Source organism: Lactuca saligna, chromosome 7 (assembly GCF_052625555.1).
Source record: "Lactuca saligna cultivar CGN05327 chromosome 7, ASM5262555v1, whole genome shotgun sequence".
NCBI lineage: Eukaryota > Viridiplantae > Streptophyta > Magnoliopsida > Asterales > Asteraceae > Lactuca > Lactuca saligna.
This window is the reverse complement of record NC_136423.1, coordinates 160,686,063-160,758,151: the sequence shown is the minus strand read 5'-3', so window position 1 is coordinate 160,758,151 and position 72,089 is coordinate 160,686,063. Positions and strand designations below refer to the sequence as shown.

The window sequence follows — 72,089 nt, the reverse complement described above, 5'->3', positions numbered from 1 at the left end:
GCCGGCACAACTCCAAGATCACCAATGAAGTTCTTTAGCCATATTGCCTCCTTCGACGCTTCGCTCGCTGCGATGTACTCTGATTCGCACGTTGAATCAGCTACGGTTTCCTGCTTGGAACTTTTCCATGTCACTGCTCCTCCATTTAGGGTAAAGACCCAGCCCGACTGCGAACGGTAGTTGTCCCTGTCGGTCTGAAAGCTGGCGTCACTATACCCTCGCACCTTCAAGTCATCACTCCCTCCAAGGACTAAGAACCATTCTTTCGTCCTCCGAAGGTACTTAAGGATGTTCTTCACCGCAATCCAATGTGCTTTGCCAGGGTTCCCTTGATATCTGCTAACCATGCTCAAAGCGAAGGCTACATCAGGGCGAGTACAAGTCATAGCGTACATGATTGAGCCAACTACGGAAGCGTATGGTACTTGGCTCATTTCTGCTATCTCAGCTTCGGTACTCGGACTTTGACTCTTACTCAACTTGGCATTTCCTTGTATCGGTAATTCTCCCTTCTTTGAGTTTTCCATACTAAAACGTTTTAGTACCTTCTCTAAGTAAGTATTCTGACCAAGTCCAATTAGTCTCTTACTTCTTTATCTTACTATCCTTATTCCCAAAATGTAAGAAGCCTCTCCGAGGTCCTTCATAGCGAAACACTTCCCGAGCCAGGACTTGACCTCCTGCAGAGTCGGGATGTCGTTCCCTATGAGTAATATGTCATCGACATATAGAACGAGAAAGCTTACTATACTCCCACTGGCTTTGACATATACACAAGATTTGTCTTCGCTTCGTACAAATCCAAACTCTTTGACTTTCTCATCGAAGCAAAGATTCCATCTGCGAGACGCTTGCTTAAGTCCATAAATGGACTTCTCAAGCTCACACACTCTATTCGGATGCTTCGGATCCACAAACCCCTCTGGCTGGGCCATGTAAACATCCTCAGCCAACTTTCCGTTAAGGAAAGCGGTCTTGACATCCATTTGCCAAATCTCATAATCATGAAATGCGGCAATTGCTAGCATCACTCTAATAGATTTAATCTTCGCAACTGGTGAGAAGGTCTCATCATAGTCAACTCCGGGAGTTTGAGTAAAGCCCTTCGCGACCAATCGCGCCTTATATGTGTGTACGTTCGCATCCACGTCGGTCTGCCATGTGTGTACAATCGCGCCTTTAACTCGTACATGGATTGGATCTCGCTATCCATTGCCTCTTTCCATTTCGCAGACTCCGGGCCTGCCATGGCTTCCTTATAGCTATTAGGTTCATCAAGATTTACTAGTGTACCATCACTAATATACGTGTCCCCTTCGGTAGTAATATGAAAACCATAAAACTAGGGTTGAACTCTAACTCTATCAGAACGTCTAAGAGGTAAGGATTCGTCAATCGGTTCAACCGGAGTTTCCTCCTCGGGTTGAATGCCAGCGGTAGAGGTTCCTTCATCTATCGATTCTTGAATCTCTTCAAGTTCGATTTGCCTCCCACTGTCTCCTTGGCTTATGAGTTCTCGCTCTCGGAAAACTCCTCTCCTCGCAACAAAGACAACATTGACTTTCGGTATATAGAAGAGATATCCAAAGGAAGTTTGCGGGTAGCCGATGAAAATACATCGCTCACTTCGAGGTTCAAGCTTGTCGTGAGTATCTCGTCTTACGTAAGCCTCGCAACCCCAAACCTTGATATGTGCCAACGAGGGAGCTTTCCCTGTTCACATCTCGTGAGGTGTTTTGGCAACCTTCTTAGTAGGGACTCGGTTAAGGATATGGGTGGCAGTCTCTAAGGCATACCCCCAAAAGAAGATAGGTAGTGAAGCACGACTCCTCATAGAGCGAACCATATCCAATAAGGTTCAATTACGCCTTTCTGCCACACCATTCAACTGCGGTGTCCTAGGAGGCGTCAATTGTGAAACTATTCCACACTCCTTGAGATAATCGTAGAATTCAAGACTTAGGTACTCTCCTCCTCGATCGGATCGAAGCATCTTGATTTTCCTGCCCAATTGATTCTCCACTTCATTCTTGAACTCTTTGAACTTTTCAAAGGTGTCTGACTTTTGCTTGATTAAGTAGATATACCCATATCTACTATAGTCATCGGTAAAAGTCACATAGAAGCGGTTCCCATCCTTCGTGGTTGATCTAAAAGGTCCACATACATCGGTATGTATTAGGTCCAATAGTCCCTCACCCCTTTCACAAGTACTCGTGAAGGGTGACTTGCTCATCTTTCCAAGTAAACAAGACTCGCATGTGTCATCTTCCCTAAGGTCGAATGACTCAAACACTCCATCCTTTTGGAGTTGTGTTATGCGTTTCTTGTTGACATGTCCAAGACGACAATGCCACAAGGATGCTTTATCCATACTAGTGGAAGAATCAATATTCAAAACATCATTTCCTAAGTTATCAACAATCATAACAGTTTCATATATTCCATTACATGGTATAGCTTCAAAGTAAAAGACACCATTTAGATAAGCCAAAATAGAACCATTCTCATTATTAAAAGAAAATCTAAATCCTTGTCTATATAAACCATGAAATGAAATGATGTTTCTAGCCATTTCTGGCGAATAGTAACAATTGTTCAAATCTAAAACTAAACTATTCCTAAGCACTAAAGAATACACTCCAATCTTGGTCACAGGCGACGATCTTCTGTTCCCCATGATTAGATTGATCCTTCCTTGCTCTACATCCCTACTTCTTCTTAGTCCCTGCACATTAGAACAAATGTGATAACCACAACCGGTATCAAGAACCCAAGAAATAACATGATTGGAATCGTTAGATTTGATTGTGTATATACCTGCGAAAGATGGCTTGATCTTTCCTTCCTTGATGGCTTGCAGGTAATCCGGGCAGCTTCTCTTCCAATGTCCTATCTTGTGGTAGTGGTGGCATTCTGCCTCCTTTGGGTTGGAACAGGGCTTAGAGGGATCAACTTTGGTCCCACTAGAAGAGGCACCATCTCGGGCTTTCACCTTGCGATAGTTATTCGATGAAGCTTTCCTCTTCTTTCCCTTCCCATGACCAATAGCCAAGACAGGAGCAGCGGACGGATTGGGAGTATGTCACACCCCCAAACCAGAACGGCGGAAACGTTCGGGGGCGGAGGACGTCATGTTCAATATCATAACAGTTCATAGAAAGGAAAGTACACACCACCATATATAATAAGTTGCTAAATGTTTACATAGTTGTATTCATTACATGTTAAAAATAAAGGTACATAAACTTCAATTAGAATGAAGTAATTAACGCCAGCGTGTTAATCCCAAAAGTTGAATCCCAACCTGCTTAGCGATTTCCTGAGAATACAAGTTATTTCAAAGAAAAAGTGTCAACAATTAAGTTGGTGAGTCCATAAGTTGTTTAGAAAAATTGGATGCCATTCCAAAATAGGTGTATGTTTTCCAGTAAACGTAGTGCTTCAACATGTAAAGAGTTGTTATTTGTGGTGTTGAAAATGAATGCATTAGTTCCAGAAAATCCCATATATGTTTATAAGTTGTAAATGATTGCACCGGAAAAATCCCTTCTTTTCCTATTTTGTTTGTATGCAGGAAACACTTTTATTATTCCTCGCACATAATACCAGTCTCTAAGACCGAAAATTGTAAGAAACCACGTTTCTCGTAAATGTGTCATAGTTTTATATATAATAAAACTACGTGAAGATCGAACCGGTTGGATGAAGAATAGTTTTAATAACCACTCGTTCATCATAACTTAATATCATAATAATTGTATATCCGATGAGTTTTTATAACCATACTAAACATAATATGCCTGTAACGACGTTCTTCAGGCGTCGCATTGCTATGACAACTGTCACCCCAAAAGACGGACTGTAGCTAACAGTCAGGGTGCGGGATCATGACTTCCCGTATAGATCTATACACATTTGACACGTTCTCGTCGCGGGAGATTCTGGTTATAAACAGGCCTTACTGCAGTACTTTCTAATAAAGAAAAGTAAAGTTGGAAGATGTGCGCGTCTCATGGATTCTCAATTTAGTATATATTAACATGATAGTTTTGTATGCAAAGTTTAGCCTTTCACACAATGATTTGATAAACCGAAATCATAAGTTTTTAGAATGTATAAAATGTTTTAACAACGAAGATCATTATACTCCTCGTATAAGTCTAATGCACGATAATAACCGTATGTTTACTTGTATTCCCCCCCCTAAAAGAGTTGTAAAAGTATTTAAAGATGTATTTAAAGTGTGTTAAAAAGGGGTATGAACTCACTTGACAACTTGAAGATAGCGAGATGGAAAAACGGCAGAGTTAGGTCTCGGGAAATGGATTTTTCCTCGGAAATCTCGGGATTTCTCGGGAGAAAATCGACCTTCAGATCTTGCACGAAGTGACCAGGGCTTCGTGGTAGTACGAGCACGGAAAATGAGGAAATACGCAAGAAAAATGAGAGAGAATGAGCCTCCTTTTCGGAAGCCTTCGCATGCCCTTTTATAGGGAGGCTGGTCAGCCTTGGTACGCGAGTCTGATGGGACGGGTTCCTGGGTTCGCGGGTCGGATGGGACGTGTCCCTGGCACGCGGGTCGGATGGGACGTGTCCCTGGGTTCGTGCACTTCGCATTTTCATTCTTACACCCTTCGCATCCCTTCGCATTTATCACCTTCGCATTTATCACCTTCGCATTTATCTCTTTAGAATTTCTACAATTTCATCATTTATGACTCCCATTTGCGAAGTTGAGTATTGATTTCCAAAAATGCGAAACTTCAGGGACAATATTTGAAATCTTATGTTTTCTTCCCCAATTCGCATTCTACTGTGAAATACTTCGCATCTTCATTCTTACACCCTTCGCATCCCTTCGCATTTATCACTTTCGCATTTATCACCTTCGCATTTATCACCTTCGCATTTATCTCTTTAGAATTTCTACAATTTCATCATTTATGACTCCCATTTGCGAAGTTGAGTATTGATTTCCAAAAATGCGAAACTTCAGGGACAATATTTGAAATCTTCTGTTTTCTTCCCCAATTCGCATTCTACTGTGAAATACTTCGCATCTTCATTCTTACACCCTTCGCATTTAAGCTAATTAATCGAATGCGATTCACAAAATTTTCATTTCCAGATGCGAACACAGTTTAGTTCTTGAACTCTAAACTTGCGAAATCAAAAATTCATATGTTGAACCCATATGCGAATATTAACCCAATTGACTTCAAATGATGTCCGACTTGAGCATTCTTTTCATGTATGTTTGTAGTTTAACGATATCTATGACTTTCATTTAGACACTTAAGGACGTAAAGTGTTTTATTGAAACTTTGCGTTTTTACGTAACTTCGGATTGCCGGTTTTTGGTCGGAAAATCTTATAATGAGCATAACTTCTTCGTTATAACTCGGATTTTTGTGTTATTTATATGTTTGGAAACCTTATGAGAATAGCTACCACATAATGTACTCTAAATAGAGTTTTTGAATACTTCATTTTCTATTTCCTTTCAAAAGAAGATTACATGACTCGATCTTTACTGACCTGAAATAACGGGTTGTTACATCATCCCCCCGTTAGAGGGAATTTCGTCCCGAAATTTTTTTTTTTTTTTTTTTTTTTTTACAAAAGAAGAGTCTTAGGGGCTGGGGAAGAGATGTGGATATTTCTGTTGCATTTGGTCCTCTCGTTCCCACGTGAACTCGGGTCCCCTCTTAGCATTCCATCGGACCTTTACTATTGGAATGCGACTCTGTTTAGTTCGTTTAACTTCTCTATCCATGATCTCGACGGGTTCTTCCACAAAGTTAAGATTTTCATTTAGTTCGATCTCATCGAGTGGAATTACAAGTGTTTCGTCGGACAGACACTTCTTCAGGTTTGATACGTGGAATACTGGATGTACTTTGTTAAGCTCTATTGGAAGTTGGAGTTTGTAGGCTACTGGACCAACCCTTGAAATGATTTCGAAGGGCCCAATGTACCTAGGATTTAGCTTCCCACGCTTTCCAAAGCGTATCATTCCCTTCCAGGGCGAGACTTTCAGTAGTACCCGATCGCCGGTCTGGAATTCCAATGGTTTACGTCTTTTGTCGGCGTAGCTCTTCTGTCTATCCCTCGAGGATTTCAGTCGCTCTCGTATTTGCACGATCTTTTCGGTAGTTTCTCTGATGATCTCCGGACCAGTGAGGGTGCTATCAGGGACTAGACCTTTTGCTAGTTGGGTGTCGCCTACTTCCGTCCAGCACAGAGGTGATCTGCACTTACGGCCGTAAAGGGCTTCAAATGGAGCAGCATTGATACTAGTATGATAACTATTGTTGTAAGAGAACTCGACCAAAGGTAAGTGAACATCCCACGCTTTACCAAAGTCGATTACACATGCTCGCAACATGTCTTCCAAGGTTTGGATCGTTCTTTCGCTCTGTCCGTCAGTTTGGGGGTGATAGGCTGTACTCATGTCCAATCTTGTTCCCATGGATTTTTGCAATGATTGCCAGAACCTAGACGTGAATCTGCTGTCTCTATCCGAGATGATAGACATTGGCACTCCATGGAGTCGTACGATCTCTCGGATGTAGGTTCTCGATAGCTTTTCCATTTTATCAGTTTCCTTGATCGGTAGGAAGTGAGCGGATTTGGTTAATCTATCGACGATTACCCAAATAGTATCTTGGCCACCCTGAGTTTTGGGCAGTTTCGTTATGAAGTCCATGGAAATCTGCTCCCATTTCCACTCAGGAATTTCAGGTTGTTGGAGTAGTCCTGAGGGTTTCTGGTGTTCTATTTTGATCTTGGCGCAAGTCAAACACTTGCTCACATATGTAGCGACCTCTGCTTTCATGTTTGGCCACCAGTAGAGTTGTTTGAGATCTTGATACATCTTGTCTGACCCGGGGTGTACGGAGTATGGAGTCTTGTGTGCCTCGTTCATAACTACCTCTTTAAGTCCACCAAACTTGGGCGTCCATATACGGTTCATGAGGTAGCGTGCTCCATCACTCTTGATTTCTAAATTCTTGTCCATTCCCCTAAGGGTTTCACTTGTCACGTTTTCGGGTTTTAAGGCCTCTATCTGAGCTTCCTTGATCTGTGTCGACAGGTGCGAATGGATTGACATGGCTAATGACTTCACTCTTCGGCCAGAGTACTCCTTCCGGCTAAGGGCATCTGCCACGACATTTGCCTTTCCTGGGTGATAGCGTATCTCACATTCGTAGTCGTTGAGTAACTCGACCCAACGTCGCTGCCTCATGTTTAACTCCTTCTGGTTGAAGATGTGTTGTAGGCTCTTGTGGTCTGTAAAAATAGTGCATTTGGTACCATATAGGTAGTGTCTCCAAATTTTAAGAGCGAAGACCACCGCTCCAAGCTCTAAATCATGAGTGGTGTAATTGACCTCATGCGTTTTTAGTTGTCTTGAGGCATATGCAATAACCTTTCCCCTCTGCATTAGTACCCAGCCCAGCCCTTGCTTCGAAGCGTCGCAATATACTACAAAATCTTCGGTCCCTTCTGGGAGAGAAAGGATGGGCGCACTGCAAAGTGCCTGTTTCAAAGTCTGAAATGCAGAATCTTGCTTTTCTCCCCAATTGTAGGTCACACCTTTCTGGGTTAAGGCGGTAAGAGGCTTTGCGATGCTGGAGAAATTCTGGATGAACCGTCGATAATAACCAGCCAGGCCTAGGAATTGGCGAATTTCTGTTGGTGTAGTTGGCGCCGACCAGTTTTTAATAGCCTTAATTTTTGATGGATCCACGTGGATCCCTTCCTTACTGACCACGTGACCGAGAAAGTCCACCTTTCTAATCCAAAATTCACATTTTGAGAATTTTGCATACAGTCTCTCAGTCCGCAACGTCTCTAGCACTTGCCTCAGATGTTGACCATGCTCTTCTTTATTCTTTGAGTAAATGAGTATGTCGTCTATGAATACTATCACGAATTTATCCAAGAATGGACGACATACCCGATTCATTAGATCCATGAATACGGCCGGGGCATTGGTTAGCCCGAATGGCATCACTACGAATTCGTAGTGTCCGTATCGTGTTCGGAAAGCCGTCTTGGAGATATCACTCTCTAGGACTCGCAGCTGGTGATATCCCGACCTCAGATCGATCTTGGAGAAGTAGTTGGCTCCTTGGAGTTGATCGAACAAGTCATCGATTCGGGGTAGGGGGTATCGGTTCTTGATGGTAAGTTTGTTGAGTTCTCGGTAGTCAATGCACATTCTGAATGATCCATCCTTCTTTTTCACGAACAGCACAGGTGCTCCCCACGGTGAGAAGCTCGGTCTGATGAATCCTTTTCCCAGTAGTTCATTCAGTTGGCTGGATAGCTCTTGCATTTCTGCCGGGGCTAATCGATAGGGTGCTTTGGCTACTGGGGTAGCTCCGGGAACCAGATCGATTCGGAACTCCACTTGTCTTGCAGGTGGTATTCCTGGGAGATCCTCGGGAAAAACATCAGTAAAATCGCATACGCCTGGCACACTCTTGATATCTTGGACCTTGCGCTTCACATCCACAACATGTGCCAAGAATGCGTGGCACTCCTTGCGTAGGCATTTCTGAGCTTGGATACTTGAGATGATACGGAGAGTGGTACTTGGTTTGTCGCCCAAGATAACGAAAGTTTCGCCGGTTGGCAGATTAAGGCGAACGGCCTTATCGTAACATAGAATGTCCGCATGATGAGAACTCAGCCAGTCCATGCCAATGATGACATCAAAACTCTTAATCGAGACTGGCATGAGGTTGATTGAGAATGGATGATCATTTAAAGTTAAGGTGCAATTTAAGTATATCTCCTTAGTGCCTTCGGTTTTCCCGTTGGCCATTTCTACTATAAATGGTTCACTCAATGACTGTGGTATTGATTTTAGCAGGCCTTTAAAGCCGTGATTCACAAAACTCCTTTCCGCGCCACTATCAAACAAAATGCATGCATACGAGTTATCGAGAAGGAACGTACCCGTAACAACTGTAGGGTCCGCAATGGCTTCATCCTGCCCCATTACGAAAACTCGGCCCCTTCCACCGGTATTTCGGTTGTTTACCCTTGGGCAGTCCTTGCGGTAGTGCCCTGTGTCTCCGCATTCGAAGCAGGCACGGTTTTCACCGGTATTAGTGGTGGGAACGGATGGTTGGATTGGCCCTTTACAATAGCGGGCTGTATGCCCCTTTTTATTACAGTTGGTGCATTGAAGATTTGGGCAAGGACCGCGGTGGTGGAAACTGCATCGGTTGCATTTAGGAAGTTTCCCAATGTATGAGCTTTTGGGGGAAGGGTTCGCAGGTACAGTAATAGCATGTGTCGCTATCGCTTGTTGTTTCCTGGGGTTTTCCTGGAGAGTTGGTCCCCTCCTCTTGTTCCAAGTCCTACTCTGACCCTGAGTCCCCCTGGATGGATATGCAGTTGTCGAAATGATACCGGGTCTTACTCCGTGGTCGATGAGTCGCTGGGCCAGGCGCTTAGCACTGTTGTAGGTAGCAGGGCTGGAAGCCAGGACATGCCCTTGAATCTGGGGTGACAACCCCCAAATGTACCTTTCGACCTTCTTTGATTCTGGGTTGACCATGGTAGGGCACAGTGCAGCGAGGTCGTTGAATCTAGTGGTGTAGGTGATTAGGTCAGACCCAGTCATCTTCAGATTCCAGAGCTCCTGCTCAAGCTTTTGTACTTCGCCCCTTGGGCAGTATTCTTCCAGTAGTAGAACCTTTAGGTCGTCCCAACTCATGGCGTTGGCGACAGTGAGCGTTACTGAATTCACATGGCTTTTCCACCAAGTGAGGGCTCGATCTACAAAGGTGCAGGCAGCGAACTTGACTTTGCTTGCTTCAGGGCATGAGCAGATCTCGAAGACCGTTTCGGTCTTTTCGAACCATTGCATTAGTGCAATGACTCCTCCCGTTCCATTAAAAGTTTTTGGCTTAGCGTTAGAGAACTCCTTGTAGGTACATTCTCTTCCTTGGCCATGACCCGTTCCATGATTTGGATGGTTTGTGCTGCTTCCCGCCCCTCCATTCCCTTGGGAGTTTATTTGTGAGAGGGCTGCAGTTACTGCTGCTGTGATAGCGGCCTGAACCATGGCTGGATCATAAGCTGGTGGTGGAGGTGGTGGTGGTGCCGTGCCCGGCCTGGGCCTCAGGTTTGGACGAGGAGGCATCTTGCTGCCAAAAGAAAGTTTTGGAAGAAAATTATAAGTTTTGGCAGTTCGTAGTTAAATGATATTGAATGAACTTCTATTAGATCTAAGAAGTTGAGTTTAATTGACACAATATTTTAAGCTTGAAAGTAAAGTTTGAATAGATGCATCAATAAATCGAACTATTTGCACATGATTAACAACGGTGAGAAAGCGATATGCCCTTATATATATTAAACATATAGTTGTGTTACAGCGGGGTCTAGACAAAATTCCTTGGCCTCTCTAAAGGCCTCCGATTACGGGAAATTTTAAAGAAAGTAATACTTTTATCCGAAGTCCTAGTTTATAACAAAATTTGAGAGTTGGGCAAGTACTACTTGCGGTGCGCCTTGCGTTTAGAGCTCGACTCTGTGTCGGACTGCTTTGACCCCATGAGACGTCTGTCAAACGCAGCTTGTTGTTCTCTTAATTCTGCGAAGGCCGCGTTTGTTTGTGCTTGAAACGCTTCGGCGCGAATGTGGATGTCGTTCTGTATCAACTCTAGGCGGTTGATATCAGCCGTGTGATTTTGCACCTCCACATTGACCTCTCGAATTCGGTTGGCTTGCACTCCAGATTGATAGCATTGGTTGGCAAGTTTGCCAACCATGACCGGAAGTGCGCGATCGGCTGATCCCCCGCCTCTTACGTCATAGAAGTCTCGGCACATGCCGTAAGGAGGGCGTAAGCTTTGTTGTTGGCTCCAATGATGGAGGTGACTTCCCCACACTGGAGTGGGTCCTCGGAAATTCCTCACGTGGACAGGAGGTTGTAGGGCTGGTGGATTTATAATTTCTGGCTCCGAATCCGTACCAGAGTCGTTTCCTGCCTCCACATTTATAGGCTCTTCGTCTTCTTCAGAATCTGATTCGATCCACCCACCATTTCCTTGGTTGTGGTAGTAGGGGTCATTGAGGTGATGGAATCCCGCCATTTAGGCTGTACGAGAATAGGGTTAAAAGTTTACTATAAGTTAGAGCATATGAAACTTACTCTCGAGATTAATGGTTGACGGCACTCGAATACACTCTCAATATTCCCTAGTGATATGCTTTTGGAAATTTTAAAATTTGTTGTCCATTACAGGCACTCCTTGGCATATGTGTAGTCGGCTCTTGGACAAATATAGTTGATCAGGCTATATCCTTCCCAGTTCTGATTACATGTCCCAAGGCATACCTGCACTGCACAACTGATATATAATACTTCAACGTGGTTTTAATTATGATACTGACCATCTTGTTGTTGTGAAATGAATGCATGCCTACATTAAAAACTAAATAAAGGATTTTATTTTTTTAAAAGTACGAATCTTACTCAGAGTGTTTTTACCCAGTTGAGTTTATAGTTGTATAACAAAAGAAATGGTTTTGATATACTTAATTCCCTATAAACAATGCTCTGATACCAATCTGTCACACCCCCAAACCAGAACGGCGGAAACGTTCGGGGGCGGAGGACGTCATGTTCAATATCATAACAGTTCATAGAAAGGAAAGTACACACCACCATATATAATAAGTTGCTAAATGTTTACATAGTTGTATTCATTACATGTTAAAAATAAAGGTACATAAACTTCAATTAGAATGAAGTAATTAACGCCAGCGTGTTAATCCCAAAAGTTGAATCCCAACCTGCTTAGCGATTTCCTGAGAATACAAGTTATTTCAAAGAAAAAGTGTCAACAATTAAGTTGGTGAGTCCATAAGTTGTTTAGAAAAATTGGATGCCATTCCAAAATAGGTGTATGTTTTCCAGTAAACGTAGTGCTTCAACATGTAAAGAGTTGTTATTTGTGGTGTTGAAAATGAATGCATTAGTTCCAGAAAATCCCATATATGTTTATAAGTTGTAAATGATTGCACCGGAAAAATCCCTTCTTTTCCTATTTTGTTTGTATGCAGGAAACACTTTTATTATTCCTCGCACATAATACCAGTCTCTAAGACCGAAAATTGTAAGAAACCACGTTTCTCGTAAATGTGTCATAGTTTTATATATAATAAAACTACGTGAAGATCGAACCGGTTGGATGAAGAATAGTTTTAATAACCACTCGTTCATCATAACTTAATATCATAATAATTGTATATCCGATGAGTTTTTATAACCATACTAAACATAATATGCCTGTAACGACGTTCTTCAGGCGTCGCATTGCTATGACAACTGTCACCCCAAAAGACGGACTGTAGCTAACAGTCAGGGTGCGGGATCATGACTTCCCGTATAGATCTATACACATTTGACACGTTCTCGTCGCGGGAGATTCTGGTTATAAACAGGCCTTACTGCAGTACTTTCTAATAAAGAAAAGTAAAGTTGGAAGATGTGCGCGTCTCATGGATTCTCAATTTAGTATATATTAACATGATAGTTTTGTATGCAAAGTTTAGCCTTTCACACAATGATTTGATAAACCGAAATCATAAGTTTTTAGAATGTATAAAATGTTTTAACAACGAAGATCATTATACTCCTCGTATAAGTCTAATGCACGATAATAACCGTATGTTTACTTGTATTCCCCCCCCTAAAAGAGTTGTAAAAGTATTTAAAGATGTATTTAAAGTGTGTTAAAAAGGGGTATGAACTCACTTGACAACTTGAAGATAGCGAGATGGAAAAACGGCAGAGTTAGGTCTCGGGAAATGGATTTTTCCTCGGAAATCTCGGGATTTCTCGGGAGAAAATCGACCTTCAGATCTTGCACGAAGTGACCAGGGCTTCGTGGTAGTACGAGCACGGAAAATGAGGAAATACGCAAGAAAAATGAGAGAGAATGAGCCTCCTTTTCGGAAGCCTTCGCATGCCCTTTTATAGGGAGGCTGGTCAGCCTTGGTACGCGAGTCTGATGGGACGGGTTCCTGGGTTCGCGGGTCGGATGGGACGTGTCCCTGGCACGCGGGTCGGATGGGACGTGTCCCTGGGTTCGTGCACTTCGCATTTTCATTCTTACACCCTTCGCATCCCTTCGCATTTATCACCTTCGCATTTATCACCTTCGCATTTATCTCTTTAGAATTTCTACAATTTCATCATTTATGACTCCCATTTGCGAAGTTGAGTATTGATTTCCAAAAATGCGAAACTTCAGGGACAATATTTGAAATCTTATGTTTTCTTCCCCAATTCGCATTCTACTGTGAAATACTTCGCATCTTCATTCTTACACCCTTCGCATCCCTTCGCATTTATCACTTTCGCATTTATCACCTTCGCATTTATCACCTTCGCATTTATCTCTTTAGAATTTCTACAATTTCATCATTTATGACTCCCATTTGCGAAGTTGAGTATTGATTTCCAAAAATGCGAAACTTCAGGGACAATATTTGAAATCTTCTGTTTTCTTCCCCAATTCGCATTCTACTGTGAAATACTTCGCATCTTCATTCTTACACCCTTCGCATTTAAGCTAATTAATCGAATGCGATTCACAAAATTTTCATTTCCAGATGCGAACACAGTTTAGTTCTTGAACTCTAAACTTGCGAAATCAAAAATTCATATGTTGAACCCATATGCGAATATTAACCCAATTGACTTCAAATGATGTCCGACTTGAGCATTCTTTTCATGTATGTTTGTAGTTTAACGATATCTATGACTTTCATTTAGACACTTAAGGACGTAAAGTGTTTTATTGAAACTTTGCGTTTTTACGTAACTTCGGATTGCCGGTTTTTGGTCGGAAAATCTTATAATGAGCATAACTTCTTCGTTATAACTCGGATTTTTGTGTTATTTATATGTTTGGAAACCTTATGAGAATAGCTACCACATAATGTACTCTAAATAGAGTTTTTGAATACTTCATTTTCTATTTCCTTTCAAAAGAAGATTACATGACTCGATCTTTACTGACCTGAAATAACGGGTTGTTACAGAGTAGGTGCAACAGACTTGTCCTTGAAGTTTCTCTCATCAACCCTCAAGAGACCTTGGAGTTTGCTTAGGGTGACCTCTTCTTTGTTCATGTGGTAGGTCATCCTAAATTGGTTGTACATCGGAGGCAAAGAGTAAAGCACCATGTCGATCGCCAAGTCTTCACCAAAGTCAACATTTAACTTGCGAAGGCGGTCGACATACCTTTGCATCTTTTGCAGGTGCACGGTAAAAGATTCTCCATGACCCATCTTAGCGGAGATCATGTTAGTGAAAATCTCGTAACGCTCTTGTCTCGCATTTTGGTGGTATCTCTCCAACAAGTCTTGATGCATCTCGTATGGATACATGTCCTCGTAGGACTTTTGGAATTCGGAGTTCATGGTGGCGATCATTATGCAATGTACCTTCGTTGCATCTCGCTCATGAGTTTCAAAGGCGGTGATTTTGGAGGGAGTAGCAACTTCGGGGTTGATTTTCTCGAGCTTCTCATCGAGGACATACTCTTTATCCTCATCGCGAGCAATGGTGCGAATGTATCTTATCCATTCGCTAAAGTTCGTTCCATCGAAGGTGACCTTTTGGCAAAGGCTCATCAACGTGAAAGAACTAGCAGCAGCGTTGTTTGCGTTCGACATCTATAGAAAGGACAAAGATAGATTAGAATAAGAATCTCTAATTATCACCCAATAAGAAAAATTAGGGCTAGGATCCAACAATAACATTTACATACTAGAAAAGGGATGTCGTAATCTAACATGCAAATAAATTGAAGGTAAGTGAATGACGATTCACTAATTCTCCATTACGAAACTTAAACTATTAGTCCTAAGTGTTTTTGAGAATTCCTAGGTTCGGATGAGATTCATTGAACTATTCAATGGCATGTTTAAATCTCGATATGCCCCTCTCGTTTGTGACTGGGATACCGAGGATCACAAAGCGGGTGTGAATTACCATGCAAATTCACATGGTGCCTTCATTGTAACGATCACCTATTCGATGTGCCGGTAAACCACACACGCTCCATCGAACTATGATAAACAATGAATCACCCTTTGCCACCTTCGCTTAGAACCAATTAGTGTGCCGGTAAACCACACACGCTCCACTAACTTCTTAGCAAGGTGCAAAGTGTAATTTCATGGGATTGCATCAATTCACTTTTCCTAAAGTAACTAAGATTGGGAAATTTTTAAAACGTGTAGTTACTTTGTATTTCTTATTATACTTTTAATGAGAGGATGAGGTTGCCCTATCCTACCCGTTCGGCTAACGACCCTCCACCAATCAAGCAAGCGGTGGGTGTGAGTGTACACCCATTAAGCGCCATTTTATAGGCCGCAAACTTATACCCACCTTATAGATCGGCTTCGTGAATGAGGCCTACTAACGGTAAGACTAGAATTTAGTTATACATATATATATTATTCTAGTAATATCATATTAGTATAGGGTCGCATTTTAAACTTTTCAAAATCTAGGGTTTGAAATTTAAGTTGTCTAAATTAAAACTTTTAATCACAAATATAAATTTCAAAACATTAGGGTAGGTTTTAAACATTTAAAACATGAAGGATCAAATAACAAATAATTCCAATTAACAATTAATATCCTAATTATCTTTATTTGATTTATCCAAGATTTCTTTTAAGATAATTATCAAAATAATTAATCATTATCATATAAGGAAATTAAATATTTTATTAGATGATAAATATCTTTAATTAGATCAAGATAATAGTCATATATATAAAAAATTCGGATTAGGGTTGATCTAATATGATTAAGGTAAGTTTCTATAAGATAAACATGAAAAAATCCCGGTTTTGCCTAATCCTGACGCCCGGACTCGCCGAGTACACAAGGGGACTCGCCGAGTCAGGCCTACTCGCCGAGTCAGTGACCCAAAAACCTAAAAATCGAATTTTGCAGGTTTGTTTCAGTTAATCAAGCAACAATTTAAAGAAAACCAAGCTAGGCTCTGATACCACTGATGGGTTTTAGCCATAAGAACTTTCCTATGTGCGCATGCAAAACCCTAATGCTTGAATCTAGTCTTTCTAATTAAACATGCTTTAAATCCAAGACTTCTAATGGCTAATTAGGTTATATAACAACATTGAAACAGATCTAGAATCATACCTTTGAGTTCCTTGTTGATCTTGTTGTCTTGGAGCTTCTAGAGTCACAAATGTCACTCCTCTAATGGCTTACAAACACCAATAGCAAGCAAGATGATTTAGGAGAGAGGAGAGGGGAGGAATTCGGCCAGAGTGTCTCTACTTTAGATGGTGTGTCGAATTCCCTCACCCCTAGGGTCTATTTATACTTGTAGACTCCTTAAGGGTTACAACCTAAACCCTAATTGGATAATCTTCTCTTAAGGCTATCCAAATCCATTCCATAGATAACCCTATGGACGATTTTGGCTTATCCAAGCCCTAGAAATCGTCCATCCTATCTAGGATAAGGATTCATAGTCTAAAGTGTAACTATCAACCAATTGACAGTTTATACCCTCTTATTTAATTAATCTCTTTAAGTCACCAAATTAATACCAATTAATTTATGACTTATATTAATCAAATAGCCATATATTATTCCTCATAATATTTACTCTCTCTTAACAAATCATCCTTCAAGTTGCTATGGTGAAGGCAATCCAAAAGGACCATGCACAACCGGATATAGTTATAGCCTTAGAAACTATTCCAACAGCAATATCCTTCACGTCCTTTAGCAGATCATTGTACTCTTTTTGTGTCTTAATGATTCTGGATGATGCAGAATGAGAGAATGGTCCATTGATGATGGCTTCCCATATGAGGTACCCATTATCCTCCGATCCAATCACGTAGTCTTCAAAGTGATGCGCCCATACTTCATAGTCATGGGTGTATAAGATTGGAATCTTTATCGTCGAACCGATGCTGTTGGAAATATTAATAGGGTTTGATTGCGTCGCGTCCATTATGATTGTAAAAACCTGTTCAAAGATCAGACTTGTAATAAAGCAGATTAGGGCAAAACAATAAATATCAAGATACGTCAATAAAGAGATGACGGCTCAATAAATATTGATAATTGCGGAAAAACCCTAATGGAAATCTTTTTCACAGAAAAGATGTGTATCAATTACACAGCCTCCTGCTCTGATACCAATTGTTGAGATTAAACCAACCTTTAATCTACAAAGATCGATTAGATCTTGAACAAGTATGTAAATATAAAACTGAATGAACGCAATAATAAGAACAAGTCAAGATGGAATCAAACGTGTCGAATGATTAAACAAAATCCTCAGAAGAGCTCGATAAAGAACATCAACTATAGAGGATTAGAAGATTACAAGAACGATTAAAGAAACCTGTAATTCACTAGATGAATCGCTATTTCGTAGATCTCTAAAACCTTAACCTAATATGCATGCAAGCGTAAACTTATATACAAAACATAAAAGGTTCACGGCTGGACAGGCCCAAACCGGAATACAAAATAACTAATGCTTATCGAGCCCAAAAGACGCAATCTTCAAAAATAATCTCTAGCCCAACAACTTCCTCGGGTTGAGGATCTCCACCAACCTTAGGGATATGGCTACTTATTTGTTCAGCCATCGATCTGAAATACAGAGTAAGACAATATTTTAGAATATTAGGGTTTATTATTACCTAATACTTTTACTTATATATTTCCTATGGTTTGTATCCCTATACTTACAATGATTAAGTTCATATATTGAACTTCCTATAGTTTAAGTCTAAATACCAATCCATGGAATTTAGTTCGCTTAAACTACTGCTCTGATACCATGGTTGAAAGATCCCAACTTTCGTATTTTTGAAAGACCCAAACTTTCATACTTTACAATATCATTACTCCAAAACATGCTACTTGCATATTCATAAAAGCAATATTTTACATTTATAAAGGGATTACAAACTATTGGATACAAACCGACTATTACAAAGTGTTATATATTACCTAACTACCCAGGATATTGTAATTTATACAAACAGAAAGTGAAGTACAAAAGTACTATTACAAACTATTCTAAATCTTTCAACAGTATGTGAACATACTAGTTACTTATCACCTGCAATTGTTAAACATTGATAGGGTAAGCGGTGATGCTTAGTGAGTTCAATAATAGATACAATATAACGGTATGCCATATATATATACATCAATGTGGCAAAAGCAAAGAGGAACAACAAAACATATGTGAAATCATGTGACAAGCGTTCATATCAATCAAAGACTTTATTCAAAGATATACTTTTCAATGCTTGATATACATCAATAAAACTTTGGCCCAAATGGCATAGAAGACATGCAATTTCTGATTAACATCTTGTTAGATTTCAGGCTTATAGTCTTGTCTAACAATTTGCCAATGCCATAGAATAGAAGTGATTCTCTTATGGAGACATGCTCTACATGGCCAGAGGATACGTACTAGTACCAATGTGAATCTAAGTCCTTTCACTGATCACATGGTCAAAGTTATTACATTTTCTATAAACATAGCGAATAAAATAACACGGGAAAATAACTCAGAATAATAACACTGAAAAGCACATAGCACATATAACACATAATATACAATTGTTCCTATATATTGAACTCACATTAAGTTAACCGGGGGTTGAAATAGTAATTTGGACAGCACTTCGGCTTTAAATATAACTTTCTATGTTGAAAACCAGGAGCTTAATTGAAAATCAGGCTCTGCGAAGGTAGGGCTTCAAAACCGAAAAGATAAAATTTCTGGGTTTCTCGGGAGCTTCGAGACGTGTTTCGGGTGCTAAAATTGATACCGGGGCTTCGGGGAAAGTCAAAATGAAGAAAATATGGAAAAAGGGGTGAAAAGTGTGATTTTCTAATCTTAGCCGGGAGGGTTCGTAGGCCTCGTATTTATAGGCGAGAGGGCTCGGATCCAAAGCAATCAAAAGCAAGCACATGGCTCGCATGCGAGCCTCCAGGTGGCTCACTTCGTAGGTCGACACGGGAAGGGCAGGTGGCGGTCTCGGACTAGGCCACTTCTCGGTGACGTAGCTTCCTCGTGCGAGGGACGTGGCAGCAACGAGGGTCTCAGGTGGCTTCGCAGGTTTCGGACACGCAAGGAGGACACGTCTTCGGCTCGCATAGGAACGAGTGACGTGGTCGGTACTGCTCATGCGAGATTTCTCGGATTTTGAGCCCCGAACTTCTAAGATCCATAACTTTCGCATACGAGCTCCGTTTTTTATGTTCTTTATATGCACGCGTAGCTAAAATTACGCTCTACAACTTTCCTTTAGACTTCGTTGGATAATTTTGAATTTATTTTTAATATTATTATTTTAACAGACCAAGACAGGAAAATCCGTTAAAAATTCATAACTTCTTCATCCGATATCCGTATTTGTCAGACTTTTTACCGTTGTACTAGAAATGACGAGACCTTCGATTCTCATTTAGGATGTATTGGTCAAATATCGCTCAATCTAAAATTCGAGTTTTTAGCTGTGTACTGCTAAGTTGAAACTTCGAAAAATCATAACTTCCTCATACGAAGTCAGATTTGGCGTTCTTTTTATTGAATTTTTCGGTTTAACGAATACTATGACTTTCATTTAGATTACTAAGGCTAAAAATTAGTTTATCAAAAACTCACTTTTTACGTCATTCGGTGTCGTGCCGGTTTTGTCGCGGATCTTCAGTTGGTTATAACTTCTTTGTTATAACTCGGATTTCAACGAGGTTTTCACCTACAAGTTTCTAACGAGATTCTCTACAACATCAGATAATAAATTTTTACTTATTTAAAATTTTATATTTTCGCTAAATTTTACTATTTGGCTTTTAATTGGAATCTCATTAGACTTTCAATATTTTCTGAGTGATTCTAAACATAGTTTTACTTCATTTCTAGTAAAAACCATCTGTTAGAACTCAACACTCAATTTCACATAGTATTTCACAATTTTATTCATTACGAAACACGATTTCAAAACGTGTATGTTACATTGGTGTTCAGTATTATCGCATGCACCTACATCATTAAGATATGTAACAACATTCGTATAATTTTGAGGATGCACATAGTGAATCGGTGACTACACCACATTTTCATTTTCAACAACACTATGAAATCGAGGTACATTTGGAGTTGCTTCCTTTTCCGCTGGATATGTTTTCAACTGATGTTTTTCCACTATCGACTCCTTCCTTAGCACATCACCTTCAATAACCACGACAATTACATTCATAGGTTTTTTTTTCAAAACTCTTTAATTACATTGATCAAGTTTCTAACATAACCATCATCAACTATGACAATAATATACTGCATTTTAGGATGACGGGAAGCAAGACTAATATTTGATTTATCTAACAAACTAGTCTTACTTTCACCAAATATAGAAATTCACAAAAAATAATATTTTTCGAAAATCTTACACAAAACTATTCTAGAACTTCCCCAAACGTATCTTAGTTGATAATCATTTATCACTCGCTTTCCGCCAGTTTCAATCACATCAAAAATTTTAGCAGGGGCGGACGCAGGATTTCATACTAGGGGTTGCACGGGAAGATTAGGGGTTGCACGATATTAGAAAAAATAAAAAATTTTAAAAATTTCGAAAATTTTTCCACTGCAGCCGGAAAATTTAGGGGTTGCCGGTGCCATCCCAGAACCCCCATAAATCCGCCCCTGATTTTTAGTAGAAATCATAATATTTTTAATGAAAAATATAACTTGAAAAAATAAACACTAATACTTATAATTTTTTTTTATCTACATTCTATATATAAAGTAGTGAAAATATATAAAACCATAGTCAAAGATGTCAAAAATCATATTAAAAAAGAACAAAAATCGTAGTCAAACTTACAAGCTTTCATTGAGAACGCAACAAATAAGAAACCGCATGTCAAAAAAGTGGAAATCGTGGAGGACTTGAGAGGAAACCGCAGATGGCCATGTGCCGTATGCGATTTTGTGTTTCAAAATGGGCAATTCTACATCTGAGTTAACGAAACTGTGGGATGTTAGCCTCATCAACGGTTTCGTTGGCTATTTTTCGATAAAGCTAATTTTGGCTATTTTGGCTAAATCATTAAGAAATTAAGCTATTTGTAAATATTTCTAAATTACATACTTTGTGTAACTTTTTACCATCTCACCAATTTGACGCTTAATAACGTTCTGAAGGAGTCGCTCTTATTTCCATAGACCTATGGCAAGAGGGAGTGGTTATGGTGGGAGTAGAGCACCAGCTTAGCATCTTCTTTGCCAAGCCTTTTCCGACAACAAGGAAATAACATTTGCCAGCCGAGGAGAGAGAAATCACTGGTATGTACATCAGCTCATTCATATTATGATGAATATGATGATTCATAATAAAGTAAACGACTAGTTGTACAAAAGTGTATCACTTGTAATGACGAATTAGAATTCAATGACGACATATGGAACAAATTAGTATTCAATGACGACATGTGGAAATAATTTACAAGACTATCTTTATTTTTTTTTAATAAGATGCTTAATAAACTAATGTATATAAAGTATATCGCAAAATTTTCCCATATATCACAAAGATAATATGTACATCAAGGGTCTCTTATTTCATGGAATGCAAAACTCCCAAAAAAAAAAAAAAAAAAAAAAGGTTAAATGAAGCTAGTTATGCATCAATATAAAACTAATTTCTTTCACTCTTTTTCACTAAATAACATTTAAATCTAATATGCATAGTAGGGCATCCCATAGCTGCCGTAGTAATATTGGTATGGATTAACTGTAAAATCTAGTGGCGCCACCGTGGGATTTGTTTCCTTTGCGGCGGCTGGTTTCTTCTCCTCCACCGGACCAACACTCAGTAGCTCTGTGTATCCAACACCTTTCCTTAGCAAGGTCGCCAGTTCAACTGAGTCGACATGTTCCCCAGTCACAGCGATTTGGGTTTTATCTGATCCCACGAAAGATGCTGATTCCACACCTGTTCATCAATTTTCAGATCATGATTTAGTCGACTAATTCAATCAATTCCAATTGAGGTTAACAATAATCAGGTATAAAACCCACAATTCAAATTGAGGTTAACATTTACGTTATGAAATTGAAATTAAGCGATTTTTCTGGAAAACGAGAATTAAGTGAAAATTGGGAAGAGGAAACATGATCTTACCGGAGAGACTAACTGCGATTTTCAGAGCCTTACGGATTTTCTTTTCGTTGTTCATTGTGACCTTCACCACAATCTTTTGCTGCAAAACCAATCGATTACACAAATTGAGTTTAACTTATTCGAAAAAAACAAAACAGAATTGAAGTGGATTAGTAAACAAATGTGTACCTTTGCCATTTCTGTGAAGTGGATGATGATTTGACTGTGCCGAGTGTATCTGTATTGGATTTAGTAAATTGGAAAATAAGAGGATTTAAAGAAGACGTGTGAAGATTCAAAGTACTGAGAGGGTATTTATAGAATATTGTCCAGGAGTTCACTGAGGACGAAGACAACAAGGTCGTCAACGCCGTGGGAAAGGAAGCTTCGCACTATTTTATTTTACAAATAATTTAATAACTTTTTTTGGATCTCTGTCAGCAACTTCTGGGACTGTAAAGGCAATAAAGGCACGTCATTTCCTAGATCATATGCATACGTACTTCTTCTTTTTCAAACTTTTGTTTACATGCCTTTCATTTACATAAAAGTTTCAAATTACCCCTTTTTGTTTTTCTACACTACAATTATTTACGTATAATAAACCTCAGTTACAAATTACTAAGTGTAACTAGAGGGTGAGATATACAGCTTTTTCTTATATATATGTATCTCAATATTATATTATTTTTTATTAACAAAAATAATTATAAAAATGACAACTTAGTATGTTACGATGAAATTGGATTATTCTAAACAAACCAATGATATTTTAAACAAAGAATCATCATTCATTACTTGGGTCTCTATTCGTGAATGAGGAGGTCAAATTTACCAAAGGGCTTCTAGCCCAGCGGTACCCGGTGTTGCCCTCCCTCCTTGAGGTTGAGGGTTCAAGTCCCGTCGTGGATATAAGTGGATTTAAGGTGTAGTTTAAGAGTAGGTTAGATTTGCCGTTTTAAAAAAAAAAAAAAAAAAAAAAAAAAGTAGGTCAAATTTATTTCATTTTTTCTAGGTATTATCTTAAAAACTATTATATTATCTTAAAAACTATTATGTTACAGTTATATTCACTCCAAATTACTATGTAATCATTTCTATCGATAACAAGCACGAAGTTGCCAAAATGATTAGAGTTGTCCAAATACATACCCTTCAAAGTCGGGTTACTCGTCTAGTTTCTTTATTAAATTCATTTTTTCTATTATTAAACAATTAGATTTGTTCAAATAAATGAGATTTTTCACTTCTTATCCTTCAAAATTTAAAATAAGTTTCATTTAACACCTTTTACTTATTGAACTTGTTCAATTTATTGTCTTTTTAAAAATAATAATAATAAATAAGAGCATATAAATTTATAAAAAATAAAAAAATAAAGGTTACGTCCCACATAATAACTTTGTCAATCAAATACATATATTTGTATATAAAATTCATATTACAACTTCAAATTTTCTAAAACATCTTAAGTACTATGATTAGTGGTCAATAACTACTTATATGCGTCTAGTCGATCTTTATATAGAGTTACCTATCTCATTCAATGTGGCGAAATAGTATTCATTAGGTAACCTCTATCCAATATAGCTTTAAAGTACTGATTGTTATTTTGATATCCAATTGCTATGGCAACACATTTATACCACAACAATGGAAAAGATCGAAGTGGTAGCTATGTCTTACTACCTGTGACGGTTACATTATATCTTGAAGCAATGAGAATACATATTTCCGATATTATCATCCAATAGGTGCATGACTGCTGAAAAATTTAAAGCGTTGGAATTATGAGACTAATTTTGGGTTCAAACATGCCAACATTATACGGCTTATATTTCTTCATCTCTTTAATTAAGTCTTTTCGGATATTAGGCCATGCATCTTCCTCTAAACCGAGACATAAAGATATTACTTGAAAACCACAATTTCCATCATCACTTGCGCGACCTTTACATAGGTGAACAATCCCAGAGCACAGACACATAAGCTAAATCCTGAACCCTCCAGTTGAGGCCTTTGACATAAAAATTTCTTGATCCACATCTTTCTTACTATAGACCGTGCACGGATACGCTCGCGATTCCAAACGCGAGTTCCCATTACAAGCCCACTCGAAAATGGCCACTCATATTCTTCTTGAAGACCCTTCCCTACAACTGATAAACATCCAATTATGAATTTTCCCCTAGTCCCTGGCTGGAGACACTAACAGAAACATGCAGAAATGATCCTCAAAACATACCGACTGTAAACTTGACCCATAACAAACCATATGATCTACCAAAACCATAATAACCCTTGACTCTCTGCTATGCCATTACCAACCATTGCTTCGCCAAGCAAAGATGATCAAACCAAGAATTTATACGTTACATCCAACCCCCTTATAGACTCAGGTGTACCCTCACCTAGACAACCACTAGAGACAATCATGAAGAACTTTACGACTTGCGACCTCATAACCAATTCCGACTTGAAAATCAAAACCTTAGCAACAGCTTGCGAGCAACCGAAATCATAATCAATACATCCTACATAGACTCTCTAATACCTAACTGACACTCCCTGCAACCCGTATTGCTTCCTTTATCCAAACCATCTGATTGGTGAGTCCCCCGACTTCGATCAATGCGCCAACATCGAAGGTACTACCAATAGAAGAAATAAACAATCATGATCACTAGGCCCACAGCCTATGACTGGAATACCCCTAAAAGGTCCTCAACGTAGGTCTGGATTGCCTCCAAGCCCACAACATGAGTCTGGAATGTCCTCCCCGTCCCTCATCCCATGTATGGAATGCTGTCAGTATCACACCAACCTTGTCGACATCACATCATCCACCCAATACTCCGTACCTAAAGATACCCACCTCATCTCATTGCCTTAAAGGGACCTAATTAACTCCCTGATAATGCCAACTAAGCATAACAATGTTGCTACCAAAGCAACACCTTATGAAAACTTGGTCGCACATGACCCTAGAATAGGATAACAGTTTCATTCTTGGTCTAATTCGAAGTCTATAACCCAAAAGTGCCATGCATATCCTTAGGGAACCCATAATCTAAACAATATGATATATGAAACGTATGTATTGGTTCACCATCTGACTTTTCTCCATTGGAATTACTTTATAGGTCGAATATATCCAAACGAACAACTAATTTATCCCCGTAACCAGCTAGATTGACATCCTTAAAAAATGGAACTTCTTCTTGGTTTTCAATTTCATGAACTTTACCGACCTCATTAAGCTGAACTTGGTGTTGGTGTTCAGTATTATCTCATGCACCTACATCATTAACATATGTAACAACATACGTATAATTTTGAGGATCCACATAGTGAATGAGTGATTACACCACATTTTCATTTTCAGCAGCAACACTATGAAATCAAGGTACATTAGAAGTTGCTTTCTTTTCCGCTGGATATGTTTTCAACTGATTAACACTATCATCTCCTTCTTTAGCACCATCACCTTCAACAATCACAAAAATTACATTCATAGGTTTTCTTCGAAAACTCTTTAATTACATTGATCAAGTTTCTAACATAACCATCATCTACTATGACTATAATATACTGCATTTTGGGATGACAGAAAGCAACACTAATAATTGATTTATCTAACAAACTAGTCTTACTTTCACCAAATATCGAAATTCACAAAAGTAATAATTTCCAAAAATCGCACACGGAACTAAACATTCTAGAACTTCCCCTCGTTGCCAAGCGTATCTTAGTTGATAATCATTTATCTCTCACTTTCCGTCAATTACAACCACATCAAAATATTTAGTAGAAATTATAATATTTTTATTGAAAATATAGCATGAAAAAATAAACACTAATATTTTAGATTTTTTTATCTGCATTCTATACAAAGTAGTAAAAATATAAAATCATAGCCAAAGATGTCAAACATCTTATTCAGAATGAACAAAAATCGTATTCAAACTTACAAACTTTTATTGTAAACATAATAAATTAAAATCCGCATGTCAAAAAAGTGGAAATCGCGGAGGACTTAACAGGAAACCGTAGATGGCCATGTACCATATGCAATTTCGTGTTTCAAAATGGGCAACATGAATGTTTTTTATAGATAATACAAAATCTCATGTCAAGTAGTATTCAAAGACGACATGGAAATAATCTACAAGACTATCTTTATTATTTTTTTTTTAATAAGATGCTTAATAAAGTAATGTATATTAAGTATCGCAAAATTCTCCCATATATCACAAAGACAATATATACATCAAGGGTCTCTTATTTCATGGAATGCAAAACTCCTAAAAAAAAGGTTAAATGAAGCTAGTTATGCATCAATATAAAACTAATTTCTTTCACTCTTTTTCACTAAATAAGATCTAAATCTAATATGCATAGTAGGGCATCCCATAGCTGCTGTAGTAATATTGGTATGGATTAACTGTAAAATGTAGTGGCGCCACTGTGGGATTTGTTTCCTTTGCGGCGGCTGGTTTCTTCTCCTCCACCGGACCAACACTCAGTAGCTCTGTGTATCCAACACCTTTCCTTAGCAAGGTCGCCAGTTCAACTGAGTCGACATGTTCCCCAGTCACAGCGATTTGGGTTTTATCTGATCCAACGAAAGATGCTGATTCGACACCTGTTCATCAATTTTCAGATCATGATTTAGTCGAGTAATTCAATCAATTCCAATTGAGGTTAACAGTGATCAGGTATAAAACCCACAATTCAAATTGAGGTTAACATTTACGTTATGAAATTGTAATTAAGCGATTTTTCTGGAAAACGAGAATTAAGTGAAAATTGGGAAGAGGAAAATCTCGAAACATGATCTTACCGGAGAGACTAACTGCGATTTTCAGAGCCTTACGGATTTTCTTTTCGTTGTTCATTGTCACCTTCAGCACAATCTTTTGCTGCAAAACCATTCGATTACACAAATTGAGTTTAACTTATTCGAAAAAAACAAAACAGAATTGAAGTGGATTAGTAAACAAATGTGTACCTTTGCCATTTCTGTGAAGTAGATGCTGATTTGAGTGTGCCGAGTGTATCTGTATTGGATTTAGTGAATTGGAAAATAAGAGGATTTAAAGAAGACGTGTGAAGATTCAAAGTACTGAGAGGGTATTTATAGAATATTGTCCAGGAGTTCACTGAGGACGAAGACGACAAGGTCGTCAACGCCGTGGGAAAGGAAGCTTCGCACTATTTTATTTTACAAATAATTTAATAACTTTTTTGGATCTCTGTCAGCAACTTCTGGGACTGTAAAGGCAATAAAGGCACGTTATTTTCTAGATCATATGCATACGTACTTCTACTTTTTCAAACTTTTGTTTACATGCCTTTCATTTACATAAAAGTTTCAAATTACCCGTTTTTGTTTTTCTAAACTACAATTATTTACATATAATAAAGAGATAATGACTTAAAAGTTAAAAGGGGTAATATATTTTTCAATTTCTACACATTTTGTAACTGAGTTTTTTTTTCCTTCCACGTTTACTCCTTCAACTTGTTAAACTGTATACATCCAATCCTTATGATCGGTTATTTCAGGTTAGCCGGAAAAATAACTTATTAGTGTAATATATCTCTCATTTTGTAGACATTTAGTTTTTAATATTTTTGTACACATTTAGTTATTATTTTTTTTTTGTTTCAAAATAAGTCATTTTTTATTTTTGTACCAATTCAGTATTTATGAATGATTTATTTAAGGTTTTTCTCATGACATCTAACATGGGACTATCATTGATGATAGGGACGGTTCTCTTTGGGTGCCCGCAGTGGCACCGACAACCATGCTTTTCTTTACGCAGTGTAAATTTTTCGATATTTTTCAAATGTTTTTTCTTTTTTCTACTTACCGGCAACACCTACTACAGACAACACCTACTACCAAATCCTACGTCCATCCCTGATTGATGAGGTGTTTGGGGCTGTTGATGTTTATGTTCATCGCGACCTGGACTGTTTGGTTGCATTGAACTTGTAGTTTTGCTTAGGTTTTGTATTCCGAACATTGTAACTTGTTCATACGATATCTAATTTTAACGATCTTTATGTCTATGTGTCCCTTGTTTATGAGTGTGGGTGCAATTTCGGCTTGATTTCATTTTTTGATGTATTGTATATTCTTTGTCAACACGTGTTTGCAATTCGACAGGGGGTTAGGGCTATTACTTCCCGAGCCTTCCGCTACCGTTCACTTACTTTACCTTACTTTACCTCCGCTTCTGGTTAGTCTTCTATCTCTTTCTTTCTAGATTGTTCCCACCGCCATAGCTTCTCAATATCTGATCGGTGGCTTCCAACAGCGTCTCGATCTTCATTCTTCTTGATGCCTCCACTGGACCGGAATCAACCATTGGTACACTATGTGAGTTCAACAATCCATTTCAGCCATATATAAAGCAAATGCCCACATCACACTTTCGGTTATCTGCCCTCACACGCATACGTCGTTTTTCTTCACTCATCATTGTTTGCTTCCACCGCCTCACCAGCTTTTCAGTCAACATCAACATTGTCATAGTCAACCAATGAGGTTTTGCCCCCGCTCTATTTCTCTATATCTTTGTATAGATGATTGATTTCTCTCAAATTTATTTTCATCCGAGTTTTTATATATCTTCTATTCTCAAGAGGTGATTCATGTTCGTTGTATCATGAATCTGACTTCGAAAATTGCAAGTTCGTTTTGTTAAACTTTTCTTTAAATCATATGTTAAATGATTTTGTTTTTGATCGTTGATAGGAGAACTTGGTTTGTGCTATGGTTCGATTTAGGTGATTAGGGTTGGGGTTGATGCCTACTCGATTGGAGCCATTATTGTTATGAAAGCTTATTATAGACAGTGTTTGAGTTTCCTCTGTGGTTTGATTAATGCATTAATGAAATTTTACGACTAAATCATTGTCTCTGTTGATTGTTATCATTAGGTCCACCAAGAAACTTTGCAGAAATTGCAGTCGATACTCCAGAAGTAGTGAAGAAGATACAATTTAGGTTTTGTGAAAAAGAAGTAAGTAATCATCCTTCATTTTACTTTTATACATAAACCAATCTTATACAACTCATTCTAATTCTCCTTTCTTTTAATTCTTAGTTTAACAGGATTCTTGGGAAAGGTGATGCAAGGATAATCAACATTCAAAGTGTCTCAAGAGCCACAATTGGGATTCTATCTTATACTGCATCCAAGATTCATCACCACTTATATCTAAAACTATTGGGTACTGCTGACGAAATCAAAATTGTTGAACTCCTCATTATAGATGTAATCGCAGAGGTAAACAACAATTCAAGATTTTCAAGTTTCAAGTTTCAACATCTGAAATCTTTATAAATTTTTTACTAGTATTATTTAAAACCAACATTTTTGAGGGTATGAATGGGCAGGAATTTTGAGAAGGTATTTGGTTGATCTAGTGGAGATGCGGTGGCCGACAAACATTTAGGTCAGTAGCATTTTATTTTAGTATTTACAATTAATTAGTTACTATTATATATAATTAATGATTAATCAATGAATGTATGCATATTCTACTTTATGGTTCGGTGGAAAAAGTTACATGCTATATTTGTATGCCAAATATTCCCTTTGAGAGCTTGAAAAGTTTATACATAGAAACTGAAGATATGTGGACGTCATTTGGAGAATAGTATTTAATAACGATAAAGGGGACATATATGAATACTAGGTTACAACCCGTGGAAACCACGGGTAAAAAAGAAAAATTATATTGATGATTCAAAATTTTAATGAAAAATCAAAGATTTATAAATTTTATTAAATTAATAAGATATAAGTTTTGTTTAAACTTTTATAATTTGGTAATGAAAATTAATATGCATTGTTATGAATATCGCATCTACGTCTTGTATAAAATGAAAAAACACAGTACCACACCATTTTCACTTGGTGCATCAACGTGCCTAAACAATTAACAGCAAAGAAAGATGTATAAGCATTATACATTTAATAATAATTTAAATAACAAAAGAAAAACATATGTTCATTTCAAGTATTTGATTAGATAATTTAATTAATGTACGACCAAACTTAACTCTAAATACCTAGATTAATTGTTTTTGTAATTCTATAAAAGATTTAATCATCTCGATAATAATTATTTACAGACTTTGTATAACATGTCCAAATTTTATATTTCAACACAATTAGAACATTTAATTCATATAATGTATAACTCATATCGTAATTAATAATAGATTGCAAACAATTGTTTTTTATAAACTTAAATATTCTAGAAACTTTCCATAATGTATTTCATTCAACTATATATAGTTTTACACAACCAAATTTAAAAATATCTTATGAGCACCAGTAGCATAAGAACAAAGAAGAGACTGAGAAAGGGAGTTGCACAAACTACCTTTCCAGAATGCATCATGGAGACCATCACTAAATAGTTTTTTTTAGCAGTTAATTTATCATCACCCCTAAGTATTCACACCAAGTGAAGTCTTCCATGATAACAAAAGTTGTATGAACAACAGATTATTGAATTTACAGAAAAAAAAAGTTGAATCAATTTGGTGTGCCCAATGTTTATACAAAAGATGTTAAGATCATACATGTTGATGTTTGGATTAATTAATATTCATCCTCCAAAAGCGCATAATAATCCACAAATTTTTTGAAGATGTAAATTATTTCAAAATTGTAAATTATTGAAGTTTATTCAAAATGTTTTTAAGATGTAAAGGCCTAGTGCCATGCAACCATCTTGATATGTCTTAACAATGGAATCCACGTAAGGGGGACAGAATCGTCCGCGTCCATCCCGCTACTCGCCAAACCCTTTGTGGAGGGAGCCAAACCCGCCTAAACCGCAGCCCTCCCAACCCATCTTCTCTATTTTTCTTCTGCGATTCAACCCTCCAGCGGTTTTAAGAAACCGCTCAACACCCTATTTTCTCTCTTGCTCTCCTCCCGCCCACCCCTATCTTCCTGTCTGGTCATACCCGTTCACTCCAACCCGCTACGATTCCCTCCTCCCTAATAGTTATTGACATCAAGAATAAAAAGTATACAAATCATCCCTGTAACAACCCTTGGAAGCATTTGATGTTAAGTTGAAAAAAATAAAGATGACATTATTGAAATTGTTGAAAACTTGATAAATGATAAATCATAGTAACAGCCACACACATACATGGGGTTATATCATTACATCCTCATATTCAGTGCCATCACATTTCATTAATGACCACCTGTCATCATTAAATCCATCAATAGCATCATTAAAACTCATGTAGCATAAAAAAGAATAAAATCAATTATTTCAAAATTACCTGCTTAATCTTCTATAGTATGCAAAACGCAAAACTGCAGGTTGCCTCTTAGCCCATAAATAACTTCACAACACGACTCTTGTAGCATTTGGTCAATGAGTGGCGTCTTCTAGTAGTTTCTTTGTATAAACAACTTCCCGACTTGAATATTAATGGAAACAACCTTTGCATTTTCTGCACATAGAGAAACAAAATATAGTTAGTAATTGGAGGCATGACATAAAACAAATGATTAAATATGATAAGATCTACCTAATTTTCAATATTTCACTCATTACGATCTTGCACTTCATAATATTCAACCAAACATTAAAGTTTCAAACTTGTTCTCGTATCAAGACATTAGGTTTTGATAAATACACTAAATTATAGCATTGTGGTTTCAATCTTTTATCAAGACATTGCAAGAATACATGAGCTTACTTTTGCTTTTGTGAGGAAAACCCTCCAACAAAATCACCTCCAACCAACTAAAGCTTCATTCTGAACCACTCAAATGTTATGTTTGGAAAAACCATTCAAAAACCAATGTCTAATACTCCAATTGTTTCTCATTTTCCTACAAAGTCAAAGTTTGAGACTTTTATTTACAAAACTGGAAACACAAGTTTGTACAAATCAAAATTTCATATGGATTATAAGTGTCAAAAACCAAGCATTTTGTGAGATTCGTGTTCTCTCCAATCCATCATGTGTATCACCTGTAGCTTTAAAGCAGATGTTTTAAAATTGATCAGATCTAGCATTGAAAACACCACCAAGAAGGGAGAAATTCATATTTTAAACTTGTAACAAAGAAAATAAAACAAAATACTTAAAACTTGTGACAAAGAAAACTAAAAGAATATTATTGCCTGAATCTAGAAAGACACATAGAAGATGCAAAACCCATGTCTTAAGAGAAAACACATAACCCACATGCATAGTCATTTCAACCTGAATCAATAAAGGGAAACCAAACACTAAAACAATCAATACTTTTTGGGTATAATGAAAAGGGTGAATATTTAAAAAAAAACAACTTTAACCTTACATACATGTCCTGATGATCAATTGCTGAATGAGGTGTGATTGTGTTGATTGTTCGGTGGTGAAGATGTGAGACTGAAGTTGCGATGATGGTTGATGTTCAAGGGTAATAGATGTAGGCATGTTTTTCAGAAGGAGAAATCGAATAAATATCAATATCATACCTGGTAAATCAAAGAAAGGAGAGCTTAATCGTAGCAGTGGAATTCGTCAGTTCAAAGGAAGAAAGGCGGCTTCCAAGGCTAGGGTTTTGGCGAGATATTGGGAAGATGAAGAATTACGATTTTGGATTTCAATTTTGAATATTGTATACGAATTAAGAAGCGGCACACGATATATGCGAGATTAGGGGATAACGTGATTACAGAAGGTGAAATCAAATAGGAGCAAAAGTGGTATTTAACATTGGATGAAATTAGTGATTTTTAAAGGACACGTAGCATATTAGTTTTGTTTATTAGATAGGGAGATATGCCATTCATTGCGCACAGTGGTTGCATTATGTATTTATGGATCAATTACAAAATAGTCTATTTTTGCATCTTATTTTATTCTATTTTTATTAAAAAATTGATTATTAATTTTTATAATATAGGAGGGAAAAGAGTGTTTATCGGTAACTACCACTAGATAATCTAATTAACTTACATTGTAAAATTTTAAAATTTTTGTGTTGCTAATGTAGGGGCATACATGGGAGGGTTAATTTATAGATGAAAAACATATGCTTTTTCGGTATTGAAGTATGGAAAAGACATATTCATTATTAAAAAAATCTTATGTGGTTGTTTTGGTTGGATGCATATTATAGTAAGATGTTGGAATTGAGTCAATATCTTTTTGTTTTATTTCAGGTCGTATAAGTAGAGAACTTATGATCTTGAAAGCCATAGAAGAAGGTTCAAAAACTTTGTTTAATATCGTTGCATATACATATTCTGACGTTGAGTGTAATCATTTGGTGATCATTGCATCTAATGTGAGGCTCCATGTTGAGCATGTTGACCATCGAAAGAAAGTGCCTAAGGTAAACATTCATACTTCAAGGAGAATAAACCTAGTCAAAAAGTATCCAAAAAAAAAAAAAAAAAAAAATTGAAAGCACGATTTCCAAGCGGTTTTGCCGGAAAATACATTACTTAAATAACCAAAATATTTTTTATGCTATTTACTTACTAGAAATAAGCAAAATATCAAAATGATATCTTTTTTTTTTTGTTGGTACGCTATGGTTCACCTGACCTTTTTTTTTCCTGTTTTCCCTACTTGATATGAGCAAAATGGTCATTTTTACCAAATTGACCAAAATGGTCATGACGGGAATTAACCTAAATAGTAAAAAATGCTTTCTTTTTACCTATTATGTCATGTTTTAAGTGACCAAAAATAATTATTTTACCTACAAGAAATATGATCAAAATGTACATCGCTTATGTTTTCGGTATTTTACATGCTTAAATTTTGTTTATCTTCAGTTTATTATTCTGGGAAAAAATTTTGATTTTCTTTTTTTTGATCTTTGAAGTTTTTCACGTATGTGCTGTTGAGAAGGTTGATATTGATATGGTTCCTTCATCTGTTAGATTTCATATGGGTCAATTGACGTATGCAATTATAGTCTAAGATCTTAAGTGAAAAGAATTTTGCTTATCTCTATCATGTTTTAAATTATTTTCGAGCTTTAGTTGATGCCTTCAGTTTTGCTTTAAATCAATTCAACATTTCAAGGCTATAATTTGTAATTATTGTCTTAATTTTGGCATGGTGGAATTGACTTAAAGAATTTCACTGTGGAGAATATCATATGGTGGTAATTGTGGTGTGAGAAATCAGAAAGAGATGCACACTAAATTTTACTGATTCTTATTACTATTCTCGTTAATTTACAGCAACAACCTTGAGTATAATGACAGACAACAAGAAAGTTAATTGGATGCGAGGACCGTCCAAAAGGTTGGGAAGGTATCGATGTTGCTTCTAGACTCGCAAATGTCTTGCTGCAGATCAGGTCTCAATTCTAAGGGTAATTGATAGCAACGAAGTGACCCACTTACATATAGTTTCTCTTGGTAGTTTAATTATTGATTTACTTGAAAGTTTATAATCAACCCCCTGTTCAATATATTTTCTTGCCACGACCACACTATTTTATGATTTGGTGTGATTAGGTTTTTTTTCTATGTATTATCTTAAAAACTATTATTTTACAGTTATATTCACTCCAAATTACTATGTAATCCTTTCTATCGATAACAAGCACGAAGCTGCCAAAATGAGCGGAGTTGTCCAAATCCATACCCTTCAAAGTTGGGTTCCTCATCTAGTTTCTTTATTAAATTCATTTTTTTTGTATTATTAAACAATTAGATTTGGTCAAATAAATGAGATTTTTCACTTATTATCCTTCAAAATTTGAAATAAGTTTCATTTAACACCTTTTACTTATTGAACTTGTTCAATTTATAGTCTTTTTAAAAATAATAATAATAATAAGAGCATATAAATTTCTAAAAAAAAAATAAATGATACGTTCCACACAATAAATTTGTCAATCAAATACATATGTTTTTATATAAAATTCATATTACAACTTCACTTTGTCTAAAACATCTTAAGTACTATGATTAGTGGTCAAAAACTACTTATATGCGTCTAGTCGATATTTATATAGAGTTACCTATCTCATTCAATGTGTAACACCCCAAATTCTCGTATGTATTTAAATATTTATTTTTTCAAGTTCTCAAGAGGAACTCGACGAGTCAGTAGCCAGAATCGTTGGGATTTTGAGCACGTTTAAGTTGGCTACTCGGCGAGTCCGCCAGTCTGGATGAAACCCTAATTTCAAGGGTTTGCACCCTATTTAAACAACTTTTTGGGACCCCAAGCCAGCCTCCATCACCCCCCAAAGCATCCTTCTCGAAACCCTAGAACTCTCTTAGGTTTTTGTGTGTTTTGGTGTGATTCTTTGAAGATCTTGTGAGAAGAAGGAAGGTAGATCAAGGGGAGAAGAAGGAGATCCAAGATCTTGGTGGCATTTAAGAGTATAGTGAGGTATAACTCGACCCTTTTTCTGTTTCTATGCTTTAATCCCCTTTGGAAAGCCATTAAAGCTATTCTTGAACCATTTCTTGGCTTGGTAGAGGACTCATTGAGATGAATAGCCTTCGGATATATCTAGGTTTGAGTTCCAGAAGCTTAGATCTAGTACCTTTCTGGAGCCATTTTACATGAAAGCTCTAGATCTACTCTTATAGTGTGCTTTGAGCCTTAAAACCTCCATTTGATGTTATCCACACGTAAAGTTGGAAACTTTACGTGTTAATTAAGCCCCTAGAACCCAGATCTATGAATGGAATGAACTGGTTTCAAGCAGAATCGAGTGTATAGTGATTGCATGTATACGACTCGGCGAGTCGTTCTTCAGACTCAGCGAGTCGAGTCGTGAGTCCCCCGTTTTCCCCTTTTCGAGTTATGCCGAGTGGAACCAGTAAGGGAGAGATGGACTCAGTGAGCTAGAGGTTAGACTCATTCGTGGAAGAACACGGCGAGTCAATGCCCTGACTCAGCGCTTCCAAGGCAATCTTCATGCCTCAAGAACAGACTCGACTTAATGTTCATATAACTTGGCGAGTCACAGTCAGAGTGTTCATATGTTGAAGGAGAGCTCGATGAGTTGTTCATACAATTCGGCGAGTCGGATGCAGATTGTCTGAGTGTTAGTTCGAAGAGGAACTCGTCGAATTTATGTTGAACTCAACGAGTAGTATCGGGGTGAGGTAAGAAAGTGAGAATAAGGACTCGACGAGTTGGTGACCCAACTTGACGAGTCAGGCCAACTAAATGTGGACTTTGACTGATAGGTTGACTTTGACCAAGTGTAAGATAGTCTTTTTACCCTCAGAATTATTATCAGTACTTGATTGAGGGTACTTATGGAAATTGTAGTCGGGGTGAAGCCGGAGCCGCAGCAGACAGATTCCGGAGCAGTTCTTTCAGCAGCTAGGCTACAAGGTGAGTTTCCTTCTAGTAGGAACGGGTCTAAGGCCACAATGCTGACCCGTTTAATTAGTAGTAGCTTTCGGACCTCGGTCCGATGCAGTAGTTAGAATGTTGGATGCCTTCGTAGCTCAGGCAGTTTTCATGTGTTATGTGTTCCGGGCTACGACCCGATGCAGTATGCAGTTTATGTGTTCATGCTAGTTGATATGTTTATGCTATGCTATGTTATGCTCAGTTAGTTTCCAGACTTCGGTCCGATGCAGTGAGTTCCAGACTTTGGTCTGATGCAGGGGACAAGGTCCCAGTCAGTTCCAGACTTCAGTCTGATGCAGTTAATTAGTTCCGGACTTCGGTCTGATGCATGGGATAAGGTCCCACTCAGTTCCGGACTTCGGCCTGATGCAGTTTTCGGACTTCGGTCTGATGTAGTGGGCAAGGCCTAATATGTGTTTATATGTTATTGTATGGTATGTGGTGGTTTGGGGGATTTGTGCTTACAGTTTCAGTTTTGGTTTCAGGTACTTCCGCAAGTAAAGGGAAGAGCTCGGGATGACGGCATCGCACACACCACAACTTCAGCTTTATTCCTGGGAGTTTTTTTCCGATACTTAGATATGATTTGATACATTTTTGATACAACACTTTTATTATGGCTTTTGAGATATCCGACGTATGACTTTTATTATATGACATTCAGTGTTATGACCTTTATTATTATTTAAAAACAAAAAAAATTTGGATCGTATTTTTAGGATGTTTCACAATGTGGTGGAATAGTATTCATCAGGTAACCTTCATCCAATATAGCTTTGATGTAATGACTGTTATTTTGATATCCAATTGTTATGGCAACACATTTATACTAAAATGATGGAAAAGATCGAAGTGGTAGCTATGTATGACTACCTATGACGGTTAAATCATGTAGTATTACATTATATCTTGAAGCAATGAGAATACATATTTCTGATATTATCATCCAATAGGTGCATGACTGCTGAAAAATCTAAAGCGTTGCAATTATGAGACTAATTTTGGGTTCAAACATGCCAACATTATACGGCTTATATTTCATCAACTCTTTAATTAACTCTTTTCGAATATTAGGCCATGCATCTTCGTCTAAACCGAGACATAAAGATATTAATTGAAAACCACAATTTCCATCATCACTTGCGCGACCTTTACACAGGTGAACAATCCTAGAGCACAGACACATAAGTTAAATCCTTAACCCTCCAGTTGAGGCCTTAGACATAAAAATTTATTGATCCACATCTTTCTTAGTACAGACCTTGCACGGATACAAGCGTGATTCCCAACGCGAGTTCCCATTACAAGCCCACTCGAAAATGGCCACTCATATTCTTCTTGAAGACCCTTCCCTACAACTGATGAACATCCAATTATGAATTTGCCCTTAGTCCCTGGCTGGAGACAATAACAGAAATATGCAAAAATGATCCTCAAAACATACCGACTGTGTACCTGACCCAAAACCAAACCATATGATGTACCAAAACCTTAATAACCCTTCACTCTCTGCTATGCCATTACCAACCATTGCTTCACCGAGCAAAGATGATCAAACCAAGAATTTATGCGTTACATCCAACCCCCTTAAGAAAATCATGAAGAACTTTATAAATTGCGACCTCATAACCAATTCCAACTTGAAAATCAAAACCTTAGCAACAACTTGCGAGCAACCGGAATCATAATCAATACATCCTACATAGACTTTCTGATACCTAACTGATACTCCCTACAACCGTATTTCTTCCTTTATCCAAACCATCTGACTGGTGGGTCTCTCGATTCCGATCAACACACCAATGTCGAATGTACTACCAATAGAAGAAATAAACAATCATGATCACTAGGCCCACAGCCTACGATCGGAATACCCCTACAAGGTCCTCAGCATAGGTCTGGATTGCCTCCGAGCCCACAACATGAGTATGGAATGCCCTCCCCGGCCCTCATCCCATGTCAGGAATGTTTTCAGTATCACACCAACCTTGTCAACATCACATCATCCGCCTAATACTCCGTGCCTAATGATACCCACCTCATCCCATTGCCTTTAAGGGACCTAAGCAACTCCCTCACAATGCCAATTGAGCATAACAATGCTGCTACCCAAGCAACACCATATGAAAACATGGTCGCACACGACCTTAGAATAGGATAACGGTTTCCTTCTTGGTCTAATTCGAAGTCTATAACCCAAAAGAACCATGCATATCCTTAGGGAACCCATAATCCAAACAATATGATATATGAAACCTATGTATTGGTTCACCATCTGACTTTTCTCCATTGGAATTACTTTATAGGCCGAATATATCTAAACGAACAACTATTGTATCCCTGTAACCAGCTAGATTGACATCTCTAAAAAATGGAACTTCTTGGTTTTGAATTTCATTAACTTTACCGACCTCATTAAGTTGAACTTGGTGTTGGTGTTCAGTATTATCTCATGCACCTACATCATTAACATATGTAACAACATACGTATAATTTTGAGGATCCACATAGTGAATAGTTGATTACACCACATTTTCATTTTCAGCAGCAACACTATGAATTCGAGGTACATTAGAAGTTGCTTCTTTTCCGCTGGATATGTTTTCAACTGAACACTATCATCTCCTTCTTTACCACCATCACCTTCAACAACCACGAAAATTACAGTCATATGTTTTCTTCCAAAACTCTTTAATTACATTGACCAGGTTCCTAACATAACCATCATCAACTATGACTATAATATACTACATTTTGGGATAACGGAAAGCAAGACTAATATTTGATTTATCTAACAAACTAGTCTTACTTTCACCAAATAAATTCACAAAAGTAATATTTTCCAAAAATCGCACACGGAACTAAGCATTCTAGAACTTCCCCTCGTTGCCAAGGGTATCTTAGTTGATAATCATTTATCTCTCACATTCCGTCAATTACAACCACATCAAAATATTTAGTAGAAATTATAATATTTTTAATGACAATTATAGCATGAAAAAATAAACGCTAATACTTTAGATTTTTTATCTGCATTCTATATAAAGTAGTGAAAATATAAAATCATAGCCAAAGATGTCAAAAATCTTATTCAAAATGAACAAAAATCGTAGTCAAACTTACAAACTTTTAGTGTAAACAAAACAAATAAAAATCCGCAATATCAAAAAAGTGGAAATCGCGGAGGACTTAACAGGAAACCGTAGATGGCCATATACCATATGCGATTTCGTGTTTCAAAAATGAGGCAACATGAATGTTTTTTATAGATAATACAAAATCTCATGTCAAACGACAATTCTACATCCGAGCTGACGAAACCACAAGCGTGTTAGCCTCATCTGCGGTTTCACTAACTATTTTTGGATAAAAGCTAATTTTTGGCTATTTTGGCTAAATCGTTAAGAAATTAAGCTATTTTGTAAGTATTTCTAAATTACATACTTTTTGCAACTTTTTACCATCTCACCAATTTGACGCTTAATAACGTTCTGAAGGAGTCGCTCTTATTTCCACGCCCGTGGAGTAGAGCACTAGCTTAGCATCTTTTTGCCAAGCGTTTTCCGACAACAAGGAAATAACATTTGCCTGCCGAGGAGGGAGAAATGACTGGTATGTACATCAGTTTCTCCATGCCAACATCAGCATCATATTTCATGCACACAACAGATGCCACATCACTTTTTCCGGTCCGGCCCAAGTTCATTCGTATGATTCATAATAAAGTAAACGACTAGTTGTACAAAAGTGTATCATTTGTAATGACGAACTAGGTGGGGACCCCCGCGTTGCGGGGGTTGGATGCGATAATTTTTTCCATTGTTTGTTCTTTGTAAATGTCATTTGGTAACTCATTCAATTTGTGAAATATAAGCTACTCATTGACAAAGTTGAAAGCTTTTGCCATGACATAAAGATAGCCATTTGAAGGCCGAATATGCGATGTAGTACCAGTGAAATGAAGCAAATATTGCTCTATTTCAGCATCTCCTGCTTACATTTCTTCCCGGTCACTTTCCTGCAAGGCCAATATTGTAATTCAAAAGTGATTAAAGACATACAGTGGTATTCAAAAGACGAGTTAAAAAGAAGAAAAAAAAATATGCTTTTTCGTTTCCCTAGCATGTAGTTTCTTCTTAGAAGACGATTTAAAATTTTATTCCATTTTCTAAAGCATCTCTTTAATTCTATACTTTGAAATTGTAGGGTCTATACTTCCTTTTAGGACACCCTCTACATTCATATATGCATCTAGGCTGAAGTTTCATCAGCTGTCTATAACCCGTCGTCATTGTCCGAGATAAGTGTAGGACTGCAAAGAAGAGTGCAAAGACGAAAGCTGCAAAAATTTAGTACAAATTTTAGAAATAAATTAATAAAAATAAAAAAACATGGAATTTTAAATTCGGGTATCAAAAGAAAAAAACTAACTTAGGAAAAAGACACATATTGGTTCCATAGTTGCAATGGCCAATATGTCTATCTCCTGCATGAGTAAAATATATAATTAAAGACTTCCACTTACAAAAAGAAAATAATAAGAGAATTAAAAGAAAAACCAATTTCCACGTAAGAGAATTGGCTTCCATTTGCAAAAATAATGTTATCTCCCACAATAGAAAATCCTTCTTCATGGGTGCATTCGACTGTCATAAAACCAAAAAAAAATCACATCTAAGAAATTGTTTTTAAAACTAATATTATCTCTCACAATGCAAAATGCATACCACTGATCATTGAATTAACATTGCAAATATTGTTGGTCTTGTTGAATCACATTCAACACAATTTGACTAACGCATTTTTTTACAAAAAAAAAAAATATTTGTGTTTTGGGATTAGCGGTCACTATAGTAATTAAATTGTAAAGTACACCTCTTTAGAAAGCAAATTACCTAATACCTTATTGATCTTCTTGTAGGATGTTGAGGTAATAAAGAACGCAAAGGGTATTTCTCTTCTAGATACTGTAAATGAGAAAGATAAAACATGAAATATTGTTTAGCAACTTTGAATGTGAATGAAAACATCAATAGGTTTATTACAAATAACATCCAAGACATCTATTCGTTTTCAATAGAAAACAAAAAATAAAATGGTTAATTACAGATGGTAATAGTCCAACTTCAATTGTTTACTTGTAATTTGTGATATGATACTGTATGTATTGTGGTTCCCCTGAGTCAAATTCATGTCAGTGAGAAAAAAACTGCAATTTTTTGTTGTAACAAAAAAAGGTGGGATAGAGTCTTTTTTTTTTTTTTGTAATGTGTAAAAGGCATGAATTCCCTTCTCATTCTATATGAACAAAGTAAATTACCCTTTGCTTCATTTACCTGTGGAATATATGTCTTCTTTTCTGTAATGTGATCCTATGATATATATATATATATATATATATATATATATATATATATATATATATATATATATATGAGGATTTTGGATCTAAAGCTAGTTGAGATATCTCCAATGCTGCTGCTTTAACAATATCCAAGTATCAGAAAATATAATATGAATAATAGAAAATTAATACAAAATATAGATAGTAGCTGAGCTTAGATAGAGATGCATTGAATTAGCTGTAGAAAATAAACCTACTATGAGAGAGGTGACAATGGAGCTACAGATCCTTATGTTCAACAACGAATGCCTAAAGAATGTGGAAGGTATATTCCAGAAATGAGAAATATGATCCTACCTCTTTCATCTCATATAGCACAAATGTACAGGGATCTTCCAAGCTTATTATTTGGTGAAATTTCTTCTGCACCAAGTTATCCTTTCTAACTTTTGGGCCACAACTCTCTATGGTGCTTGTTTTGTTTTCTGTCCTATCATATGATACAATAATGTTTGGAATGAAAAGATATAATTAGAATTGTACAAAACTTTGAAGGAAAAAAGTGTTCATATACCTACAGTATCTATATCTATTTTCCTAGTCTATTGGTATGATGGAAATTGTCCCTGTGGTTCTATTTTGTCGCAACATTCACCCCTCATTAATATAAATTATATAGAAATGGATGGTTCAACATCGTCACAAAGTGTCCACCAAAATGCATATCAAAAAAATAAAAATTTTAAAGTAACCTGCATGAAATACCAAAAGTATAAGCTACAAAAAAACCTCATTTCCTTCTTAATCTTCAACTGACATCATGAGAGTCTACCTGATGCACCCTGTAGCAAGAAGCCATCTCAGTGTACATCTGCTCAACTCCCCCATTAAGGGTTGTGCCCCTGTAATCTTTGTACTTGTTATGGTATCCGGTTGTAGATTGATACCTCAACCAGATACCATAGTTTCTAATAGTCGATGGGTTTTTCTCAAAAATCTATACATGCACAACAAATATTATGTAATGAAGTATATGATTTCAGCACAAAACGAATAAAAAATAGAGTATTAGTATTACCTCATTAAGAGCAAGCATCTGACCATTACTCTTCTTCACCTTCTTTAGTTTCCTGAGGAAGTACCTGATTTCCAACACCATACAATGATTATCGATCCATGTAATAAACAATCAAAATACAAAAGTATGTGTGCGTAACATGTAATTCATTGGATCGAAAGGGAAAAAGGTGACATCAGATTATCGATGTGTACCACAACTTGCTCTTAGCACGGACTTTGTTGGTAGCCGAAAGCTTCATACACTGCATACAACCTGAAACTGATGGAACTGCAAGGAAGACAATATAATACACAATCAAATGTCAGCATTCGACAACTCTACTATACAAAATTGCAATCTAGAAAAGAAATCACCGTAGTTTGTTCAAGCGATAACAGGTAAAAATAAAAATTAAGATTAGGTTTAATTTGGAGAAATCAATTTAAGAGATATACATGAAGAACAATAACTCTATAACTTATTTTCCGAAGCTAGAGCTGCTCCCTCGATCAATCCTTGCATAATTTATGTGTGTGTTGCATTAAAAATGCCAAAATTGATTAACCCTAATAGCAAAACGAAACGAAGATGACGGATTATTCATTCGGTGGTCTTGACCGGGTTCGTTTGATGTTGAAGATGGATGAATCGGTGGGTCGGGCCGGAAGAAGCAGGGTCAGAGAGAAGCGTGGAATACCTCATCACAGGAAACACCGATCTGGCCTCCGACAAAATACTCACGACTAATATTCGCCCTGAATCGGTGGTTCCAATGTAGTGATGGTGATAATCTACACCTATCCGGCCGACCGAGTGGAGCAAAACAAAAACCGAAAACGTCGAAGCCGTTGATGACTTTGACTCGGTGTAGAAGACAGCGGATGAAAAGGAAGACGCTGGAAGGATCGGTTGCCAACAATCTGGAATGAGTCGAAGGTGTGGTGGTTGTGTTTAGAACTGTCCATTAGAAATGGAAAAATCTAGAAAAAAAATGGTGGGAAGCACAGGAAGCGAGGCAGAACCGGTGAGGGGAAACGTGGGAATGACACATCCGAGCTCATATTTATCTTTACACTGTTAATAATTCAGGGAACCAAATAGCTAACATCACAAACTTTAGTGCTAAAAACATGAACCACTAAAAATATGAAAACTTATGGGTTATTTTTGCTAAAAAATTGAAGAAGTTCACTATTCCTAAAAAGTGTCCACCTTTAATATATATATATATATATATATATATATATATATATACTAGTCGTATACCCGCGCAAAACAGCGGGCGGCGAATAGTTTTTATCGACAATTAATTTCTTTTCTGCTGACAATGATTTGTTCCGGTTTAACGATTACTTTGTTTTAGGAAACATTCTACATTAAATGTATTGACAAATATCACTAAGTGTTAGTTTCAATTCAATGATTCGTTTTCTTTCTAATGGTTATTAGTTAATCGTTTTCTTTCCAACGATTATTAGTTCATTTAGGTGAACAATTTCTTTGCAACTATCAGATCAAATCATTAAACCATTAAGTATTAACCAAATTACAAAACACAAAAGGACCAAATTAAATAAAATAAAAAATAAATTACATAGTAAGAACTCATTTCCAAACCAGCGACGTTGAATAGTTTATCTCCAAGAGCAGTTTATATTCCAACGAATAAGCAGCGAACGTACATGGTCAGTTTTGCGGTTTTTGGGTATGTGTTTTTAATCTATTGATCGAATGTAAAAAAGAATTTTTTTTATTCCAAAGAATAAGTAGCGGACGTACCTGCAAAATACAACAGGTGGTGAATGCGAGGTGTTTTTGTAGTTTAGCTCCGAGAAAGATTTTCCTTCTAGTGATTGTTTTATTTTTCACGGACTTCAAATAGTTACTCAGTAAAAAACAGTGAACAATTTCATAGTGCCCTTATGTTGACTATGTTAATAACCTAACAGTTAAATGAAAATTAACATACGTTACAAAAAACTATGTTATTACAACAAAAATATAAAGTTATAAAAACTATGTTATTTTATTCATCTATTTTACCATAAATTAAAAACAAAAATATAAAGTTAATTTAAAAATATTTTTTGAACAACAAAATCAAAGTCATTATTTAAAATCTTAACTGGAATAATAACTTTTGGAAGTTAGAGATAATTTTTTTGAATTCAGATTACAAGACAAAAAGTTGATATAAAAGAAATGTTAGATATAAGTTATCATATTATATTAAACTTTACAAAACGTTTACTACTTTTGCATAAAAAATATTATTTAAAATGTATAAATTAATATAAAAAGAGCACTACAAAATTAATTGTGTACCTTGTTCATTCCCTTTATTGTTTATTTATTTAAAATAATATAAAATCTTTTCATTTTATCTACATGATAAGCACCCGTTTGATGCAACTTGTATTAACCAACGGGTTTCAAAACTACAAAATGAATAGTTGAACTTATTTTTTATGCATACTTCAACATTAATCTTAGTTGAAACATAATTTATAGTAGCAAAAAAAATCTCAACAACTCATAAAGTATGTTGTTATTTTATGGAAAACAAATACCTACATACAAATCATTTCCGACAAAAAACTCATTCAAGTAACTGATTCTCTAGGGAAACTTGTTTAATTTTTGGGTCATTTAAAAATGAAGAAAGTGATGAACTTGAGGTTTTCATTCGGTATTCTTTAACCACTCTGTACTCAAGCTGCAAGAAAATACAAATATTAGACACATTAGTTGGACAAAAGGAAAATACACAATACATTGCAGCCTACTTATGTTTCATTACACACATAGATATTGGCCTACTATCATTTCACCAAAAATTCACAGGCTATTATAGATTGGCCTACTATCATTTCTTTAAATTAAACAAATGTTTTATTCTTTGAAATCCAACAAAAGTATTAATAAAAATTTAAATATGCATTCTCGTTTCTTTGAATTAAGCAAATGCTTTATTCTTTGTTTCTTTCATTTGATACACACAAAGAAGATAAAATAATTCAATACCAAGATAATAAATGGTTAAATACCCTACGATTGTTACATTAAGCAAATTAATCTACTATGAACTTCTTCCTGAAGCTTTTCTTCCCAAGCATAAAAGATAAAAAGGATACTAATGCTACTACTAACTTCAGAGCAACTCCCTCTTTCTACAATGTCATACACTGTCACATATCAACATAGAAAAGAAACATGAGTACCTTTCCATACATGTAATATAAAAATATTAAATGACTGATTCAAAGTAACTTATCGATAGTAAAATTAAAAAAAAATGTTTTAAAGTCTATATTTATTATTAAGTATTGACTTGTCGTATTCCTCATGTCTACAATTGAACTTTCAACACAAAAAACATATATTAAGTATGCCTTTTAGATCTTAATATTCAAGCCAAAACCATTTGACATAGAATGCAAACCTTACATTATACATAAAACACATATACATACACAAACAAACTTACAAAGCACATAAACGTACAAAGGAAGAGCATGGGTGGTTTTCAATATGCACATAATGATGAAGAATTTGCAGAAACCTCTTAAAACCAAATTAACATGGAAATTAAAAAAAATCATGTTTATTTAGTTATCAGTTTGTAAACTAAATCCCAGCTTAAATAACTTAAACTGGGTAAAAGCATCATCTAACCCGTTCCTTTTTCCTATACAAACATAAAAATTGTGATTTGATCATTTTGGGGTAAACCCTAGGAAAAGACAGAGTTTCAGAGTGCATGTCTGCTTCTTCTCTAGGATTGCTTATTCTTTAGATTTGCTTCTTCTTCATAAACCTAAAACCAAAGAAAAAATAGCCAGTGAAAAAGTAAAGTGATGAACAAAAAGGAGAAAAGACTAATGGAGATGAAAGTTCATAGAGATTTACTCATTTTCATTGTTATTCAACCCAATAGTTTCATGTGGTCCTTCCTCTTCCTTCTGTCTCAGACCTAGTCATCGAAGATTTCTCATTATTACTTCTCCAAACATACCGAAGAAACACATGAGCCACCAACAATAAAGCATGCAAGCCACAAAACAGTATATTAAAAGAAACTTTTATATGAAACAATCTAAATAGAGAACCTAAATTGAGTTACCATAAATTTCATGAGAAAAAGGAGATATTGAAAACATTTGAGAGAAATTGAAAACCTGAAGAAACATAGATTTCGTTGGCTGTTAAAGAGAGATGGTGGTTGTGAACGGTGGCAATATGAAGTAAGATGGGGGTGAAGGTGGTCAAGAAGATTTAGCCAACAATGACTTCATAGTTCATCATGTACAAGATGAAAACTTTTATGAGAAGACAAATCAATAACTAAAGGATAAAATCAATAGATGAACCAGAGACTCTAAGCATCAGAGCAAAAAAAGATGTTAGCTTTACTTATTTGGTGTAGTGAAGTAGACAGATCCAAACCTTTACTCACAAATCCACCACCTTCTTATTTATGTTCATCATCTGCTGCTGCAACAAAAACACAACATCATTTTTCACTAAAAATCATACGAATACACCTAAATTCAGAAAACCTAAGTACACGCATGATGAATATGGTCAATATAAAGGGCATCAAAATTCAAAGTAAATGATTAGAACAACTTGGGAGTTTAGGCATGGAAATTTGAGATTTGTAGTAGAAAGTAGTTACCTCATGGCATCTTTTCCACCTTCATTTTCATTTTTCTGTAACAAAATAACAAAGTATTAACATCTTGTCCTTTAGAAAACGAAAATCAAAATACATAAAGAAATTGTATATTTCCTACATTCTTTTCCAAATTTAAAGCAACTTTCAGAGTATTTGATACCAAATAAAAAAAATTCAATTCCAACAACATTGATGTTGACAGGTAAAAAAAAAACTAAGTTGCAGATATGCCAAAGGCTACCACATACTAAACTGTTTTGAGATCGACAGAGGAGTGATAATTGCCAAGATTCGATTCCTTTTGCCTAAATATAGAGTGATACGAGGAGACCGCCAAGACTCAGGCCTCAATACACAAACAAACACACAGTGGTTACCGGTTCCTTGCCCAAAACAGATCAACTCTATACGAAACCTTTTAGGCTTACAACATCAACTCAACCACTTTTGAGTTGTTTCATTTTAACCTATAATCACATTTAATTTCTTATTTTTCTCACATTTTATTACCTTCTGTGATGATAAACTTTCAGATTATGTTTTCACCAACTCAAGTTTATCCAGAGTTGCTTCATGGAGTTTTGTAGTTCCTTTTTTAGTGTGTCAATCTCTCTTGCTTTTGGATCTGCAAGCAAAGAAGTCTGAAATATATTAAAAAAAACTGAGATGATTTCCCAAATTTCTAGCTTGAATCTAGAAAAATACTGGAAAAAACAAACTAATTATCGTTGATTTTCCACAGTTGTAGCTTGAATCTTCAGAAAAACATGTAAAAAAAACAAACATATCTTTGATTTCCAAAACTTGTACCTTGAGACTCAAAGAAGTGAGGCAGGAGGGTCGACTATCGATATACACAGTGAGTTAGAAAGAGGATTAAAAAAAAGAGCTATGGTGAGTACTTTATAGAGATGGGTTCCATCACCAAAGGAATCGAACATCGACAAAGAGTTGAGGGTCGTTGCAGCATATTATGATGAAAAACCCAAAATAGGACAACAAAAATCAAGAAACCTATGGGTAGGAAGGGTAAACTTGAGTTGCTTACGGAAATCGTTGCCAGATGGGTTGGAGTCGTTGTAGCATTGAGAAAAATGAACACTTGAGGTGGTTGAGTTTGGTGGCAACAACGAGAGAGAGAGAGAGAGAGAGAGAGAGAGAGAGAGAGAGAGAGAGAGAGAGAGTCTAACGACATTAGGGTTTCTGTATTTCAAAAGACATGAAGAAGTGGGAGAGAAGGAAGGCACTCAGAAGATGGAGGAATCCAAGGAACAAAGGAATTTAATCTTATGTGCCTTACTGCCTTCAATATATTTATGTTGTTTATATTTAGCTTAGATATAGGAAAAGTTCAGCACGTTTGTTGAAAGATTATTGCAGATTTATAAGGAATTAAGTGAGTCAATCAACTGGGAGATGGAGATAAGAATCAACTGGGAGATGGAGATAAGAGGGAAAGATAAAGGAACCGGGTCAAAGATCTTTTATGTATCGTATTAGCTACTTGTATACGTTGTATTATTGTTTGTACGATTTAATCTAATTGGGTTAATTCAAATAATTATTAATATTTTATTGGTAGTGACTTGTACTATCAGTTTAATGATTTGGACGTCTTAAAAAAATAATATTATTATATTCAATCTATTTATAGAAATAGTAAGATTTCTTTTATAAGATAGTAAAAATATATAAGAATTAGAATTCAATGACGACATATGGAACAAATTAGTATTCAATGACGACATATGGAAATAATTTACAAGACTATCTTTATTTTTTTTAATAAGATGCTTAATAAACTAATGTATATAAAGTATCGCAAAATTTTCCCATATATCACAAAGATAATATGTACATCAAGGGTCTCTAAATCTAATATGCATAGTAGGGCATCCCATAGCTGCCGTAGTAATATTGGTATGGATTAACTGTAAAATCTAGTGGCGCCACCGTGGGATTTGTTTCCTTTGCGGCGGCTGGTTTCTTCTCCTCCACCGGACCAACACTCAGTAGCTCTGTGTATCCGACACCTTTCCTTAGCAAGGTCGCCAGTTCAACTGAGTCGACATGTTCCCCAGTCACAGCGATTTGGGTTTTATCTGATCCAACGAAAGATGCTGATTCGACTCCTGTTCATCAATTTTCAGATCATGATTTAGTCGAGTAATTCAATCAATTCCAATTGAGGTTAACAGTGATCAGGTATAAAACCCACAATTCAAATTGAGGTTAACATTTACGTTATGAAATTGTAATTAAGCGATTTTTCTAGAAAACGAGAATTAAGTGAAAATTGGGAAGAGGAAAATCTCGAAACATGATCTTACCGGAGAGACTAACTGCGATTTTCAGAGCCTTACGGATTTTCTTTTCGTTGTTCATTGTCACCTTCAGCACAATCTTTTGCTGCAAAACCAATCGATTACACAAATTGAGTTTAACTTATTCGAAAAAAACAAAACAGAATTGAAGTGGATTAGTAAACAATTGTGTACCTTTGCCATTTCTGTGAAGTAGATGCTGATTTGAGTGTGCCGAGTGTATCTGTATTGGATTTAGTGAATTGGAAAATAAGAGGATTTAAAGAAGACGTGTGAAGATTCAAAGTACTGAGAGGGTATTTATAGAATATTGTCCAGGAGTTCACTGAGGACGAAGACGACAAGGTCGTCAACGCCGTGGGAAAGGAAGCTTCGCACTATTTTATTTTACAAATAATTTAATAACTTTTTTTTGGATCTCTGTCGGCAACTTCTGGGACTGTAAAGGCAATAAAGGCACGTCATTTTCTAGATCATATGCATACGTACTTCTACTTTTTCAAACTTTTGTTGACATGCCTTTCATTTACATAAATGTTTAAAATTACCCGTTTTTGTTTTTCTAAACTACAGTTATTTACATATAATAAAGAGATAATGATTTAAAAGGGTAATATATTTTTCAATTTATACACATTTGATAACTGAGTTTTTTTTTTTTTTTTTTTTTTTTTTTTTTTTTTTTTTTTTTTCTTTTCATATTTACTATTTCAACTTGTTAAACTGTATACATCCAATCCTTATAACCGGTTATTTCAGGTTAGCCGAAAAAATGACTTATTAGTGTAATATATTTCTCATTTTGTAGACATTTAGTCCTTAATATTTTTGTACACATTTAGTCATTATTTTTTTTTTTGTTTCAAAATAAGTCATTTTTTGTTTTTGTACCAATTCAGTATTTATGAATGATTTATTTAAGGTTTTTCTCATGACATCTAACATGGGACTATCATTGATGATAGGGACGGTTCTCTTTGGGTGCCCGCAGTGGCACCGACAACCCTACTTGTCTTTACGTAGTGTAAATTTTTCGATATTTTTCAAATGTTTTTTCTTTTGTCTACTTACCGGCAACACCTACTACAGACTGACAACACCTACTACCAAATCCTACATCCGTCCCTGATTGATGAGGTGTTTGGGCTGTTGATGTTTATGTTCATCGCAACCTGGATTGCTTGGTTGCATTGAACTTGTGGTTTGGCTTAGGTTTTGTATTCCAAACATCGTAACTTGTTCATACGATATCTAATTTTAACGATCTTTATGTCTATGTGTCCCTTGTTTATGTGTGTGGGTGCAATTTCGGCTTGATTTCATTTTTTGATGTATTGTATATTCTTTGTCAACACGTGTTAGCAATTCGACAGGGGGTTAGGGCTATTACTTCCCGAGTCTTCCGCCACCGCTCACTTACTTTACCTTACTTTACCTCCGCTTCTGGTTAGTCTTCTATCTCTTTCTTTCTAGATTGTTCCCACCGGCATAGCTTCTCAATATCTGATCGGTGGCTTCCAACAGCGTATCGATCTTCGTTCTTCTTGATGCCTCCACTGGACCGGAATCAACCATTGGTACACTATGTGAGTTCAACAATCCATTTCAGCCATATATAAAGCAGATGCCCACATCACACTTTCAGTTATCTGCCCTCACACGCATACGTCGTTTTTCTTCACTCATCATTGTTTGCTTCCACCGCCTCACCAGCTTTTCAGTCAGCATCAACATCATCGTAGTCAACGAATGAGGTTTTGTCCCCGCTCTATTTCTCTATATCTTTGTATAGATGATTGATTTTTCTCAAATTTATTTTCATCCGAGTTTTTATATATCTTCTATTCTCAAGAGGTGATTCATGTTCATTGTATCATGAATCCGACTTTGAAAATTGCAAGTTCGTTTTGTTAAACTTTGCTTTAAATCATATGTTAAATGATTTTGTTTTTGGTCGTTGATAGGAGAACTTGGTTTGTGCTATGGTTCGATTTAGGTGATTAGGGTTGGGGTTGATGCCTACTCGATTGGAGCCATTATTGTTATGAAAGCTTATTATAGACTGTGTTTGAGTTTCCTATGTGGTTTGATTAATGCATCAATGAAATTCTCCGACTAAATAATAGTCTCTGTTATCATCATCAGGTCCACCAAGAAACTCTGCAGAAATTGCAGTCGATACTCCAGAAGCAGTGAAGAAGATACTATTTAGGTTTTGTGAAAAAGAAGTAAGTAATCATCCTTTATTTTCCTTTTATACATAAACCAATCTTATACAACTCATTTTAATTCTCCTTTCTTTCAATTCTTAGTTTAATAGGATTCTTGAGAAAGGTGATGCAAGGATAATCAATATTCAAAGTGTCTTAGGAGCCACAATTGGGATTCTCTCTGATACTGCATCCAAGATTCATCACCACTTATATCTAAAACTATTGGGTACTGCTGACGAAATCAAAATTGCTAAACTCCTCATTACAGATGTAATCACAAAGGTAAACAACAATTCAAGACTTTCAAGTTTCAAGTTTCAACATCTAAAATCTTTATAAATTTTTTACTAGTATTATAGCAACGAAGTGACCCACTTACATATAGTTTATCTTGGTAGTTTAATTATTGATTTACCTGAAAGTTTATAATCAACCCCCTGTTCAATATATTTTCTTGCCACGACCACACTATTTTATGATTTGGTGTGATTAGGTTTTTTTTCTATGTATTATCTTAAAAACTATTTTTTACAGTTATATTCACTCCAAATTACTATGTAATCCTTTCTATCGATAACAACACGAAGCTGCCAAAATGATCGGAGTTGTCCAAATCCATACCCTTCAAAGTCGGGTTCCTCATCTAGTTTCTTTATTAAATTCATTTTTTTTGTATTATTAAACAATTAGATTTGGTCAAATAAATGAGATTTTTCACTTATTATCCTTCAAAATTTGAAATAAGTTTCATTTAACACCTTTTACTTATTGAACCTGTTCAATTTATAGTCTTTTTAAAAATAATAATAATAATAATAATAAGTGCATATAAATTTCTAAAAAAAAATAAATCATACGTCCCACACAATAACTTTGTCAATCAAATACATTTGTTTTTATATAAAATTCATATTACAACTTCAATTTGTCTAAAACATCTTAAGTACTATGATTAGTGGTCAAAAACTACTTATATGCGTCTAGTCGATCTTTATATAGAGTTACCTATCTCATTCAATGTGTAACACCCCAAATTCTGGTATGTATTTAAATATTTATTTTTTCAAGTTCTCAAGAGGAACTCGACGAGTCAGTAGCCAGAATCGTTGGGATTTTGAGCACGTTTAAGTTGGCTACTCGGCGAGTCCATATCCTGGACTCGGCGAGTCCGCCAGTCTGGATGAAACCCTAATTTCAAGGGTTTGCACCTTATTTAAACAACTTTTTGGGACCCCAAGTCAGCCTCCATCACCCCCAAAGCATCCTTCTCGAAACCCTAGAACTCTCTTAGGTTTTTGTGTGTTTTGGTGTGATTCTTTGAAGATCTTGTGAGAAGAAGGAAGGTAGATCAAGGGGAGAAGAAGGAGATCCAAGATCTTTGTGGCATTTAAGAGTATAGTAAGGTATAACTCGACCATTTTTCTGTTTCTATGCTTTAATCCCCTTTGGAAAGCCATTAAAGCTATTCTTGAACCATTTCTTGGCTTGGTAATAGCATAGAGGACTCATTGAGATGAATAGCCTTCAGATCTATCTAGGTTTGAGTTCCAGAAGCTTAGATCTAGTACCTTTCTGGAGCCATTTTACATGAAAGCTCTAGATCTACTCTTATAGTGTGCTTTGAGCCTTAAAACCTCCATTTGATGTTATCCACACGTAAAGTTGGAAACTTTACGTGTTAATTAAGCCCCTAGAACCTAGATCTATGAATGGAATGAACTGGTTTCAAGCAGAATCGAGTGTATAGTGATTGCATGTATACGACTCGGCGAGTCGTTCTTCAGACTCAGCGAGTCGAGTCGCGAGTCCCCTGTTTCCCCCTTTTCGAGTTATACCGAGTGGAACCAGTGAGGGAGAGATGGACTCAGTGAGCTAGAGGTTAGACTCATTCGTGGAAGAACACGGCGAGTCAATGCCCTGACTCGGCGCGTCCAAGGCAATCTTCATGACTCAAGAACAGACCCGACTTGTTGTTCATATAACTTGGCGAGTCACAGTCAGAGTGTTCATATGTTGAAGGAGAGCTCGACGAGTTGTTCATACAATTCGGCGAGTCGGATGCAGATTGTCTGAGTGTTAGTTCGAAGAGTAACTCGTCGAATTTATGCTGAACTCAACGAGTAGTATCGGGGTGAGGTAAGAAAGTGAGAATAAGGACTCGACGAGTTGGTGACCCAACTCGACGAGTCAGGCCAACTGAATGTGGACTTTGACTGATAGGTTGACTTTGACCAAGTGTAAGATAGTCTTTTTACCCTCAGAATTATTATCAGTACTTGATTGAGGGTACTTATGGAAATTGTAGTCGAGGTGAAGCCGGAGCCGCAGCAGACAGATTCCGGAGCAGTTCTTTCAGCAGCTAGGCTACAAGGTGAGTTTCCTTCTAGTAGGAACGGGTCTAAGGCCACAATGCCGACCCGTTTAATTAGTAGTAGCTTCCGGACCTCGGTCCGATGCAGTAGTTAGAATGTTGGATGCCTTCGTAGCTCAGGCAGTTTTCATGTGTTATGTGTTCCGGGTTACGACCCGATGCAGTATGCAGTTTATGTGTTATTGCTAGTTGATATGTTTATGCTATGCTATGTTATGCTCAGTTAGTTTCCGGACTTCGGTCCGATGCAGTGAGTTCCAGACTTTTGTCCGATGAAGGGGACAAGGTCCCAGTCAGTTCCGGACTTCAGTCCGATGCAGTTAGTTCCGGACTTCGGTCCGATGCATGGGATAAGGTCTCACTCAGTTCCGGACTTCGGCCTGATGCAGTTTTCGGACATCGGTCTGATGTAGTGGGCAAGGCCTAATATGTGTTTATATGTTATTGTATGGTATGTGGTGGTTTGGGGGATTTGTGCTTACAGTTTCAGTTTTGGTTTCAGGTACTTCCGCAAGTAAAGGGAAGAGCTCGGGATGACGGCATCGCACACACCACAACTTTAGCTTTATTCCTGGGAGTTTTTTTCCGATACTTAGATATGATTTGATACATTTTTGATACAACACTTTTATTATGGCTTTTGAGATATCCGACGTATGACTTTTATTATATGACATTCAGTGTTATGACCTTTATTATTATTTAAAAACAAAAAAAATTTGGATCGTATTTTTAGGATGTTTCACAATGTGGTGGAATAGTATTCATCAGGTAACCTCCATCCAATATAGCTTTGATGTAATGACTGTTATTTTGATATCCAATTGCTATGGCAACACATTTATACTAAAATGATGGAAAAGATCGAAGTGGTAGCTATGTCTGACTACCTGTGACGGTTAAATCATGTAGTATTACATTATATCTTGAAGCAATGAGAATACATATTTCTGATATTATTATCCAATAGGTGCATGACTGCTGAAAAATTTAAAGTGTTGCAATTATGAGACTAATTTTGGGTTCAAACATGCCAACATTATACGGCTTATATTTCATCAACGCTTTAATTAAGTCTTTTCGAATATTAGGCCATGCATCTTCCTCTAAACCGAGACATAATAATATTACTTGAAAACCACAATTTCCATCATCACTTGCGCGACCTTTACACAGGTGAACAATCCTAGAGCACAGACACGTAAGCTAAATCCTTAACCCTCTTGTTGAGGCCTTAGACATAAAAATTTATTGATCCACATCTTTCTTAGTACAGACCTTGCACGGATACAAGCGCGATTCCCAACGCGAGTTCCCATTACAAGCCCACTCGAAAATGGCCACTCGTATTCTTCTTGAAGACCCTTCCCTACAACTAATGAACATCCAATTATGAGTTTGCCCTTAGTCCCTGGCTGGAGACACTAACAAAAACATGCAAAAATGATCCTCAAAACATACCGACTGTGTACTTGACCCTAAACCAAAGCATATGATGTACCAAAACCTTAATAACCCTTCACTCTCTGCTATGCCAATACAAACCATTGCTTCACCGAGCAAAGATGATCAAACCAAGAATTTATGCGTTATATCCAACCCCCTTAAGAAAATCATGAAGAACTTTATAAATTGCGACCTCATAACCAATTCCAACTTGAAAATCAAAACCTTAGCAACAACTTGCGAGCAACCGGAATCATAATCAATACATCCTACATAGACTTTCTGATACCTAACTGATACTCCCTACAACCGTATTTCTTCCTTTATCCAAACCATCTGACTGGTGGGTCTCTCGATTCCGATCAACACGCCAATGTCGAATGTACTACCAATAGAAGAAATAAACAATCATGATCACTAGGCCCACAGCCTACGATCGGAATACCCCTACAAGGTCCTCAGCATAGGTCTGGATTGCCTCCGAGCCCACAACATGAGTATGGAATGCCCTCCCCGGCCCTCATCCCATGTCAGGAATGTTTTCAGTATCACACCAACCTTGTCAACATCACATCATCCGCCTAATACTCCGTGCCTAATGATACCCACCTCATCCCATTGCCTTTAAGGGACCTAAGCAACTCCCTCACAATGCCAATTGAGCATAACAATGCTGCTACCCAAGCAACACCATATGAAAACATGGTCGCACACGACCTTAGAATAGGATAACGGTTTCCTTCTTGGTCTAATTCGAAGTCTATAACCCAAAAGTGCCATGAATATCCTTAGGGAACCCATAATCTAAACAATTTAATATATGAAACCTATGTATTGGTTCACCATCTGACTTTTCTCCATTGGAATTACTTTATAGGTCGAATATATCCAAACGAACAACTAATTTATCCCCGTAACCAGCTAGATTGACATTCTTAAAAAATGGAACTTCTTCTTGGTTTTCAATTTCATTAACTTTACCGACCTCATTAAGCTGAACTTGATGTTGGTGTTCAGTATTATCTCATGCACCTACATCATTAACATATGTAACAACATACGTATAATTTTGAGGATCCACATAGTGAATAGGTAATTACACCACATTTTCATTTTCAGCAGCAACACTATGAAATCGACGTACATTAGAAGTTGCTTCCTTTTCCGCTGGATATGTTTTCAACTGATTAACACTATCATCTCCTTCTTTAGCACCATCACCTTCAACAATCACGAAAATTACATTCATAGGTTTTCTTCGAAAACTCTTTAATTACATTGATCAAGTTTCTAACATAACCATCATCTACTATGACTATAATATACTGCATTTTGGGATGACGGAAAGCAACACTAATAATTGATTTATCTAACAAACTAGTCTTACTTTCACCAAATATAGAAATTCACAAAAGTAATATTTTCGAAAAATCGCACACGGAACTAAACATTCTAGAACTTCCCCTCGTTGCCAAGCGTATCTTAGTTGATAATCATTTATCTCTCACTTTCCGTCAATTACAACCACATCAAAATATTTAGTAGAAATTATAATATTTTTTATTGAAAATATAGCATGAAAAAATAAACGCTAATATTCTAGATTTTTTATCTGCATTCTATACAAAGTAGTAAAAATATAAAATCATAGCCAAAGATGTCAAACATCTTAGTTCAAAATCGTAGTCAAACTTACAAACTTTTATTGTAAACATAATAAATTAAAATCCGCATGTCAAAAAAGTGGAAATCGCGGAGGACTTAACAGGAAACTGTAGATGGCCATGTACCATATGCAATTTCGTGTTTCAAAATGAGCAACATGAATGTTTTTTATAGATAATACAAAATCTCATGTCAAGTAGTATTCAAAGACGACATGGAAATAATCTACAAGACTATCTTTATTATTATTTTTTAATAAGATGCTTAATAAACTAATGTATATTAAGTATCGCAAAATTTTCCCATATATCACAAAGATAATATGTACATCAAGGGTCTCTTATTTCATGGAATGCAAAACTCCCAAAAAAAAAAAAAAAAAGTTTAAATGAAGCTAGTTATGCATCAATATAAAACTAATTTCTTTCACTCTTTTTCACTAAATAAGATCTAAATCTAATATGCATAGTAGGGCATCCCATAGCTGCCGTAGTAATATTGGTATGGATTAACTGTAAAATCTAGTGGCGCCACCGTGGGATTTGTTTCCTTTGCGGCGGCTGGTTTCTTCTCCTCCACCGGACCAACACTCAGTAGCTCTGTGTATCCAACACCTTTCCTTAGCAAGGTCGCCAGTTCAACTGAGTCGACATGTTCCCCAGTCACAGCGATTTGGGTTTTATCTGATCCCACGAAAGATGCTGATTCGACTCCTGTTCATCAATTTTCAGATCATGATTTAGTCAAGTGCTCCAATCAATTCCAATTGAGGTTAACAATGATCAGGTATAAAACCCACAATTCAAATTGAGGTTAACATTTACGTTATGAAATTGAAATTAAGCGATTTTTCTGGAAAACGAGAATTAAGTGAAAATTGGGAAGAGGAAAATCTCGAAACATGATCTTACCGGAGAGACTAACTGCGATTTTCAGAGCCTTACGGATTTTCTTTTCGTTGTTCATTGTGACCTTCACCACAATCTTTTGCTGCAAAACCATTCGATTACACAAATTGAGTTTAACTTATTCGAAAAAACAAAACAGAATTGAACTGGATTAGTAAACAAATGTGTACCTTTGCCATGTCTGTGAAGTAGATGCTGATTTGACTGTGTCAACTGTCAAGTGTATCTGTATTGGATTTAGTAATTTGGAAAATAAGAGGATTTAAAGAAGACGTGTGAAGATTCAAAGTACTGAGAGGGTATTTATAGAATATTGTCCAGGAGTTCACAGAGGACGAAGACGACAAGGTCGTCAACGCCGTGGGAAAGGAAGCTTCGCACTATTTTATTTTACAAATAATTTAATAACTTTTTTGGATCTCTGTCAGCAACTTCTGGGACTGTAAAGGCAATAAAGGCACGTCATTTTCTAGATCATATGCATACGTAGTTCTACTTTTTCAAACTTTTGTTTACATGCCTTTCATTTACATAAAAGTTTGAAATGACCCCTTTTTGTTTTTCTACACTACAATTATTTACATATAATAAACCTCAGTTACAAATTAATAAGTGTATCCACCTCTTAGTAGGGATGATATTTAGAACCGAAAACCGGAACCGGAATATATAGAACCGGTTCTGGTTCCGGGTTTAAAATTTGATTTTATCCAGGTTCCGGGTTTGAATCAATCGGGTCCGGGTAAATCAAATCAGGTCTAAAAATCGGAACCGGTGTTTGGAACCGGAACCACTTTTAGGGTCGGAACCGGTTTTTGTGAAACGTTTAAAAGATGCATATCTCATTCGTTTCGATTCCGATTGACATGTGGTCTTTCCAACATGTAGTTTAGAGTTTGTACACGATTTTAGACTATAAAATTGCCATTTTTAGTTTTATATTCATTGACTTACAGTCCTCCAAAGTCAAGATATCAAAGCTGTTTTTTATTTTTCAGTTTTTTTGTATTCGGTGAATGTTTTAAAACATGCATACTTTATTCGTTTGAAGTCGGATTGACATGTGGTTTTTTCCATCATGTAGTTTACAGTTTGTACATGAGTTTAGACTATAATTTTGTCATTTTTGGTTTAACATTCAATGATTTATAGTTCTCCGAAGTCGGGATATCAAAACTTAAAATTTTCAACTTTTTACCTATTTGTTTTTGTAATTTGTATTATGTGAAAATGTTAACATATGCATATCTCATTCGTTTAAAGTCGGATTGACATACGGTTTTATTCAGAGTGTACTTTAGAGTTTGTACATAAGTTTAGACTATAATTTTGTTAATTTTGGTTTCATATTCAATGAGTTACAATCCCCCAAAGTCGGTATATCAATTTGAAAATTTTCAAAGTTCAACCTACTAGGTAGTAAGTAATTACCAAAAAAATTCCGATTTTTTCGGGTTTTCCAGTTATAAACCCACTTTGTCCGGTTCCAACCTACCCACTTTGATGTTTCCGGGTTTTCCAGTTCTAGACCGACTTTACCCGGAACCAATTCCTATATACCAGTCGGGTTTTCGGTTCTATAAAATCTCGTTAACCGGTTCCGAGTTTTCCGGGTCCGGGTCCATCCGGTCCGGATTTGGACCCACTTTCGTCCCTACCTCTTAGGAACACTAAAGATTCTAAGAGGTTTGCAGAAATGGTCCCATGTTTATTGGTATGGGTGCAATTCCGGCATGATTTTTGTAAGGGGTCATTTTTTGACGTATTGTATATTCTTTGTCAACACGTACTAGCAATCCGACAGGGGTTAGGGCTTTTACTTCCCGATCCTTCCGCCACCGCTCACTTACTTTACCTTTGCTTCTGGCTAGTCTTTTATCTCTTTCTTTCTAGATTGTTCCCAACTCCATAGCTTCTCTACCTCTGATCGGTGGCTTCCAACGGCGTCTCGATCTACATTCTTCTTGATGCCTACACTGGACCCGAATCAACCATTGGTATGTTGTGTGAGTTCAGCAACCCATTTCAACCACATATAAAGCAGATGCCCACATTACATATTCGGTTATCTTCCCTGACACGCGTACGTCGTTTTTCTTCACTCATCATTGTTTGCTTCCACCGCCTCACCATCTTTTCGGTCAGCATCAACACCGCCATTGTCAACCAATGAGGTTTTGCGCCCGCTCTCTTTCTCTATATCTTTGTACAAATGATTGATTTCTCCCAAATTTCTTTTCATCCGACTTTTTATATATCTTCTATTCTCAAGAGGAGATCCATGTTCGTTGGATCATGAATCCAACTTCGAAAATTGCAGGTTCATTTTGTTAAACTTTGCTTTAAGTCATATGTTAAATGATTTTGTTTTTTGCCGTTGATAGGAGAAGTTGGTTTGTGCTACGGTTCGATTTAGGTATTTAGGGTTGGGGGTGATGCCTACTCGATTGGAGCCATTACTGTTATGAAAGCTTATTATAGACAGTGTTTGAGTTTCCTATGTGGTTTGATTAATGCATCAATGAAATTTGCCGAATAAATCATTGTCTCTGTTATTCAGGTCCACCAAGAAACTATGCAGAAATTGTGCAGTCAATACTCCAGAAGCAGTGAAGAAGATACAATTTAGGTTTCGTGAAAAAGAAGTAAGTAATCATCCTTCATTTCCCTTTTATACATACACCAATCTTATACAGCTCATTCTAATTCTCCTTTCTTTCAATTCTTAGTTTAACAGGATTCTTGGGAAAGGTGATGCAAGGATAATCAACATTCAAAGTGTCTCAAGAGCCATAATTGGGATTCTATCTGATACTGCATCCAAGATTCATCGCCACTTATATCTAAAACTACTAGGTACTGCTGATGAAATCAAAATTGCTAAACTCCTCATTTATGGTCGGTCCAAAGGTTTTTCATGCCCCAAACAAAAAGCGTTAATAATGTCCCGATATTTACATCAAATTTGTTTAAATTATAAAGCTATAATACAAAAAAAAACACACAAACACACACATTTTTATATTAAAAGATTGTATCCATACACACTAAAACTAGCAAACTTAACCAAAAACAACGGATTAGAGATGTTTAATGTCATCAATAAATAATATTCCAAACACTTTGTTGTGTCAGGGAAACATGTTTGGTCTTTGTTACTTAAAAAATACATCTTAATAAACAATACCAAAAGAGAAGAATAAAAACTTTTCGCGAGTTGTGATTCGTTGTTTCAAATTGATGGTGGAAATAGTTGAAACATTAGAAGCAAAGTGATCTAGCAATAAATAAATAAAAATATAAGTAATGCAAAAATTGAAAACAAAAATTTACATTTGCAAGGAACCTAATAAAAATTCTCGATAATCCTATAAATCCTATTATAACATAAACACAAGTTATTTGCACATATTGGTTTCTATTATACGATGCTAATTATTTACTTTTAAATTATTCTTTGGCAATTTTGCATTGATTGGTGTCTTTGCTAACATGGTTTGATTAAATAAATTACAAGTTTGAAAAATAATTATTTACATTGACAGGTTTCTTTGATATCTAACTTTGAATGGAATAAAAAAAAAGGTTAATAAATAAGCAAAAAAAAAACCCAAAGTAGTCTCGCAATCAAATCTAAGGACTCATGAACTTCAAACAAAAACACTGGAACAGAGAAGATGAAATTATTTCAACTAGCAATAACATAGAAGTAAACTGTAATCATTTTTCCAAGTCAAATAGCAAATTTCAATTGATTTCAGTGGGAATTTAAGTACAGACTTTAATAGTAATTCAATTGATTTAGAATGGCTTAATCATTAATCATTACTGAAGCAATAAACAAAAACAAGCTGGCCTTTAAACCAATAGAAAGCTAGTAATTAGTAACGGGTGAGCCCATAAATCTATTTGAGAGGCTGAGCAGTGAGCAACCATACTTAGAGACAAACATGAGACAGAGATGCAAAAGGTTGAAGAAGTGAACAAAAATCCATCTGAAATCTCGGCATTCTCAATATATAAAATAAGGAATTTCAGAATAAAAAATACGAAAACACCATCTATTACAATTCACAAATCATAAGAATCAATAATTCAGAAAACAATCAAACATTAAACAAAAGCTGGAAATTTCCTGAATCATAAAGCGGAAAAAAAAACATATAAAATGAGACGGTTGGATATCAAAATTTTCAAAAACTACCGAGAAAACAAGCATTATTTATTAAGGATCATGCACCGAATATCCGTTCATAGTTAAATTAGATTTAAGATTCCAATATTGTTGTAGTCAATGATTGAGTTGCTTGTATAGTCCTATTAATTCTCCTGTAATTTTGTATATCTGTGCTATTTATTGACGAATAGTATTGAAGGCTATTATCAGAGGTTTTTACATTCAATTACAATATGGTATTCAGAGCCTTCTAACTCGGAAGAGTATAGTGATCCTATTCTTTTTTTTTTTTTTTTTTAAATCTCATCTTCTACATCTCATTCCCATGGCAACTTCACAGCCCCTAATTCCCATCACCACTGCAACCCACTTTCCTACCAAACTTACGTCCCAAAATTTTCCCGTATGGCGGCGCCAAGTTCAGTCCACTTTAATCGGACTAGGACTTGATAATTTTATCACCGATGGCAATGTTCCATCAAAGACTATTGCCGACAAGGAGGTCACTAAACCAAACCCGGAATACACTGTTTGGTATCGACAAGATCAAATCTTGTTTAGTGCTATTCTCGGATCCTGCTCCGACGAGATTCAACCGGTTATTGCATCGGCTTCGACTGCTAAAGAAGCATGGGATCGCCTCACATCCAGCTTTGCAAGCAAATCTCGATCCAGAATTATCCCCCTTAAATCAAAACTTGCAAAGAACCCAAAGGGAAATCGCTCCGTTGCGGTTTTCTTGAATGAAATGCGATCTATTGCGGATGAATTGGCGCTGGTTCAAAGTCCGATTCATGAAGAAGATCTTCTAGTTCATATCCTCACCTAACTTGATGATGAATACAACTCCATCACTGCTGCCCTTAAGGTACAAGAACAACCGATTTCTTACCCGAAACTCTTCAATAAACTGGTTGATTCTGAGCGATCTCTCAAGGAAGCCGAACCTACCGCTCCTCTAATCGTTACTGCTAATGCTTCACAACGTCAAACGGGTCGCTCCCAATTCAGATCTGCATCTGATCAGTCCACTCGGAACCAACAATTCTATTCCGGATCCTCTCAAAGGCCATATCGGATGACAAACAATTCGCCGACTAACTACTCACGACCAAATAGAAGCAATCAGTTTTGCAACTTCTGCAACATTCAAGGTCATGATACACGAGATTGCCGGAAACTTGTTAAGTTTTTAAAAGATCATCACATCACCTTCAATAACAACTCACCTGCTCCTCCAGTGGCCAATGCGATCTCATCTGCTTCTCAATCGTATCCTCTACCAAAACAGTGGATGATCGATAGTGGTGCTTCTCACCATTTAACCTCTTGTCCATCCACTCTCACTTCCGTTTCAGAGTACGGAGGACCAGACGAAATCGTTTTGGGTGACGGTACAAACCTCTCTATTTCTCATACCGGTTCCACTAATATTTCCACTTCGTCAAAATCATTATCTTTACGTGACATTCTTTGTGTTCCTAAACTGCGTAAAAACTTGATTTCAGTTGCCAAATTATGTCGGACTAATCACGTCTCTGTTGAATTTCTCCCTTCCCATTTCTTTGTGAAGGATCTCAAAACGGGGGCGCGTCTCATGCGAGGGGAGAACATCCATGATGTTTACTACCTAAATTGCTTGCCTCATCTTCCTCAAATCAATGCTATTACATCAACTTCACCAATCCAATGGCATCACACGCTTGGACATCCGTGTCTTCGTACTTTTAAAATTATTTGTAAAGATTTAGGTCTTGATTTTAAATCACTATCAACTTCTACCTTGCATTGTTAGTCATGTGCTATTAATAAATGTCACAAGTTTCCATTTGGTCAAAACTCTTTTGTTGTTACAAAACCATTACAACTTCTCTATTCAGACGTATGGGGTCTGGTTCAAACATCTATTGATGGGTATCAATATTATGTTCTGTTTGTTGATTACTATTCCAAATATGTTTGGCTTTACCCTATCAAATCCAAGTCTGATGTTGCAAAGATTTTTCCTCAATTCAAACTACTTGTGGAAAAATTCTTCCAAACACCGATCCTATCGCTCTTCACTGACAATGGTGGTGAGTATATCGGACTTGTTCCTTTTCTTCAATCAACCGGAATTTCTCACTATACTACTCCACCCCATACGTCCGAACAAAATGGAATTGCCGAACGTCGTCATTGACATATTGTCGGACTTGCCCTTCTACACTATGCCGGCTTATCACTCACCTTTTGGTCTCATGCTTTCCAAATCGCCGCTTACCTTATCAATCGTCTTCCAACTCCAATTCTTGGTTCAAAATCTCCATACCATGTTCTCTATGGCACTTCACCAAATTATACAAAATTAAAACCCTTTGGTTTCTTGTGCCATCCATGGCTTAAACCTTATGCACCTTCCAAGCTACACCCACGGTCCCAACCGTGTATTTTTTAGGCTACTCCTCTTCCAAGTCAGCCTATAAATGCCTTGACACTAAAATGAATCGTCTATACCATTCTCGACATGTGGTGTTTGTTGATAATCAATTTCCCTCTAAACTTGATGCTTCTCAAATATCATCACTCATCAACGTGGATGATTTTTTAAAACAAATCATTAAAAAATCCCCACCTATACATGACAAGTCTACCCCACAGTCCATGAAAGCCCCTCAACCCTTGCATGCTACACCACCCATTACTGTACAAATTCCATTCACCATGCAACCCACTAACTCTCCCATAATCACAAACAATAACCCTCCCTTACCTTTACATGTTGTTTCTTCTAACCCCTCCTTGTCCACTCAATCTACTCTCACTCCGTAAACAAATACCCAACCATCAACTCCTTCAAACATCTCCTCACCTACCCAATCAAACCCGTCACCTGTCACCTCATCTCCAACATCCACTTCTCTGTCCTCTCCAACCTTACCGCCAAGAGTCCGCAAACCAAACACCAAGTATTACAACCCTCATTTTGTTAACAACACCACTCTCCATCCTATTCCTCATGCTCTTGAACCCCATACCTATCTTCAAGCCTCCAAAGATCCTCTATGGTGTCAAGCTATGGACAATGAGTATAACGTATTGCTTCCTAATCACACTTGGGAACTCGTTCCTCCAACTTCTCATCATCCTATCAGATGCAAGTGGATCTTTCGTATTAAACGACACCCGGATGGTACTCTTGATAAGTATAAGGCAAGGCTTGTAGCTAAAGGGTTCCTTCAAGAGTACGGTAAGGATTACTTTGACACATTCAGTCCCGTTACTAAACCTGTTACTATACGAACCGTGCTTTCCCTTACCTTATCTCGATATTGGTCACTACGTCAACTTGACGTAAATAATGCATTCTTGCATGGTACTTTGCAAGAGGAGGTCTACATGGTACAACCTCCCGGTTACACAAACCCACAATATCCAAATCATGTTTGTAAGCTCAAACGGTCCCTTTATGGGCTCAAACAAGCACCACGAGCATGGTATATCGCTCTTACATCATTCTTGCTTAACTCGGGCTTCAAAAAGTCTCTTGCCGATGCTTCTCTCTTTATATACAACCGTGACGGTATCATGTGTTACTTTATGGTTTACGTCGATGACATCATACTAACCGGTAACACAAAAAAGTTTCTTGATCAGTTTGTTACTAAGCTAGCTTCGTGGTTCTCTATCAAAGACTTGGGTTATCCAAGTCACTTTCTTGGAGTTGAGTTAATACCAACAACTCATGGTCTGTTCCTTTCGCAGCACAGACACATACTTGATTTATTAACCATGCATCGCATGAATGGGGCCAAGCCTGTTCTCACACCATTATGTTCATCTGAGACCTTGAAACCTGATGATGGTACACCGAGAGTGGATCCCACACCTTATCGCAAACTAGTTGGATCTCTTCAATACCTTGCATTCACAAGACCGGATATTTCATTCGCCGTTAACAAACTGTCCCAGTTCATGCACGATCCATCTCAAACGCATTGGCAAGCTCTCAAACGCTTGCTACGCTATCTTAAAGTGACTTTGTATCACGGTTTATTTTTGAACAGAAAATCGCCTTTGGAACTTACAGCCTTCTCGGATTCAGATTGGGGAGGGGTATCCACGACAGGAAGGTCCACAACGGCATACATTTTGTACCTCGGTTCGAACATCATTTCGTGGAAATCTGCTAGACAAAAATCGGTCTCACGTTCCTCCATAGAAGCCGAGTACAAAGCACTCGCTAATGTTGCCGCTGAATTAGCATGGGTGGAAAATCTTCTCAAGGAACTTGGTTTAACACTCCCAGCTGCACCACCCGACTTTATTGTGATAATACAGGTGCCACATATCTTTATACCAACCCTGTGTACCACTCTCGCATGAAACACATCGCCTTGGATTATCACTTTATCCGTGAGAAAGTAGCCACCGGGTCTGTACGGGTTCATCACATCAACTCTAAGCATCAACTAGCAGATGTGCTCACTAAACCGTTGTCTCGAGCTCCATTTTTATTGTTACGATCCAAGATTGGAGTCTCTGACGGATCCTCCATCTTGCGGGGGCGTATTAAGGATCATGCACCGAATATCCGTTCATAGTTAAATTAGATTTAAGATTCCAATATTGTTGTAGTCAATGATTGAGTTGCCTTGTATAGTCCTATTAATTCTCCTGTAATTTTGTATATCTGTGCTATTTATTGACGAATAGTATTGAAGGCTATTATCAGAGCCTTTTACATTCAATTACAATATTATTGTGCATTTGTGTTTCCACATATTCATTTAGATTGTGGTTTGTTATTTCCATTTGCATATTTTGGTATTCTTATTTCTAGAGCAAACACAACTATTAAGAGATGGTTACTTAATCGTCAATCAAAATCATGGTCGCTTTTTTGCTGTTGTGTGAAAATTGATTTTTTGAGTTACCCTTTTCACGTTTTGCTTCAAAATCATCATCGAATCCTCGTAATCTGTTTTGATTAGTGATTGGCTCAGACGATTTCTATATTACCGCGCTCAAATTTTCACCCATGACCTGCTTTGCCGCCTTGCGCCTTGCCACGTATCGGCTAAACCCTTCGACCGGATTACATTAAGCTCAAATAAAATAACTGTATTTATAAGTAACTAACCAAATATAATGCCCCTACAAATTTGATGCCCCAGGTTGTGGCCCAAGCCGCCCAGCCTTTGTCCTCATTAGGGAGGAGGGATTCGTTCGTTCCCAACCCACCGAACCCACTGCCGCATCAATTTTTGTCTCTTTTTTTTTTCTTCATCTTTCCCAACCCACAACACACGGAAATCCTATCTTTTTGAACCCACTCAACCCACTCAACTAACGTACAAGTTTTAACACATGGTACAAGAGAAAATAAGAAAGAGAAAGTAGAGAGAGATGATGAAGTGGGTTAGTGAAACCAATCAACCCACTCATTGAAGTGGGAGTGGTATCGCCGATAACTCTATTGATAATTAAGATTTTTCACTTGATTGTTTTGTATATATATATATATATATATATATATATATATATATATATATATATATATATATATATATATATATATTAATTGAGTGGGTTGAGTGAGTTCAAAAAGATAGGGTTCCGTGAGTTGTGGGTTCGAAAAAATGAAAAAAAAAAAAATAAAAGAAAAAAAGTGATGTGACAGTGGGTTCAGTGGGTTGGGAGGAAATGACTCCCCCATCCCTTACAGATACAATCACAGAGGTAAACAAACAATTCAAGACTTTCAAGTTTCAAGTTTCTAACATATGAAACCTTTATAATATTTTTCTAATATTATTTAAAACCAACATTTTTCAGGGTATGGATAAGCAGGAATGTTGAGAAGGTATTTGGTTGATCCAGTGGAGAGGTGGTGGCAGAAAAACATAACTCAGGTTTCTCTCTTTAGGTCAGTAACATTTTATTTTATTATTTACAATTAATTAGTTAATATTATATAATAATTAATGATTAATCAATGAATGTATGCATATTCTACTTTATGGTTCGTTGGAAAAAGTTACATGCTATATTTGTATGCCAATAAATATTTCCTTTGAGAGCTTGAAAAGTTTATACACAGCAACTGAAGATATGTGGACGTCATTTGGAGAATAATAATAACGATAAAGGGGACATATATGAATATGTGCCATTCATTGCGCATCAGTGGTTGCATTATGTATTTATGGATCAATTACAAAATAGTCTATTATTGCATCTTATTTTATTCTATTTTTATTAAAAAAAAATTAATTTTTATTTTTTATAATATATCAGCGTAAAGAGTGTTTATCGGTAACTACCACTAGATAATCTAATTAACTTACATTGTAAAATTTTAAAATTTTTGTGTTGCTAATATAGGGGCGTACATGGGAGTGTTAATTTGTAGCTGAAAAACATATGCTTTGTGGGTATCTAAAGTATGGAAAAGGCATATTAATTATTAAAAAAAATCTTATGTGGTGGTTTTGGTTGGATGCATATTATAGTAAGATGTTGGAATTGAGTCAATATCTTTTTGTTTTATTTTAGGAATCGTATAAGTAGAGAATTTATGATCTTGAAAGCCATAGAAGCAGGTTCAAAAACTTTGTTTAGTATCGTTGCATATACATCTGCTGACGTTGAGCACAATCATTGGGTGATCATTGCATCTAATGTGAGGCTCCATGTTGAGGATCTTGACCATCGAAAGAAAGTGCCTAAGGTAAACATTCATATTTCAAGAAGAATAAACCTAGACAAAAAGTATCCAAAAAAAAAATAAGAAAAATAAAAAAAATGAAATCACGATTTCCAAGCGGTTTTGCTCGAAATTACATTACTTAAATAACCAAAATATTTTTTTATACTATTTACATACTAGAAATAAGCAAAATATCAAAATGATATCTTTTTTTTTTTGTGCTGTTACGATGTGGTTCACCTGACCATTTTTCCCCTGCTTGATATGAGCAAAATTATCAAAATGGTCATTTTTACCAAATTGACCAAAATGGTCATGACCGGAATTAACCTAAATGGTAAAAAATGCTTTCTTTTTACCTATTATGTCATGTTTTAAGTGACCAAAAATAATTATTTTACCTACAAGAAATATGATCAAAATGTACATCGCTTATGTTTTCGGTATTTTACATGCTTAAATTTTGTTTATCTTTAGTTTATTATTCTGGGAAAAAAGTTTTATTTTCTTTTGTTTGATCTTTGAAGTTTTTCAGGTATCTGCTGTTGAGAAGGTTGATATGGTCCCTTCATATGTTAAATTTCATATGGGTAAATTGATGTATACAATTATAGTCTAAGATCTTAAGTGAAAAGCATTTTGCTTATCCCTATCATGTTTTAAATTACTTTCAAGCTTTATTTGATGCCTTCAGTTTTGCTTTAAATCAATTCAACAGTTCAAGGCTATAATTTGTAATTATTGTCTTAATTTTGGCATGGTCGAATTGACTTAAAGAATTTCAATATGGAGAATATCATATGGTGGTAATTGTGGAGTGAGAAATCAGAAAGCGATGCACACTAAATTTTGCTGGTTCTTATTACTATTCTCTTTAATTTACAGCAACCTTGAGTATAATGACAGACAACAAGAAAGTTAATTGGATGCGAGGACCGTTCAAAAGGTTTGGAAGGTGTTGATGTTGCTTCTAGACTCGCAAATGTCTTGTGCAGATCAGGTCTCAAATCTAAGGGTAATTGATAGCAACGAAGTAACCCACTTACATACAGTTTATCTTGGTTGTTTAATTATTGATTTACCTGGAAATTTATATTCAAACCCCCTGTTCAATATATTTTCTTGCCACAACTACACTATTTTACGATTAGGTGTGGTCAGTTTTTTTTCTATGTATTATCTTAAAAACTATTATGTTACAACTCTAAATTACTATGTAATCCTTTTCTATCGATAACAAGCACAAAGTTGCCAAAATGATCGGAGCTGTCCAAATCCATACCCTGCAAAGTCGGGTTGCTCTTCTAGTTTCTTTATTAAATTCACTTTTTTTGTATTATTAAACAATTAGATTTTGTCAAATAAATGAGATTTTTCACTTATTATCCTTCAAATTTTGAAATAAGTTTCATTTAACACCTTTTACTTATTGAACGTGTTCAATTTATAGTCTTTTTAAAAATAATAATAATAATAATAAGAGCAAATAAATTTATAAAAAAAAAAGGTTATGTCCCACACAATAACTTTGTCAATCAAATACATATGTTTGTATATAAAATTCATATTACAACTTCAATTTGTCCAAAACATCTGAAGTAGTATGATTAGTGGTCAAAAACTACTTATATGCGTCTAGTCGATCTTTATATAGAGTTACCTATCTCATTCAATGTGGCGAAATAGTATTCATCAGGTAACCTCCATCCAATATAACTTTGATGTAATGACTGTTATTTTGATATCCAATTGCTATGGCAACACATTTATACCACAACGATGGAAAAGATCGAAGTGGTAGCTATGTCTGACTACCTGTGACAGTTATATCATGTAGTATAACATTATATCTTGAAGCAATGAGAATACATATTTATGATATTATCATCCAATAGGTGCATAACTATTGAAAATTTTAAAGCTTTGGAATTATGAGACTAATTTTGGGTTCAAACATGTCAACATTATACGACTTATATTTCTTCAACTCTTTAATTAAGTCTTTTCGAATATTAGGCCATGCATCTTCCTCTAAACCAAGACATAAAGATATTACTTGAAAACCACAATTTCCATCATCACTTGCCCGACCTTTACACAGGTAGAACAATCCCAGAGCACAAACACATAAGCTATATGTTGAACCCTCCAGTTGAGGCCTTTGACATACAAATTTCTTGATCCACATCTTTCTTAGTACAGACCTTGCATGGATACACTCTCGATTCCCAACGCGAGTTCCCATTACAAGCCCACTCGAAAATGGCCACTCATATTCTTCTTGAAGACCCTTCCCTATAATTGATGAACATCCAATTATGAATTTGCCCCTAGTCCCTGGCTGGAGACACTAACAGAAACATGCAGAAATGATCCTCAAAACATATCGACTGTGAACCTGACCCAAAACCAAACCATATGATGTACCAAAACCTTAATAACCCTTGACTCTTTGTTATGCCATTACCAACCATTGCTTCGCCGAGCAAAGATGATCAAACCAAGAATTTATGTGATACATCCAACCCCCTTATAGACTCAGGTGTACCCTCACCTGGACAACCACTCGAGACAA

General features: G+C 36.5%; 5 protein-coding genes and 1 long non-coding RNA gene across 14 annotated transcripts; all 6 read right to left on the bottom strand.

Annotated features, from left to right (window-relative positions):
* Positions 1–21,612: 21,612 nt before the first annotated feature.
* Positions 21,613–22,584, bottom strand: LOC145004041 (heavy metal-associated isoprenylated plant protein 46-like). 2 transcript variants are annotated; one of them, XM_078962943.1, is made up of 4 exons: positions 22,432–22,584; positions 22,264–22,342; positions 21,810–22,074; positions 21,613–21,693 (listed from the first exon to the last, which is right to left on the bottom strand). In XM_078962943.1, exons 1-3 carry the CDS (start codon positions 22,438–22,440, stop codon positions 21,818–21,820), a joined length of 345 nt encoding a protein of 114 aa, XP_078819069.1. In that variant the 5' UTR covers positions 22,441–22,584; the 3' UTR covers positions 21,613–21,693; positions 21,810–21,817. The 2 variants fall into 2 exon arrangements, with proteins under 2 accessions (XP_078819069.1, XP_078819068.1); XM_078962942.1 differs by lacking the exon at positions 21,613–21,693 and having other exon boundaries at positions 21,708–22,074.
* Positions 22,585–26,461: 3,877 nt separating this feature from the next.
* On the bottom strand, positions 26,462–27,407 carry LOC145003964 (heavy metal-associated isoprenylated plant protein 46-like). Its single transcript, XM_078962865.1, has 3 exons — positions 27,254–27,407; positions 27,086–27,164; positions 26,462–26,887 (listed from the first exon to the last, which is right to left on the bottom strand). Exons 1-3 carry the CDS (start codon positions 27,260–27,262, stop codon positions 26,631–26,633), a joined length of 345 nt encoding a protein of 114 aa, XP_078818991.1. The 5' UTR covers positions 27,263–27,407; the 3' UTR covers positions 26,462–26,630.
* Positions 27,408–39,703: 12,296 nt separating this feature from the next.
* On the bottom strand, positions 39,704–42,049 carry LOC145003746 (uncharacterized). Its single transcript, XR_013662158.1, has 6 exons — positions 41,974–42,049; positions 41,540–41,604; positions 41,197–41,283; positions 41,069–41,123; positions 40,853–40,976; positions 39,704–40,655 (listed from the first exon to the last, which is right to left on the bottom strand). It is a non-coding gene; the product is annotated as an uncharacterized LOC145003746 (long non-coding RNA).
* A 25-nt stretch (positions 42,050–42,074) lies between these two features.
* LOC145003744 (large ribosomal subunit protein eL20-like) lies at positions 42,075–44,064 on the bottom strand. 8 transcript variants are annotated; one of them, XR_013662154.1, is made up of 6 exons: positions 43,497–44,064; positions 43,254–43,329; positions 43,060–43,123; positions 42,814–42,978; positions 42,339–42,471; positions 42,076–42,118 (listed from the first exon to the last, which is right to left on the bottom strand). XR_013662154.1 is itself a non-coding variant. In XM_078962653.1 (5 exons), the coding sequence occupies exons 2-5, from the start codon at positions 43,307–43,309 to the stop codon at positions 42,092–42,094; spliced, it is 309 nt and encodes a 102-aa protein (XP_078818779.1). In that variant the 5' UTR covers positions 43,310–43,329; positions 43,497–44,064; the 3' UTR covers positions 42,075–42,091. The 8 variants fall into 8 exon arrangements, 3 of the variants coding, with proteins under 3 accessions (XP_078818779.1, XP_078818778.1, XP_078818777.1); XR_013662156.1 differs by having other exon boundaries at positions 42,079–42,115; positions 42,339–42,733; XR_013662153.1 differs by having other exon boundaries at positions 42,079–42,115.
* A 5,463-nt stretch (positions 44,065–49,527) lies between these two features.
* LOC145003799 (heavy metal-associated isoprenylated plant protein 46-like) lies at positions 49,528–50,352 on the bottom strand. The gene is made up of 3 exons (XM_078962712.1): positions 50,218–50,352; positions 50,050–50,128; positions 49,528–49,851 (listed from the first exon to the last, which is right to left on the bottom strand). Exons 1-3 carry the CDS (start codon positions 50,224–50,226, stop codon positions 49,595–49,597), a joined length of 345 nt encoding a protein of 114 aa, XP_078818838.1. The 5' UTR covers positions 50,227–50,352; the 3' UTR covers positions 49,528–49,594.
* A 7,673-nt stretch (positions 50,353–58,025) lies between these two features.
* On the bottom strand, positions 58,026–58,954 carry LOC145003844 (heavy metal-associated isoprenylated plant protein 46-like). The gene is made up of 3 exons (XM_078962749.1): positions 58,817–58,954; positions 58,650–58,728; positions 58,026–58,451 (listed from the first exon to the last, which is right to left on the bottom strand). The coding sequence occupies exons 1-3, from the start codon at positions 58,823–58,825 to the stop codon at positions 58,195–58,197; spliced, it is 345 nt and encodes a 114-aa protein (XP_078818875.1). The 5' UTR covers positions 58,826–58,954; the 3' UTR covers positions 58,026–58,194.
* Between the last annotated feature and the right edge of the window lie 13,135 nt (positions 58,955–72,089).

Excerpts from the sequence above, each read along its gene's own strand:
- LOC145003744 (XM_078962651.1), bottom strand. The coding sequence starts at position 43,309 with ATGCAGTGTATGAAGCTTTCGGCTACCAACAAAGTCCGTGCTAAGAGC. Across the intron at positions 42,979-43,059 it reads AGATGCTTGCTCTTAATGAG|ATTTTTGAGAAAAACCCATC; the intron begins GTAATACTAATA and ends GTGCATGTATAG. Across the intron at positions 42,472-42,813 it reads CTTGCTACAGGGTGCATCAG|GACAGAAAACAAAACAAGCA; the intron begins GTAGACTCTCAT and ends ATCATATGATAG.
- LOC145003799 (XM_078962712.1), bottom strand. Across the intron at positions 49,852-50,049 it reads AATCGCAGTTAGTCTCTCCG|GAGTCGAATCAGCATCTTTC; the intron begins GTAAGATCATGT and ends ATTGATGAACAG.
- LOC145003844 (XM_078962749.1), bottom strand. Across the intron at positions 58,452-58,649 it reads AATCGCAGTTAGTCTCTCCG|GAGTCGAATCAGCATCTTTC; the intron begins GTAAGATCATGT and ends ATTGATGAACAG.
- LOC145003964 (XM_078962865.1), bottom strand. Across the intron at positions 26,888-27,085 it reads AATCGCAGTTAGTCTCTCCG|GTGTCGAATCAGCATCTTTC; the intron begins GTAAGATCATGT and ends ATTGATGAACAG.
- LOC145004041 (XM_078962943.1), bottom strand. Across the intron at positions 22,075-22,263 it reads AATCGCAGTTAGTCTCTCCG|GTGTGGAATCAGCATCTTTC; the intron begins GTAAGATCATGT and ends ATTGATGAACAG.